The sequence below is a fragment of the Entelurus aequoreus genome, linkage group LG13, assembly GCF_033978785.1.
Source record: "Entelurus aequoreus isolate RoL-2023_Sb linkage group LG13, RoL_Eaeq_v1.1, whole genome shotgun sequence".
NCBI lineage: Eukaryota > Metazoa > Chordata > Actinopteri > Syngnathiformes > Syngnathidae > Entelurus > Entelurus aequoreus.
The window spans coordinates 57,110,580-57,181,958 of NC_084743.1; the positions used below are offsets into that span (position 1 = coordinate 57,110,580).

The window sequence follows — 71,379 nt, forward strand, 5'->3', positions numbered from 1 at the left end:
TTGAAGCACAGTACAATCCATCAAGCGGTGTGGCTTCATAGCTTACCAAAGTCGTACTGAAACATTTTGATAGATTTTTGAGTGCTGTGTAAAATTTTCTATATTTTCAATAGAACATATCAAATTTTGGTTTTGTTTACTTGAGTCATATTGCAGTCTACACGTATCTCTTATGTGACTGCTATCTACTGGTCACACTTATCATTTCACCATGCACCAAATAAAATATCTTCAAGGTCGGTAAGCACAACCAAAATTATTCTGTCCTTTAGGCGCACCGGGTTATAAGGCGCACTGTCGAGTTTTGAGAAAATGAAAGGATTTTATAAAAGTGCGCCTTGAAGTCCGAAAAATACGGTAAGCATAACTATCGGATGCATTTTTTTCTACGGGGACACGCGTCAACTGATCCGCTTCAGAAACGACAACAAAAAAGTATGTCTTTACGTTAAAGACAGACGAAAGAAAAGAGCCCTAGCAAAGACGAACATCCAGAAAGTAAACAAACTGTCGCATCTGCTTTACGTCAACTGCCGGCAAACGGCAAGGGTTGATGACGCAGTGAGACTCGAGCGACGTCCGAATTTCTTATTTTCAACACTTCGCCATGGCACTAGACCTGTGGTTCTTAACCTGGGTTCGATCGAACCCTAGGGGTTCGGTGAGTCGGGCTCAGGGGTTCGGCCGAGGTCAAAACACACCTGACTCATCGTGTAAATACAAACTTCTCCCTATCGGCGTATTACGGATACGGCAACAGCTGACTGGTTTGCAGGTGTGTAATTTGTTGTGAGTTTATGCACTGTGTTGGTTTTGTTGTTTAAACATTAAAACATTAACGAGATTGTTGCATTCAAATGTCTATTAAGTACATCAATAGTAAAAATGTTGCGTTCAAGTGTTTACCAAGTAAAACATAAACGAGAGTGTTGCGTTCAAATATCTACTAAGTACATCAATAGTAAGAATGTTGTGTTCAAGTGTTTACCAAGTAAAATAATAGTGGAAGTGTTGCGTTCAAATTTCTACTAAGTACATCAATAATAAGGATGGTGTGTTCAAGTGTTTACCAAGTAAAATAATAGTGTTGCATTCAAATGTCTACTAAGTACATTAAAAGTAAGAATGTTGTGTTCAAATGTTTACCAAGTAAAACATAAACGAGAATGTTGCGTTCAAATGTCTACTAAGTACATTAAAAGTAAGAATGTTGTGTTCAAGTGTTTACCAAGTAAAACATTAAGGAGATTGTTGCGTTCAAATGTCTATTAAGTACATCAATAGTAAAAATGTTGCGTTTAAGTGTTTACCAAGTAAAACATAAACGAGAGATGTGATGTTCATGCACGGTTCATTTTATGCACCAGTAAAAAAAACATGGTAACACTTTAGTATGGGGAACATATTCACCATTAATTAGTTGCTTATTAACATGCAAATTAGTAACATATTGGCTCTTAACTAGTCATTATTAAGTACTTATTAATGCCTTATTCGGCATGGCCTTATCATAACCCTAACCCTCTAACCCTGACCCTAACAAATAACTCTAAATTAAGTCTTTATTACTTAGATATGTTCCCCTAGTTTCCAAATAACTCTAAATTAAGTCTTTGTTACTTAGAATATGTTCCCCATACTAAAGTGTTACCAAAAACATAACTTTGTCTTGAGTTTGAAAAAAAATAACATTTTATTTTTCACTAAAGGGTTCGGTGAATGCGCATATGAAACTGGTGGGGTTCAGTACCTCCAACAAGGTAAAGAACCACTGCACTAGACTCTTAAGGCCAAAGGAAAGGGTTAAGACAAAGGGGAAGGGGTAAAAGGGAGAATTCTGATTCAGCCTAAATGTGTTGTGTGGTATGTGACTATGGAAGCATTACTTACAGTAATCCAACAGGACGCATGTTCATGCCATTGGGCAGCGTCACCTCTGGTACAAAGTTTGCCTTGAATAGAATGTTAAATACAAAAGTTTTACCACATGGAGGCAGTACAGTTTAATGAACACATTCAACACAGCGCGGCATTCTTCAAATGGTGCGCTCCATTTACCTTAGAAATTAGGAGTCCCAGCTAAGAACGACATGAAAGCCGAGTTAAGAGCATTCCAGTTACAAGGTGGGAAATCAGAATAGCCACATCCTCGAAAACTATTTTTGTGCTTGCCTTGTCTGAATATAAACAATTTACTGGATGAATTGCATTCTTTCTGCAACCTTCAAACACGTGGATGAAGAGGAAAAAGAGCCGGTATTGCTAGCAATGTAGAACGTATTAAACCAGGGGTGTCAAACTCATTTTAGCTTCAGGAAAATCTATTCCCAAGTGGGTCGGAATGGTAAAATCATGGCATGGTAATTTAAAAATAAAGACAATTCCAGGTTGTTTTCTTTGTTTTACTTTGACCAAAAATAGAACAAGCACATTATGAAAATGTACAAATCATAAATAATCCTCTGGACAAAACACTTCAAGTTTGTTGAAAATTCTGAGGAAATAGGTGCAGTTTCAAAAACACAATGGGTTTAGACTTCATCTCAGTGTATCTACAAAGCCAGGATTAAAATTTAAGTCACAGTCTTTCTGGGATTGAACAAAAAATACGACATGTAAACTCTTCGAGGCATCAAATACCTCCTTTGTCATGTCCACATACACTACCGTTCAAAATTTTGGGGTCACCCAAACAATTTTGTGGAATAGCCTTCATTTCTAAGAACAAGAATAGACTGTCGAGTTTCAGATGAAAGTTCTCTTTTTCTGGCCATTTTGAGCGTTTAATTGACCCCACAAATGTGATGCTCCAGAAACTCAATCTGCTCAAAGGAAGGTCAGTTGTGTAGCTTCTGTAACGAGCTAAACTGTTTTCAGATGTGTGAACATGATTGCACAAGGGTTTTCTGATCATCAATTAGCCTTCTGAGCCAATGAGCAAACACATTGTACCATTAGAACACTAGAGTGATAGTTGCTGGAAATGGGCCTCTATACACCTATGTAGATATTGCACCAAAAACCAGACATTTGCAGCTAGAATAGTCATTTACCACATTAGCAATGTATAGAGTGTATTTCTTTAAAGTTAAGACTAGTTTAAAGTTATCTTCATTGAAAAGTACAGTGCTTTTCTTTCAAAAATAAGGACATTTCAATGTGACCCCAAACTTTTGAACGGTAGTGTATCAATCCACGTTAAACCCAGATTCCGATCCAACAAAGGTCTTAGCTCATTCTCCTTCTATGCCACATCAATATGGAATGCACTCCCAACAGGTGTAAAAGAAAGGGCATCTCTATCCTCCTTCAAAACCGCACTTAAACAACACCTCCAGGCAACTTCAACCCTTGATTTACACCCTCCCCCCTCCACATCCCACCTCCCCGGATTGTAAATAACCAAATGTAAATAATCAAATGTATTTCTAATGTATATACTTGTTCTTATGCTATCTGAACTCACTATGTTCTCTGTACATATCCTACCAAGTCAGACCTACACTGTTTCAATGCCCATTTCTCTGATGATGCAATTGTTATTGACTGAAGTGCTGATATCAACCAAACCCTCCTCATCCCATCCCCCGGATTGTAAATAATGTAAATAATGCAATGTATATACTCTGATGATTAACTTGTGTGATGACTGTATTATGATGATAGTATATATTTGTACCATGAATTGATTTACGTGGACCCCGACTTAAACAAGTTGAACAACTTATTCGGGTGTTACCATTTAGTGGTCAATTGTACGGAATATGTACTGAACATTGCAATCTACTAATAAAAGTTTCAATCAATCAAAAAACTGAAGCCGTAAGAAACGGAGGTAAAAACTATTCGAAAGGGTTAAGTTTTCACGTTTTTGTCACAGACATTATGGGGGAGTAAGGGTGCCAAATAACTCTACGTCAGGTTTTAAGTTTCATTTGGGTCGAGGGAGAGGAGCCACAGCCACGCTTTACTTTGTACCTCTTGCTCGTCCTAACATAATTACTATTGTGACATCCAGTGGACATATTTAGAACAGCAGTTTATTTCATTAAAAAAAAAAAATGCAGTTTTTTTTTAATACTTAGCAAACTCCTCAGGCGGGCCGGATAAAACCTTACGTTTGACACCCCTGTATTAAACACATTACATTAATGTAGTTTACACCATATACACTATATTTCCAAAAGTATTTGGCCACCCATCCAAATGATCAGAATCAGGTGTCCTATTTACTTTTCCCGGCCACAGGTGTATAAAATCAAGCACTAAGGCACGGATACTGTTTCCACAAACATTTGTGAAAGAATGGGCCGCTCTCTGGAGCTCAGTGATTTCCAGCGTGGAACTGTCATAGGAAGCCACCTGTGCATAAAAGTCCATAAAGACATGGATGACAGAGTCTGGTGTGGATGAACTTGACTGGCCTGCACAGAGTCCTGACCTGAACCCGATAGAACACATTTGGGATGAATTAGAACGGAGACTGAGAGCCAGGCCTTCTGTGACCTCATCAATGCGCTTTTGGAAGAATGGTGGAAAATTCCTATAAACACACTCCGCAACCTTGTTGACAGCCTTCCCAGAAGAGTTGAAGCTGTAATAACTGCAAAAGGTGGACCCACATCATATTGAACCCTATGGGTTAAAAAATGGGATGGCACTTGACATCAGGTGGCCAAATACTTTTGGCAATATAGTGTATGAATGTCCAATAATAGATTGTATTTAGCTGATTTAGTGCGACAAAAACGAATCAGAAGTGCTAAGAACTATTATTATAGAAGTGTATATATTGTTTACATTCAAAGCAGCCATCTTTAAAACCAACTCGAGGGCGGTGAGAATGCTCCGACTTTCCGAGTGGGAAATCCGACCTTGAGGGGTGTTCCAGTTAAAATTCCGATTATCAACTCGGAAATTCCAGCTCCCCAGAACAAATGGAATGCACCATAAATGCAAGACTTTACTTTTGCAAATGGTACCCAATTGGGACCCGATCTGCTGTCAACACACCTGGTTGTAGATTTGGGGAAGTATCTCTGTGTTCTGAGCACGTGGTTGCACATTCTGATGATTCATTGGTACAAAGTGCATGCTGGAAGTAGCCACCATTGAACTCGATTGCATGTAACAGTTTTGTATGGGAATAAAACCGTTAAAAGCTCTGCTCTGGTTGCTGACTGTCTGAGGATTAGTGGTGTACCTTGGCCCAGCAGCTTGAGCAGAATTTTGAGGTAGACATTTCGAGGTGAAACGTGACAGGTCCATAGCTCTGTGAAAAGAAAAAACATAACTATCGATTGTTGCCAGAACGTGGTCCAATTTGATGAAGTTTCATTGGATGTTAAAGGGGAACTGCACTTTTTTGGGGAATTTTGCCTATCGTTGATCCGAAGTCGGGTTAGCGGGGGTACCAGCCTAAGCAGAGAAACCCAGACTTCCCTCTCCCCAGCCACTTCGTCCAGCTCCTCCCGGGGGATCCCGAGGCGTTCCCAGGCCGGCGGGGAGACATAGTCTCCCCAACGTGTCCTGTGTCTTCCCCGTGATCTCTTACCGATCGGACGCACCCTCAACTCCTCCCCAGGGGGTTATTCTGACCAGATGCCCGACCCACCTCATCTGGCTCCTCTCGATATGAAGGAGCAACGGCATACCAAAGACTATAAAAAAAATGGGAGCCATTACCTCCCTGCTTGGCACTCAGCATCAAGGGTTGGAATTGGGGGTTAAATCACCAAAATGATTCCCGGGCGCGGCACCGCTGCTGCACACCTAGTGTGTGTGTGTGACACTTAACTTTACTTTGAGCTCCTCCTGAATGACAAGAGATTTTCACCCCTCCACAACCTAATATTTTTGAAGCTGAATGTACGGAGGATGAACTACTGGTTGTAAAAGCGGGCACGGAGAGAAGCTGAAACGTTGGAGCAGAAGGGAAGCCGAGAGTGAGGTCGACGTGACTTGACGCAGTAAATGTGGATCTTGGAGCCAAGCTATACTGACATAAATGGTGTGCTTACCAAAAATCAACTGAAAAAACTTCCCCAACCAGCTTGACCAAACGCACAACTGTCCATCGAGTAAGTCACTATGATATGAATCATGATACACGCAGCACATCACCGTGCAACTGAAGTGCATACACTGTTGAGCTAGCTATGTACAAAAAAAACATGAAATGTGGGCAAATACTTTACAGTAGAGATGTCCGATAATATCGGCCCGATAAATGCGTTAAAATGTAATATCGGAAATTATCGGTATCGTTTTTTTTATTATCGGGGTTTTTTTTTTGTTTGTTTGTTTTTTTTTTTATTAAATCAACATAAAAAACACAAGATACACTTACAATTAGTGCACCAACCCAAAAAACCTTCCTTCCCCATTTACACTCATTCACACTCACTCACACAAAAGGGTTGTTTCTTTCTGTTATTAATATTCTGGTTCCTACATTATATATCAATATGTATCAATACAGTATGCAAGGAATACAGTCCGTAAGCACACATGATTGTGCGTGCTGCTGGTCCACTAATAGTACTAACCTTTAACAGTTAATTTTACTCATTTGCATTCATTACTAGCTTCTATGTAACTGTTTTTATATTGTTTTACTTTCTTTTTTATTCAAGAAAATGTTTTTAATTTATTTATCTTATTTTATTTTATAATTTTTTTTTAAAAAGTACCTTATCTTCACCATACCTGGTTGTACTTATTAGGCATAATAATGTGTTAATTCCACGACTGTATATATCGGTTGATATCGGTATCGGTTGATATCGGTATCAGTAATTAAAGAGTTGGACAATATCGGAATATCAGATATCAGCAAAAAGCCATTATCGGACATTCCTACTTTACAGATACTGTAATATAATTGTTCAGGTTTTTCAGTCAGTACATATGTGGTGTCTTATCGCATTGAGTTGTGCATTACTAACTCAAAAGCCATTCAACTGTTGACGAAAAAGCTAGCTCACGGCTAATACCGTACGTAACATGCGATGCGTTACTACGCTAGCAAAAGAGTTCCTCTGTGTTTGCTCTTACAATAACAATGTTGCTACAGCTTGGTTATTATACAGGTTACGGAACGTAAATGAAGCATTTTGTCTTGTCTCTCATAATGATTGTGAACAATTGGCAAAATTCCAGAAAAAGTGCAGTTCACCTTTAAGACTTCAAATACTTAACACAGACAATTTGTATGGACAGTATTTTTCGGACTTTAACGTACCAGTACCAAAATGTATTTTGATACTTTTTGATTTTCTAAATAAAGGGCACCACAAAAAAATTGCATTATTGGCTTTATTTTAATATAAAATCTTAGGGTAATTATTGGAGAACTGGGGGTGGGATTAAATAATTTATCTTCTTCCCACTCCCTTTCAGGCAAAACTGGACAATCATGAATTACATACTATACATTACCTTTTGCACTATATTAATTTATATTATGTGTGTTCAACTTTGTACTTTTTTATGTCATTGCCTGAAATAAATAAATAAATGAAAAAAAATAAATACAAAAATAAAATTGCAATCTAAGAACAATTGTGTCTTTAAATAAAATAGTGAACATACTAGACAACTTGTCTTTCAGTAGTAAGTAGGCGAACAAAGGCTCCTAATTTATCTGCTGACGTATGCAGTAACATATTGTGTCATTCCCCATTCTATAATTTTGTCAAAATAAGGAGGGACAAGCTGTAAAAACTGATTATTAATCTACTTGTTCATTTACAGTTAATATCTGGTTATTTTCCATTTCATAATGTTCTATCTACACTTCTGTTAAAATTTAATAAACACTTATTCTTCTGTTGTTTGGATACTTTACATTAGTTTTGGATGATACCACAAATGTAGGTATCAATCCCATACCAAGTAAGTACAGGATCATACATTGGTCATAATTTAAGTTCCCATGTGTCCAGGGACATGTATCCTGAGTTTATGAATATAATATGAATTTATAAGAAAAAAGATTTTGTGAGGATAAAAAGTATCGATGTAATCATAGTAGTATCGACTAGATACGCTCTTGTACTTGGTATCATTACAGTCGATGACAGGTGTAGATCCACCCATGGCATTTGTTTACATTGTGACGCCGGTGAGCTATTGTATCCTCCTGCGGTGTGTAGTGAAGCATGTTTAGTTATTCCTCGTCCTGCAGGGATGATACTTGTAAAAAACGTACTTTATGTGTCGCCTTGGAGGCGAGGATTAGTGATTTAGAAGTAGCTAAAACACTGCCGATTGCAGATTGACATTAGCCGCTAACTAGCTCGCCATGTTTTAAAACACCTCTTCTTGTGGGCGTTTCAGTGTTAGAGCGTCACCTTTATCGTTAGTTTTCAAGCCAAAATGCGTCTGTTCTCACTTTTCTGTCTACACACTGTGTCTGCTTGTAAGTACTCTGTGATTGTGCACTGCCGAACATGCTCCTCTGCTTGTAAAACCAGCAATGACACGACGTGACGACGACGCGCCGTCATGCTATGTACAAAAAAATAAAATGTGGTGAACCGGTACTTTTCAAACAGAGTATAGTACCGTTTTTGATTTATTAGTACCGCGATACTATACTATATAGGGCTGCGAATCTTTGGGTGTCCCACGATTCGATTCAATATCGATTCTTGGGGTCACGATTTGATTATAAATCGATTTTTTTCGATTCAACGCGATTCTCTATTCATTCAATACATAGGATTTCAGCAGGATCTACCCCTGTCTGCTGACATGCAAGCAGAGTAGTAGATTTTTGTAAAAAGCTTTTATAATTGTAAAGGACAATGTTTTATCAACTGATTGCAATAATGTAATTTTGTTTTAACTACTAAATGAACCAAAAATATGACTTATTTTATCTTTGTGAAAATATTGGACACAGTGTGTTGTCAAGTTTATGAGATGCGATGCAAGTGTAAGCCACTGTGACACTATTGTTCGATTTTTATTTTACTTTTTTTTTTTAAATGTCTAATGATGATGTCAATGAGGGATTTTTAATCACTGCGACGTTGAAATTGTTACTAATATTGATACTGTTGTTGATAATATTCATTTTTGTTTCACTACTTTTGGATCGTTCTGTGTCGCGTTTGTGTCTCCTCTCAATTGCTCTGTTTATTGCAGTTCTGAGTGTTGCTGGGTCGGGTTTGGTTTTGGAATTGGATTGCATTGTTATGGTATTGATGTGTATTGTTTTGTTGGATTGATTAAAAAAAATAAAAAATACAAAAAATAAAAATTGATTTTTGAAAAATGAGAATCGATACTGAATCGTACAACGTGAGAATGGCGATTTGAATTCGAATCGATTTTTTTCCCACACCCCTACTATACTTGTACCGGTATACTGTACAATCCGACTGCAAAGTTGATTGACAGCTTCAAAATAAGCCCGGACGGTACTTTACATAAAACTGTTATGAAATTTTCAGCAGATAAATGACGTGCATTCAAGCGAAATATTTTTAAAAGGTTTGGACATAATTGTGTCAAAAAATTGGGATTTTTTTTTCAAAATGTATTTAAAAATTATGCTTGATTAATCAACTTTCCAAAAAGTGTGATTATTCAGATTTGTTTTTATTATTGTTTTTATGATCTAACAGTTTTACTTTTCAGCGCTCACCCATGGGTGCAGTTTTTAACCACAAGACTATTGAATTATTATTGAAAATATTGTTTTCATACAAGTCTATTTTTTGTTTGTGGAATGCTGGAAATGATTGTGGATCTTTGGACAAAAAAAATGACCTGAACACTCCAGTTTGGTTTTATAATTCTCCCAAAAATCGACATTTAGGAACAATTTTTCGGGAGTTTTGTGGGGAATAATCCAACAGATATACATTAAAATATCATGAAATAACGCTGCAATGACCCATGTTTACTACAACTACTTACTGTTTGTTCCCTTGGTGTCTTACTTGGTATCTTACTACAAACTCTTCTGACGGCCGAGCTCGTTTTTCCTGTTTGTGAATCGGAATGATGTGTGGCACCTCAAGTTGTGATGCGTAGACTTTGTATTCATCACACTACAGACACAGCTCTCTGGATTCAACACATGCCAACACAGCTATGTGGTCAAAGGAATAAAAGCAGTGTTGGTCTTTCATGTGTGTTTCGGGGTGCTTTGGGACATCACCTTTTATATGATGATGACATTATTTATTTTACTTGATGACATCACTTTGCACAGTTACCTGCGTGATGATGCCATCAGTTGGGTTTGCACCTTAAACATTGGCCTTGTGGTACCTGGATTTAGTTAGGATCGGTTCTAGTTTCCTGCAACCCTGAACTGCTCAATATTAAAATAAGGATACCCTGATACCAACATTTATTCTAATATTACAAGAATCCTTTTCTGACACCTTTTTAGGGACGATGCATGGTATTACAGGAAAATGTTGTTGGGTTTTTCAGTGGCATTACCTCCTTTCTGGCAAAACACCTACATATGGCCCACGCGCATGAATATGTTGACCAACGGTCTGAGGAGGGCGGGTCGCCATTATCCAGGTGAGAGGCACAGACATAATTATAATGCAATAATCATTATTTCAAAAGAAGTGCAATTCCATTGTTAAACTCTCAGTTTGACAAAATGAATTATAGAATCACATAAATATCGCCGCTTATTTTAGCAGTTGTAGCGGCTTGCCTCGATAGTCATTTTGTACAAAACCCAAAACCAGTGAAGTTGGCAGTTTCTGTAAATCGTAAATGAAAACAGAATACAATGATTTGCAAATCCTTGTATTCAATTGAATAGACTGCAAAAACAAGATATTTTATGTTTGAACTGAGAAACTTAATTTGTTTTTGCAAATAATCATTAACGTAGAATTTAATGGCTTTTTTTATCACTGTGTTACATGGCCTTTCCTTTTAACAACACTCAGTAAATGTTTGGGAACTGAGGAGACCAATTTTCTAAGCTTTTCAGGTGGACTTCTTTCCCATTCTTGCTTGATGTACAGCTTAAGTTGTTCAACCGTCCGGGGACTCTGTTGTCGTATTTTACGCTGCAAAATGCGCCACACCTTTTCAATGGGAGACAGGTCTGGACTACAGGCAGGCCGGTCTAGCACCCGCACTCTTTTACTACGAAGCCTCGCTGTTGTAACACGTGCACAATGTGGCTAGGCATTGTCTTGCTGAAATAAGCAGGGGCGTCCGTGAAAAAGACGTTGCTTGGATGGCAACATATGTTGCTCCAAAACCTGTATGTACCTTCCAGCATTAATAGTGCCTTCACTGATGTGTAAGTTACCCATGTCTTAGGCACTAATACACCCCCATACCATCACAGATGCTGGCTTTTGAACTTTGCACCTAAAACAGTCTGCATGGTTCTTTTCCACTTTGGTCCGGAGGACACGACATCCACAGTTTCCAAAAACACTTTGAAATGTGGACTCGTCAGACCACAGAACACTTTTCCACTTTGCATCAGTCCATCTTAAATGAGCTCGGGCCCAGCGAAGCCGGCGGTGTTTCGGGGTGTTGTTGATAAATGGCTTTCGCTTTGCATAGTAGAGTTTTAACTTGCACTTACAGAAGTAGCGACAAACTGTAGTTACTGACAATGGTTTTCTGAAGTGTTCCTGAGCCCATGTGGTGATATCCTTTACACACTGATGTCGGTTTTTGATGCAGTACCGCCCATATTTCTACACAATAACTATGCAGTGATTTTTGGTCCAAAACATTTTGTTGCTTTGTTCATTATAGAAATATTCCTTGCCACCTTGTGTTGTATTTTGCTAATATGCAAGTTTCAATTCTTTTTATCATCTATTACACCCAAAAATTTGATTTATTTCACCCTTTCAATGTCTACTTCGTCTATTTGCATTTTTGTTTGAATTTCTCTTCTACTGTTACCGAATAGTATTATTTTCATTTGACTGAGATTTGAAGACAAATAGCTTATAGTTATAATTATTAATTATAAATAATTTTGTAATTTCACCTAGATGATTCACCAAGAGCCATAGGTATCACAAGAACATTGCCGAAATTATCGAAAGGACCTAAGTCCTCTTTCTGTGGTTGAACAAGAGGGTTTTAAGAATATTGGTAATTTGATGATAAATATAAATAAATATTAAATATTATTTTTCTTACATAACTCAAATTGTGGTCCTGTGTTGTATTACAATCATAATCATAATCAATTAATTAAAGGCAAAAGTACAAAATCATTGAAAATTGAGGTATTCTCAAGTCGGTATTGGCAACACTGGCCCTGTGGTATCGGATCAATACCAACATTTGTAGTATCACCCACCCCTAAAGAGAAGCTATTTGATAAACCTGGAAAATATATTTGAAGCCAGCGAAGTTAAACATATTTGTTTAAAGTATTCACATTATTAAAAGTTTAAATGTCAGTACACTTTTCTTTTCTGACAATCAGCATTTTTGAAAATTATATAAAGTTGAACACTAGATGTTTACATTGTCACTTTAAGGACACTAAACTGTAAAAAAAAAAAAAAAAAAAAAAAAAAGGTATATATATATATATATATATCTATATATATCTATATATATATATATATATATATATATATATATATATATATATATATATATATATATATATATATCTATATATATATATATATATATATATATATATATATATATATATATATATATATATATATATATATATATATATATATATTATTTGCTTAAAACAGTGAATGTGCCTGCACAATTCTTTGCACTTAAAAATACCTGTTTTTAGTAATGAATACGATTAGAACATTTGAGCATGATGTTAGTGTTCAATTACAGTAAGTGTGTTTATCCTAAACATTCCTGCCACTTCATTTTACACACTTTTGGAATTTTCACCAAGTCTTTTTTTTCCCCAAAAGACAGGGCTGGCATAAGAAGCTTCCTGATTGACAACCAGGTGCAGCTGTGTCGTTTGATTGGCAATTAGGAAACAGGTGAGCAAAAACAGCACTGAACCAAAAGGGAACTGGTGACCAGTGGGGGTCCCCGTATTGCGTGAAGAAGTAAAAAATGTCATGGAATTGGATGCTCCTTATGAAATTTTACCGCACAAATATTCCTAGCCGCTTCCTGCTTTGACACTGATAAGAATGTAACGGCACATTTTACCAAGTGCTTGCCTTACAAAGCAGTCGACACTGTGTATGAATCCCGGTTGAAGTTGTTATTAGGTTGATAAAGTCATATTTTTTTATGTAAATATTTTTATTTTGCTGTAAAACAATGTAAATATTTACCATTTTATTTACCATGAATTTGTCTCAGTACAAAACATGCATCAAATTAAATTCAAAGTGACTAAAAAAAGTATAAAAAAAAAGGTTAAATTAAAAAGAATGAAAAAATGTGTAATGGGGAGGACCTTCAAATAAAATTGTGCTTGGGACCTACAACAGTAAGTGGAAAAATAAGGGCAGTAGACTGGAAAATAATACAAAATACAGGAAACTATTATTAAATTCCAAGGATGTGTGATCATGAGAAACCTATCTTAATTTTTATTTTGATAAACACTTTAATCACGAGTCAGTAATGGCACAATAATGTTTTTTATTGCATTTATTATGTATTATTCATTGAAGGTCAAAAACCATCAACATAACTTTAAAATAAGTCTTTAAAAAAACCTGAATGAAAAGGAGCATAAAGATGTATAACAATTATAATAGCTGCCCCATATTCACACAGTAGGCCCTTTTTCAGGAACTTTTGGGTCCTGGAACCTCTGGTCTCGCAAGCAATTCAATGCAATGTTTTTTATTTGGTCATCAGTGCGTAGCAGATACATTTACATTTTACATTTCCTGACCAAAAAGGTATAGGCTGAAGCTATATTATGCCTACCCTTCCCACATTCACTTTGTACATGTCAAATAGAGAAAAGAATAAACAAAAACAAGAAATCAATCTTCAGATAAAGAAACACAAGAAAGGACTCTAGAGTCTCTGTCAAAATCCTAGTACTTGATCACATTTATTGTTAAGCATGTAAATACATGCATTTACCAATATATACCTATGCATATACAGTATATATATATATATATATATATATACAGTATATATATATATATATATATATATATATATATGTATACACATACACACATACACACATACACATACCATTTTTCAAATGCACAATTGTGCATAAAATTATTATTATTTTTATTTAAAGATTAAAGATTAAAGTACCAATGATTGTCACACACACACTAGATGTGGTGAAATTTGTCCTCTGCATTTGACCCATCCCCTTGGGGAGCAGTGGGCAGCAGCGGCGCCGCGCCCGGGAATCATTTTGGTGATTTAACCCCCAACTCCAACCCTTTGTTGCTGAGTGCCAAGCAGGGAGGTTATGGGTCCCATTTTTATAGTCTTTGGTATGAATCGGCTGGGATTTGAACTTTGTATTTATGATTTTATTTTTTTAGGTTTCTGTATAAGTGTGTGGTTTGTGTTTCCACCGCATTTCACAGTTCAAGGTAGTTTATACAAATCAGGCTGATGACATATGGAGGAGTGGTTTACTATATTTCTATACTGATACCATGCAAATAAACAGACAATATTAAGTCACAGTTATTTTACTAAAAAGTTAAATAAATACAAAGGAATCAAATACAAAATGATATGACTTATAAAATAAAGTGTACCGAATTGTTCATAAAAAGTGACTCTTTTGTCCACAATGTCCAACAGTCGGAAAGTCGTCCTCTCTGTAAATGATGAATTCATGAGGGTCAGACGATTACTTTTGGTTCATTTCAGCTGTGAATAACAATGTATAAATAATAAATGGCAACACAAACAAATCGGCTTTAGCGTTAGCTAGTTAGCATTAGCATTCTGTTCACTCGGGTTGGACTGTCACAAGCTACGTTTGCATTGCAGTTTTTTGCAAAATAAATGCAATGTTTCTAACATTTTGATCATTTGTAGGTGTTTCCATTAAATGGTGTTTTGCGTCATGAGCAGTAATTCTCGGCAGCGGGTGGTCGCTCAAAGGCAACTTCCTTACGGCCCCCTTGACGCTTGTCCGGGCATGTGGGTCTCTCCGAGCCTGTGGGTCGGCCTCTACTGTGGCGGTGCCGCCTCACTCGACGCAAAGTGAAGAAAAGACAAGAAAGAATAGTTAAACCTAAAAAAAAAGAAACGTTCATTTAGATTTATTGGTTATGTATGTTGCTTAGTTATGTATGTTGTAGTTGAACAAATCCAAAGTGTGTGTGTGTGAGACTATGTGTGGCGATTAACTGTTGAGTGTTACCGGTAGTGTTGAGCGAGAGGCGGAGGTCGGAGGTCCGTGAGACAGGCAGGAAGTCGGGGCTATAGCGAGGCGTAGAAGGTCCGTGTACAAGCGGGAGGTCGAGATCCAAGAGGCAGTCAGGGAAGCAGAGGGTAACAAGGAAAAGACGAGACACACAGCTTGTCACGCGGGAACGGAGGTCTGCTGTTGGAGCGACAAGGAGGACATGAGACAATCAAAAGTTGGGGGAGAAAACACATAGAGAGCAGGATTGCATATAACGTGGAATACGGCTTACTGTACAGGACAGGTAGCTACGTTCTGGCACGGGATAGCAGGTTGTGCAGGCTTATGAAGGCGGTCCTCTGATCAGCTTCAGGTGTGCTGATTGCCGGTGATTGATTGCAGCTGCCGGCTGCAGCAGGACTGACACGCGTCTGGTGCGCTCCTGGAAGTGCGCTCTTGGAGGTGCGCTCATCAGAGCGCACAGATGAGGCCGTGACAGATATAGTAAGTGACTTTACTACTTTATACTTTAACCATACTTGCCAACCCTGCCGTTTTTAGCGGGAGACTCCCGGTATTCAGCGCCTCTCCCGATAACCTCCCGGCAGAAATTTTCTCCCGACAAATTCCCGGTTTTTAGCTGGAGCTGGAGGCCACGCCCCCTCCAGCTCAATGCGGACCTGAGTGGGGACAGCCTGTTCTCACGTCCGCTTTCCCACAATATAAACAGCTTGCCTGCCCAATGACGTCATAACATCTACGGCTTTTAGAGAGTAGAGTGCACAACGCGCACACAACAAGGAGACGAAGCAGAAGAACGAGGAAGTTACAGACATGGCGACGCCGTCGACGAGCAAGATGAAGAAATACGCTTGCAAGTTATAATGATAAAATGATAAATGGGTTATACTTATATAGCGCTTTTCTACCTTCAAGGTACTCAAAGCGCTTTAACAGTATTTCCACATTCACCCATTCACACACACATTCACACACTGATGGCGGGAGCTGCCATGCAAGGCGCTAACCAGCAGCCATCAGAGGCAAAGGGTGAAGTGTCTTGCCCAAGGACACAATGGACGTGACTGGGAAGGTAGAAGGTGGGAATTGAACCCCAGTAACCAGCAACACTCCGATTGCTGGCACAGCCACTCTACCAACTTCGCCACGCCGTCCCAAAACGAATGGAAACAAGAATTTCAGTTCATCCAGGACAGTTCGAAGGGGAAGGGGTATGTAGTTATATTGCCTGTACATTTTGTTGAACAGACTTCTCCATTGAACACGGTGGCCGAGTCATGAACGGAGGAGAAGTTAAACAGGACAATACTGCCATCTACTGGATAGCCCCCGGAACACTGAAATTCAAGTATTTAGTTTATTTATATGTATAATAAAATAAATATATATACATATATATATATATATATATATATATATATATATATAGCTAGAATTCACTGAAAGTCAAGTATTTCTTACATATATATATATATATATATATATATATATATATATATATATATATATATATATATATATATATATATATATATATATATATATATATATATATATATATATATATGAAATACTTGAGTTGGTGAATTCTAGCTGTAAATATACTCCCCTATTAACCACGCCCTTAAACACGCCCCCAACCACGCCCCCCACCTCCCGATATCGGAGGTCTCAAGGTTGGCAAGTATGACTTTAAAGGCCTACTGAAATTAAATGTTTTTATTTAAACGGGGATAGCAGATCCATTCTATGTGTCATACTTGATCATTTTGCGATATTGCCATATTTTTGCTGAAAGGATTTAGTATAGAACAACGTCGATAAAGTTCGCAACTTTTGGTCTCTGATTAAAAAAAAACTTGCCCCTACCGGAAGTAGCGTGACGTTGTCAGTTGTTCACTCCCTCATATTTTCCTATTGTTTTCAACGCAGCTAGAGCTATTCGGACCATTACCCCATGGTAATGGTCCGAATAGCTAAGGCTGACTTAGCAACTTAGCAACCGGACCTCACAGAGCTATGATAAAAACATTAGCGCTCCACCTACGCCAGCCAGCCCTCATCTGCCCAGCTCATCAACACCCGTGCTCACCTGCGTTCCAGCGATCGACGGCGCGACAAAGGACTTCACCCGATCATCCGTGCGGTGGCCGGTTAGCATCGGCTAGCGCGTCTGCTATCCAAGTGACTAATCCTTGTTGTGTTGCTACAGCCAGCCGCTATACACCGATCCCACCTACAACGTTCTTCTTTGCAGCCTCCATTGTTCATTAAACAAATTGCAAAAGATTCACCAACACAGATGTCCAGAATACTGTGGAATTATGAAATGAAAACAGAGCTTTTTTGTATTGTATTCAATGGGGAAGGCATACCTCTGTTCCCCGGGCTACGTCACGCGCATACGTCATCCTCCGAAGGCTTTGTCAACCGGAAGTGTGGCGGGAAATTTAAAATTGCACTTTATAAGTTAACCCGGCCGTATTGGCATGTGTTGCAATGTTAAGATTTCATCATTGATATATAAACTATCAGACTGCGTGGTCGGTAGTAGTGGGTTTCAGTAGGCCTTTAACTAACCTAATTTGTAGAGCACTCTGGTCTACTTTGTTATTTTTTTAAATTGGTTTTAAATAAGCTGTACATTTCAGCAATGACAGGTTGTTAGGATAGCCACAGGTCACGTTATGTATCATATTCTAAAAGTATTACATGGAGAAGTCCCCTGAGACTAGTGATACTCTAATCCATCCATTTTCTACCGCTTGTCCCTTTTTATTCTGTGTAAATCATTGAAGAAAAGGCCACCAACAACAGATTCCTCAGCAACTTAATTGACCGGCCTGCTTAATCACATGCACATTGTCCAAATACCAGTGGCAGGCCTTCGTTGATGTCCGACTTCAATGATTACCTCTCAAAATACCATAATTTATGTCACCACATGACCATTGCTGGAGCCCCCCTAAAATAGGCCTAACAATGCCAATGCTGTGGTAAGATCAGTTCCTTGTACTTTTGCAGTTATCACACTGTTAAAAAGATTGTGTACCAGACTGATTTCGCCAGGTCCCGTCTTAAAAAGATTGTGTACCAGACTGATTTCGCCAGGTCCCGTCTGTGCTTCTCCTTGTGGGAACCAATCAGCTCCCTCGCTTCCACCCGCGTATGCGCCTGTGATTCGTGTTCATAGACAATAGTTATTCATCTTTTGTCTTTTGATACTTGTGATGCTGTGTTTCAAGTCTCCCGGTACTCAAGTGCTTTTCACCTTTTGTTCAATAGCTTTTGTTTTTTGGTATAGATTTGGGTCCATCGGAATGCTGGTGAAATGGAAGATTTTGGAAGCACTGTGGTACCTTCAGACAATTGTGGTAAAATCGATGAACCCATTTGAAGCATGTGATGCACACACAACATGACCTCTGTTTGCTGATTATTCTTGCATAATGCATTTTAGAGGAGATGGAAAATGACAAGTTATCGTACCAGACACTTACAAATATGGCATTTCAAGAAAGAATATCGTACATACCCGATTTTGACGTTGCTTAGGACCATCGGCTACAGAAAAAATATTACTACAGACCATACATTTGCATTGTATTGTAGTTTCTAATACAGATTCACCCTTGCACAACAGCGCCTTTACCTGGCTGTAAGGAGGGCTCGTAGGATAATGGACAACGTCAGCAACAGTGCAGGATGTGTCACCTTTGTGTTTGCTCATAGCCGGGGGGGTCAAACTATCATACATTTTTTGATTGTTCTATTATTGATAGTATGTCATACAAAGGGTGTAAAAATATTGTACAATACGGTGATTATTGTACAGTACGTCTGGCAGCGCCGGATCAAGCCTCCACAAAGCTTTATTATGGCTGTGATAGGTACAATGTTTCATCTGCAACCCTGTGTTCAATAAAGACTGTTTTTCAAAACCTCCCCCTTTGTGTTTTTCGGTAGCAAAATATTCATGTTCTGAAAGCTTTGACCGTAAAAACATACGTACCTTCTGATAGTGCTTGTACAACAAGGATATGGATTGAATTACAGAATGTAATTTAAACAAAGAAACGCGAGCACTGGTCCCCTGTTGTGTAGACTTCCCAGGCAGTTAAGTCTATGACAGAAAAATACAGGCAAAAACTTAAAAACATGTTTTAATAAAATAACTATCAAACCACGTTTGGTTAAAATCTGTTACCTTTTTGGTTTACTACCTCACCAGTTTAGGGAAAGAGTGGCTCCCAAAGTACAAATGTTGCAAACAGTCTCATTTTGACAAATAATGATAAACTCTTTAGTGTGATGCCTCTAAACAAGATATTTGACAGATATCATTGGATCTAAAAAAAAATAAATGTAAGTGTTCATAGCCCTCATTGGTCAATGCAAACTTACTCGGTTTTCTAGAACACCATGAGTATACTTAACTGGATCAGTTTATCCCATCTTGGTTTTGAATTATGACAGGATCAGTATTTGGTGATACGGCTTCTTTCCCGTTTCTAGGAATTTGTTAAGTCTTGGCAAGAATGAGGATTCAGTTGCAGACGGAGAACGATTGACGCAGGCTTTTATTCTTCAGTTTTCTAAAAACTCTCTTCAGACAGAGTGAACAAACAAATGGCTATAAACTCTAGACTTGATACACGAGAGCAACCATCAAAAGAAACGTTCCACAGGGCGCAAAACAATTAACAGAAAATCACTCCCGAGGGAGGAAACATGGCGATAACAAAATATACACTGATCAAATAAGTGCTGGCTGTCCAGAGTCGAGACCCGGGGTGGACCGCTCGCCTGTGCATCGGTTGGGGACATCTCTGCGCTGCTGACCTGTCTCCGCTCGGGATGGTCTCCTGCTGGCCCCACTATGGACTGGACTCTCACTATTATGTTAGATCCACTGTGGACTGGACGTTCACAATATTTAACAAGAGGAGGGAAAAAAGAAGGCAGAGCGTTATGAAATGAGCTCAAACAAAACCTGACCAAATCACTCTTCTTCAGAGCGTACCGAGAAATTAAAGAATACAACAAGGCAATACTTAGTGACTTGGACAAGACAGTGGAAGACGGCTGGCGGTACACGATCAGACGACATACTCTTTTTGAGACTTTTATTAGTAGATTGCACAGTACAGTACATATTCCGTACAATTGACCACTAAATGGTAACACCCGAATACGTTTTTCAACTTGTTTAAGTCGAGGTCCACGTTAATCAATTCATGGTATAAATATATACTATCAGCATAATACAGTCATCACACAAGTTAATCATCAGAGTATATACATTGAATTATTTACATTATTTACAATCCGGGGGGTGGGATGTGGAGGAGTTGTGGCGGGGGGGTTAGGAGTGGTTGATATCAGCACTTCAGTCATCAACAATTTTATCATCTGAGACTTGGACATTGAAACAGGGTAGGTCTGACTTGGTAGGATATGTACAGCGAGCATTGAACATAGTGAGCTCAGACAGCATAAGAACAAGTATATACATTTGATTATTTACAATCTGGGGAGGTGGGATGTGGTGGGGGGAGGGTGTTAGTCTAGGGTTGTAGTTGCCTGGAGGTGTTCTTTTAGAGCGGTTTTGAAGGAGGGTTGAGATGCACTTTCTTTTACACCTGTTGGGAGTGCATTCCACATTGATGTGGCATAGACGGAGAATGACTTAAGACCTTTGTTAGATCGGAATCTGGGTTTAACATGGTTTCTGGAGCTCCCCGTGGTGTTGTGGTTGTGGCGGTCATTTACGTTATGGAAGTAGTTTGACATGGAGGTGTAGCGAATTTTATAGACTAGGCTCAGTGTCCTCCACCCTGAGCCAGCCCACTTTGGAGAAGTGGGTAGGAGTGAGGTGTGATCTGGGGTGGAGGTCTAGAAGTAACCTGACCAACTTGTTCTGGGATGTTTGGCTCTGGCAACAAGACAGGGGAAGACGAGGACTATATACACATGAGGGAGGGTGACACAGGTGGGCACAATCAGGCAATCAGGAAAGACATCAGACAGGAAGAAGGGCAAGTGGCCTGAAACGAGGATTAGACTTTCAACATAAAACAGGAAGTTCGCCAGACAACCCCAAAACAGGACTTCTCTCACCGCAGTGTGACATAAAGTTTGAATGCCACTTCATGAACACAGTCTTTTATGGATTGAAATGATGACTTTAGATTTCCTCTGCAGCCAACATTAACGAGTGCTTTGGCTTCAATTTGCCACCGGATGTCACTGTTGTTGGGAGAGCGTGAAGCCCTGACAAAAATAGAAGGAAATCGCCATTGATTGCAAATACTTTTCAACCTATACTATAGACTGCAAAGACAAGATACTTAACGTTCGAACTGTACAACGTTATTTTTGCATATATTAGCTTTTTTGGAATTAAATGCCTGCAACATGTTTCAAAAAAGCTGGCACAAGAGGCAAAAAAGATGAGAAAGTTGAGGAATGCTTATCAAACACTTATTTGGAACATCACACAGGTCGAACAGGCTCATTGGTAACAGGTGGGTGCCATGATTGGGTATAAAAGCAGCTTCCATGAAATGCTCAGTCATTCACAAACAAGGAAAGGGCGAGCGGGTCACCACTTTGTGAACCAATGCGTGAGCAATCTGTTTAAGAACAACATTTCTCAACCAGCTATTGCAAGGAATTTAGGGAAATCATTGTATTTTGCTTTTATTTACGAATCACACAACGTGCCAACTTCACTGGATTTGGGTTTTGTATATATATATATATATATGTATATATATATATATATATATATATATATATATATATATATATCCATCCATCCATCCATTTTCTACCGCTTATTCCCTTTGGGGTCGCGGGGGGCGCTGGAGCCTATCTCAGCTACAATCGGGCGGAAGGCACACATATATATATATATATATATATATATATATATATATATATATATATATATATATATATATATATATATATATATATGTATAGCTGTCATTGAATGTATCAACAATATGACTGCAAATTGTTGTGCATGCGCTTTTGGTGCGTACGTGTTGGTGAGACACGTTCAGTGATCGCCGTAAACACAAATTATTTTTTTCGGGCCGACAGTTTTAAAACAAATGTGCTCTGTTATAAATAAATGATAAATGGGTTGTACTTGTATAGCGCTTTTCTACCTTCAAGGTACTCAAAGCGCTTTGACAGTATTTCCACATTCACCCATTCACACACACATTCACACACTGATGGCGGGAGCTGCCATGCAAGGCGCTAACCAGCAGCCATCAGGAGCAAGGGTGAAGTGTCTTGCCCAAGGACACAACTGACGTGACTAGGATGGTAGAAGGTGGGGATTGAACCCCAGTAACCAGCAACCCTCCGATTGCTGTTAAACCACTAATGGTATTATAAGGCAACCAATTGTGTTCTTGTTATGTTTTATTGCTTTGAAAAATTTAACTGTGAGCAGGTTGCAAACAGCCCCTTTGAGTCAGCAAACCTGCTCAAACCTGCTTACTCAAGACGGTAGCCAAGCCTCCTTATGTTGCATTTCGTGTCGACTTATTCAATTTTTTAAATCATTGTAATCGGTCAAGGTTTCAATACAGTCTCAAACTTTGTGTTTTTTGAGAGGAGATTGTCAACGCCATTATTGTCAAATCACGTCAAACTTAATTAACCAAAGTGCTGTACAGGCCACATTAATAGTCAAATCAATATAACAGTCAATAATACAATATACAGCAAAAAGATAACAGCAAAATTAAAATTGTTGAGGTAAAAAAAGATTAAAACCAAAGTGCATGATACTAGTACCAAATCGGTACTAAAAAAAAAAGGTTCCAGTGCTTAAACAGTGCCCAAACCTCATGAAATAATAAAAAACAATGCCTTTTTATGTTTATGGAATTTTGTGACATTAAAGTTAGGATTCACAAAGGGTCGTATTTTCCCGTTGAAAAAAGCTGCGCCATTGTGCAGATTCTCCCACTCGAATTGGCGGTTCCCTGACAAATCTGGCCTAAGGCGTTGTGGAAGTTGCATCCTCGCAGTCCCACTGTCAGACACGGCACAGGAGCCAAGCGTGCAGGTTTTGACAAGGTTTTAATAAACATAGGTTTTTAACAAAAGCTTTCTCTCCAGTAGGACGCGACTTTTCAGCCACGTCGGTATCCTCTCTCCCCTCCTACTTTCGGTCGCTTACCGTTAAAGACAACAGATGATTAGATTAACACGTACCACCTGTGAAATCTAATCACCTGCCAGCTGTGTCTCGCCGTCAGCACTGCCACGCCACCGTCTGATGGTGCTCTGTCCTCAGCACCATGGACAGAGGCGGTGACCTTTGCTCCACAGGCGTTTTCTCCCATCAATCTATATACTTATGCTCCTACACCTCTGTGGCTAGAAAAAGTCCAGCCACAAGTATTTATGAAAACATTGATCGAGATGAGGATAAAAGGACCTTAATGCCACTCTGAATTAAATATAAAAAATAGTCTCGTGAGTACAACCACAGCGTAAGGGAACCGGGTGTATATTGGCCGTGTTTGAATATCCTGGTATTAAGGACTGGTACCGCTAACATTTGAATCAATGTCGGTATCAACGATATCAATTCCCGGTATCTGGGAATAGATACTGGTCTTCAACGTTACCAATTTTTGGTGGTTTTGTGTTTGTTAATACATGTTAATTGTTTGATAGTACAATTAAATTGTTTTAATGTTACATTTAAAAATTAGCTGATTATGATATATGTGCTGTTTAGTTGTTATCTTATTTTCTTGTACCATTTGAGTCTCATTTACAATGCAGTTGCACTTGCAAGACACTAGATGTCAGTGCTGTTTGTTTAGGCTATCTATGGTATCTATGAGGAAGTAGATTTTTCAATGAAGCTGGTTGTGCTATGTTGCGCCCTACAAAGTGTTTATACCAGAGGTGTCAAAGTGGTTTTCACTGAGGGCCACATTGCAGTTATGTTTGGCCCCAGAGGGCCACTTCCAACAGTGAATACTTTTATTACACGTTTTGTATGCATTTTATTATTAGATTGTTTTTTAAACTAAAATGTAAAAAAATATGGTAAGCTGCAATAATTTCACCTCAAAATGTAGTGTATATTACTGTAAATAGAAAAACAGTACTGCTGTTTTTATGGTAAGTTTAAAAAACGCAGCTCAGTTGCCAGAATTTTACTGTAAATCTACATTACTTTTTTTTTTTCTGTAAATAAGAAAAACTGCAATTTTACAGTACAATTTTGGCACCTGAGCTGCCAGTTTGTTAGTTGTTTTTGTGGATTTTTCGATGTATTACTGTAAATGCCAAAACGACACCACAGTTTATTACAATAAAAAAAAAGTACTGTTTTTTTCATTTAGAGAAAAATGCTGTGAAAACCACAGTAAATTTCACAATGTTACCATGAAATCTATTTCTACTTTTACATTGCACAATTTGATGGACAACTTGCTTTGAAATCATTATTATTAGTATTTATTTCTATTTAAAAAAATGGTTTGAATGTTTGATAATATATTTTTGCATAATTAAAAAGCAGCTGAGATAGGCTCCAGTACCACATCTGGCCTTGAGTTTGACACCTGTGGTTTATGCGGTTGTTGTTATGGTTCTAACACACCAGCTGTTTTATTGTAACATTCATCTTAGTTGTAGTTTTCATTACCAAATTTGAAGGTGTTGAAATCACTGTGTAAAATCCCTAATGGTAATAGTAGCATGTCTATGGAAAATCCAATGTAAATTAGCATAAAACTAGCGCATTTTTGAAGAGTGTAGCCTTATTTTACTTTTGGGCGTTTTCTACTAAGCACATACTTGCTTAGCTGCCGGTGAAAATTTCAACATTACATATAGGGAGTTTGGCTGAGTCCGCCCTGAGTGCTGTTTGAGTGATTGTTCCCTACAGACGGTGTTTGGTCCGCAATCTGACAAGACAAGACCGCCACCTGACGTGACGTCATGTGTAACAAAGGTACTGAAATATTGCACTGTTTGATTTTACGTGAATCAATACCCCACTAATACCAACGGAATTTAGTCGGTGCATAAAAAAGTACCAAAATCGGTACTCATCCCATCCATTCAGCAAATGAATCTGGACCGTGTTCATTGAACTATGACTATTTCATAAAACATACATACATGATGCAGCATCTATAAATACTTTTTTTTTTTTGATAGTTAATACCAAACTGCCACGATCCCCCTCGCAAGCATACACTCACAAAAACCCACACCCCAAAAAAACATTCAAACAGCTGTCTAAATCCATCCTGCCACGACTTCATGAGCATTTGTACTTGACAGAACTTTTAACATCACAAAATAACATCAGGATGTTAAAAAAAAAGTTGAATCTCCAGATTATTAAGAAGCTGTTGTGGCGTGCATACCAGTGGCGTGCGGTGAGGTTAATGTCTGGTGAGGCACGACTGCATCATCACAGTCAGATTTACAAACATATGAACCTGCAGTGCAGGTGTACCTAATGTTGTGTCCCTGCGGTCGTTCGCGGCTCCTGCAGCGCGAGCATTGTTGTTTTTGCACTTTTTGGCTTCTTGTTAAGTGACTTTTTTTGGGTGGATTCGGTCTTGCACGTGGAGGGTTTGGGTGTGGGCTGTGGTTGGTGTGGCCGCGGCGCTCCCGTCGGGCGGTGCATTCTGCGGCGGAGGTGCTTGGCACCAGGAGGCGGGGTTATGAGGCGAGCCTCACACAGTGTGTCTTCGCAGCAGAGTTTTATGAATGCTCAGCACAAGAAATACGTTACACACATACAGTTGTTGACAAAATACACTGTACATTATATACCTCAGCTAACTAAACTATGGAAATGTATAATATAATTCATATAGCAATACAGTCTCACTGCACAGCAGCTCAGCAGTTAGCCGAGTCATTGTGCACAATCCATGTTGAGGCACAAATCAGTGACGTGCCTCAACTGGCTGCTGATCACCGCACCGTCTCTTCTCAGTATTTGAACGGCAAATGTGAAAATAAAAATAAAAATAATCTAAAACTGGTGAAGTTAAATGGAAAATAACTTTAGTATAATCACTGGATACACATAACAATTTAATTTTTTTTTTTTTTTTAAACTTTTTTTTTTCTTTCCGTGATGGCAGGTGAGGCTATGCCTCCCCTGCCTCTCGTGACGGCACGCCACTGGTGCATACACACTACATCAGCATGACAACACATGTACACAAGACATGCATTGCCTGGATAGATGCAGCCTTTTCAAATGTAAAGTGTTTTTTTTTTCATGGATTTCAATGACATTCACAAGTGTTAATAAATGTTCCAATATTTTACAGTAAACAGCCCAAAAAAAAAATTGTCACGACAAAGTCCGCCTCATTCATAATGAGCCCACTTCATTCCAGACTTACACAGTGTGTCCGCAGGCTGGATGGGCAAATACGGATAAGAGAGAACACTTTAGTGCAAATGGGTGTTAGAATAATTATGTGTAAGTTATCACACAACTCTTATGCTTAAAGTCCGTTGCTATAGTTATCAGCTATTGTGCTCAAGCTGTACTTTTTTTGTCTGTGCAAGCACAAAATTTGTTATCAGCTACGGCATATGAGGGGTTGCCTCGTCGCAGATATTTTGTTTGTCTTAGCCCACTAACAGCCAAGGACTTCAAGGACCTCAAAGAAGATAAGACGACAGCACGCAGACGAAGCAGAGACAAGGCAATCACAAGGCCCCCCAGCACATTCCGTCACGTATTGTGCGTACTGGAAGCTGCTTTACATGAAATGTGTGGCCAGTGATGTAACCAGGGACCTCCCAAATAAATAGAGGCGCACGTGGGACTGTTAGCTCAGAGCGTGGTGGGAGATTGTAACTGAGCGTGCAATCCCAAACGTCTCTCCTCCTTGAGACAAATTGAACTCTGTCTCTGCATGATTCCTTGCTTCTTGTCTGTTTAATAGATGTCATCAGTGTTTGGACCTGACAATGGGAGGATAGATAAAAATGTGTGCATGTATTTAGATAAACAAAATAGATATTGTTAAAAGTGTATTTGTATTTGGGTATATTTGCACTTAAAAGAGTGCACCGTTATGCATGGGAGTATTAACTCCTATATCAGCATCAGCGTTGCCAGACGTAAGATGAATATCATATTTGTACAACAGTTTCACCCTTATGACATACCTGTATGTTTATTCATTCCAAAAATAAGATCATGAATTAGCCTCTTACTAACAACTTCACTGAGGACACATCTTAAAAGGATCCATACAACTTTAAAACCAGCGTTGCCAAATGAAAAATTACAAATGATTGAACCAGAAGCTTAAAATCATCGCATTTTGAGGAAAGTTTTTGGATACACCAGATTTGACACCTGTCAGGACTATCGGCTACAGTTAAACATTACAAAAGACCAAGAGCGGGTCGTGCGTTTCCCACCTAGGCCTTTAGTGATGTCCGATTTCAATGATTACTTCTCAAAATACCATAATTTATGTCCCCGCATTACCATTTCTGGAGAAATACTATACAGAAACACATTTAGGCACTACTGGGCATTGTAATCACCTCAACAGTGTACAAAACGGGTTATTTTCTGGCGCATTTAAAAATCAATAAACCCGCATCAACAATTAAAACATATCTTATGTGGTACTGTCAAAATAAAAATTACTAAAAAAGACATATTAAATGTGTAAAAATAAAGAAACAAAATATTTCAACTCACAATTTGTAGAACCCATTCGACGCCGTGTAGCCCCTCGTAGTTTTTTGACTCGAGTTGAAATGGCGGGCATTTCCCCATTTCATCGCCGACATCGTCTCACAAGATGTAGTTTCTCTTGAAATATCCTTCTTGAAAATAGCCTTGCAAATGTATATCTGCCACGTAATCAACGTTTTGTTCGCCTTCTTTTTGTGTCAACACATCCCGCTTCCTGCTAAACTGCAACTTGTGATTGGATACTCACTTTGGAATGACAAGTGAGTATCCAATCACAGTCTCGTTAACATCAGGCTACCGAGAGAGGCTACTGTCAACAACTTGTGATCTGACTGGCTATCGCAACGGTCTCTCAACTGTGTGTGTTCTCAAATTCCTCCGCTAACGGTCTTGGTGAGTATCCAATCACAGGACGCGTAAATGTCACTGTGGAAGTCGTTCCCTACCTGTTCCACGTTTACCACGTCACAGGAGCCAGGCGTGCCGTTTCAACAGAGTTTTTAATGGTCATATATTACAAATAACAATCTTTTCAGACGTTTTTCTCTCCAGACTCTCCCACCACCTCTCCTCCGCTCGCCGCTGACTGGTAAAGACAACAGATGATTAGATCACCACGTACCACCTGTGAAATCTAATCACCTGCCAGCTGTATCTCGCCGTTCACTCTTACCTCACTCTTCACCACCTCAATAATTGTGCTCTGGACATTGCATTGCTGCAACATCAACATAACACCCATCAGACATCTGACTGTTCCCACCCCCACACCCCTCTATTCGCAATCTTCTTGACAATGCTTAACTGTAAACTACGGTTTACAGTGTCTATGCCGCTAGACAAAGCTGAAACAAAATCTCGTTGACATGTATGACTTAAGTGTTATTATGACAATGACAATAAAGGAATTGATTGATTGATACTCCGCCCCTAACCGATGGTGCTCCGCCCTCAACACCATTGATAGAGGCGGTGACTTTTGCTCCTGCAGGCGCGCTGATCACACTCTCCCTCCACAGTCACGTTCAACCTTAGGCCAGCTAGAAGGCTTTACTGACAACAACTCGTGATCTGATTGGCTATCGCAATTGTCTATCAACTGTTTGTGTCCGTTAGCTTACAGTGCATAGACGCCTGCATTGTTGATTCTGAAGGCCCAGGGCAGATTTGGTACAGCATGGCAACATAAGCTAGCTGAATTCTGATTGGATACAAACTCTAACCTAAAAACAACAGCACTGGAAGGAGCATAAAATATGACATGAAAAGAATGTGAATACTTTTAGATATTTAGGAAAGTAAAGTAAATATTTCTTTTATCTTTAATCATGATCATGATTTCTGGTTATGTTAGGCCAGCAGAGAAGGCCTTGCTGGCTCTGACGGCCCACCACTGCCAAAGACCATGTTTAGGATAATGTCGGACTACGTCGAAAAACTTGTAAAGCACTCTTACATTTGGATAAACTAACGGCGCCCTTTCCTGTAAAAGGGAATGTAAGAAAGGCAAGTTTATTTATAGAGCACAAATCTTCATAAAGGCAATTCAAAGGCCTTTACAGATGCATAACAATTACGACGAATAAAAGCATGGATACAAAAAACCAGCACCAGCAGGAGACTCACTCGCTGAGGTTCTTAGAGCCTAAGATGGTTCATGTGGCTCCACTGTCCGAGATGTACGTTGGCGCATTAAAAGTCTCGTACACAAGCAGAGCTGTTTTAAAGTTTATTCTCTGGGCAACAAAAAGCCGGCTCGGTGACCTAAACACTGGACGTATTTCTTGGTTCTAGTCAGGACTCGAGCAGCAGCGTTCTGGATGTACTGCAGCTGCTTTACAGATTGTTTAGAGAGCCCAGGGAAAAGGCTGTTACAGTAGTCTAACCCAGTGGTTCTCAACCTTTTTTCAGTGATGTACCCCCCGTGAACATTTATTAATTCAAGTACCCCCTAATCAGAACAAAGCATTTTTGGTTTAAAAAAAGAGATAAAGAAGTAAAATACAGCACTATGTCATCAGTTTCTGATTTATTAAATTGTTTAACAGTGCAAAATATTGCTCATTTGTTGTGGTCTTTCTTGAACTATTTGGAAAAAAATATATAAAAATAACTAAAAACTTGTTGAAAAATAAACAAGTGATTCAATTATAAATAAAGATTTCTACACATAGAAGTAATCATCAACTTAAAGTGCCCTCTTTGGGGATTGTAATAGAGATCCATCTGGATTCATGAACTTAATTCTAAACATATTTTCACAAAAAAAGAAATCTTTAACATCAATATTTATGGAACATGTCCACAAAAAATCTAGCTGTCAACACTGAATATTGCATTGTTGCATTGCAATGAATGGAATAGCCTACTTGATTTGATGTTCAGTTTATGAATTTACATTCATATTTTGTTGAAGTATTATTCAATAAATATATTTATAAATGATTTTTGAACTGTTGCTATTTTCAGAATATTTTCAAAAAATCTCACGTACCCCTTGGCATACCTTCAAGTACCCCCAGGGGTACGCGTACCCCCATTTGAGAACCACTGGTCTAACCTGCTGGAGACAAAAGCATGGATTAGTCCCAAGTCTCCTTTGGAAACTAGTCCTTTGGTGTTGGCAATGTGGTAAAAACTGCTGACGTTGTTGACTTAATGTGGCTGTTAAAATTTAAGTCTGAGTTAATTATTACCCCTCGACTTCTTTAGAGGATTTTGAAGTGACTGATAACATTTTCTCGTTGCTTCTTTGTGCCACAGGGAATTATTTTAGTTTGATCTTGTTTTTGTTTGCTGATAGCTATGCATTGAAGCGGTCAAATTATTGTAAATTACGGGAATTTTGGATTTACTGATCGTACAGAGGGTACATTTACCGTACAGATACAAACGGGCATTTATACCTATCTCTATTATATGTGTGCATTTTCAAAACATGCCCTGTCACTTGAGTTGAAACAACCAATGCTTGTCATTTCAATATGATGCCTTGTAAAGGCCAGGGGAGAAAAACACCATATCATAAAGGTTATGAAACAATGCAAAAAATAAACTTCCTGGAAAATACCAAAATCAAAGCAAATGCCATAACATCATCGTCACTAGTGGTATTTTTACTGTAAAAAACATAACTGTACCAAACCCTCTAGAACAGTGGTTCTTAACCTTGTTGGAGGTACCGAACCCCACCAGTTTCATATGCGCATTCACCGAACCCTTCTTTCGTGAAAAATAAAAATGTTTTTTGTTTTTTTCAAATTCAAGACAAAAGTTATGTTTTTTTTACTGGTGCACAAAATGAACCGTGCATGAATATAACCTTGTTCAAAGAACAAAACCAACACAGTGCATGAACTCACAACAAATTACAAACCTGTAAATCAGATGGAAAATTAGAGGGAACTTTGTCTGGGGGTATCCATAATACGCCGATAGGGAGAAGTTTTTATTTACACGATAAGTCGGGTGTGTCTAGGGCTCCGCCGAACCCCTGAGGCCGACTCACCGAACCCCTTGGGTTCGATCGAACCCAGGTTAAGAACCACTGCTTTAGACTGTTGACTTCAACCTAAACCAGTCACTTGAAATTAAATAAAACCTGTATGAAGCCCCCATCGTAAAGATTTTAGAATATGTTTACCTTCGGCTCTCAGGCTTATCTATTTTAATTTCACTCATTTTTTTAATGTAACTGACGTTGGTTATTTCAAACGATACTCTGGTCATGTGTAGTTAAATATATTAATGCAATACTGTAATATACACACAAGGCCTATCCACTGTGAAGGGGTCTTAAAGGATTACTTTGTGTTCTGGTTTGTCTTACAAGTGACTTTTTATGATGTACATCCTGAATGACAAAGGGTTTCAATTTAGCGAGGAACAATGGCGCAGACTACTGTGATGTTTTGTTTACGACCAAATGATCTCCCAAGCACATGGGTACAGTCTTGACCATATCAGGGTTAATAAAGCTAGTATCAAAGTGGCATCTAAACCTTTTTGGATGACAGAGACAGCCACGCCCGAGACGGCATTTTTTTCAAAACGAGGTCAGCCACTTGTGTCTCCCAGGTGCTCCACCCTTTACGACTCGACCGAAGATTTTGAAAGGGTGGCTCATCACATCATAATCATGCAAAGACATTTATCATCATGCTCATGATGTCTCAAAGTACACCAAAACCACACACGAAAGACCATCACTGCTTTGAAGTCTTTGACGGCATTGTTGATGTGAGTGAGAAGGGCTTGCAGAGACAGTTCTCAGCATCAAAATTTAAGTCTCCTGCACACATCACATGGATTTGCAGACAAAAAAGGCAAGCGCATACAACAGTCACAACTAAGGTACCAAACCTACACTGGAAATTACCACAGTAAGTACCTTAACCAACTTTAATCCCTGTATGGGATTGTCAAACCAATGGGAATTTAACAACAATCAAACCATCTCAATACAACTCTGGGATTATCTCTCTTTGGATTGGAGGTGTATTAATCATTTTGAAGAACAACGTTAGGTAAATAACTTGTGTAAACTCTTAGCACCTGTGACCCAGAACACGTAGAAAATTAATAAATGTTGCATTTTCACTAGAGATCGACCGATAATGTTGTTTTTTTAATGCCAATACCGATTATTAGTAGTCAAGGAGCCAATTTACATCTGCAGTAAAAGTTAGCTAAACATGACAGTAATCAGCTGGACAAGACTTTTAGTTGTTTTGTTCAACATCTTTCTTTAGTAAACGTCGGACCAATTGCGACAATGTTTTTTGTGGCATTAATGTTGTGGTTCATTTAGCACCAAAAACATCGGGGGATTTCACAATCAACTTTATTTAGTGGGTCAGAGGAGCAATTTTTACTAAAATTTGTGAAAATATGGGATTTTTCAAATAAATACAAAATCGAGAAAGTCTGGGGTTTGATCACCAGGCTCGGGGTCTTTCTGTGGGGAGTTTGCACGTTCTCCAGGCTGCGACTGCCTGGGTTCTCGTCCGGTACTTCGGCTTCCTCCCACTTCTAAAGAATAGAATAGAATAGAATAGAATTTATTGTCATTATATTTGCATATAACGAGATTAAGGACTCCAATTTAAGGTGCGGTAGTGGGAACAAATATGGGGTAAAAATAAATAAATAATAAAATGAGATAAAATTACACAACAGGCAATAAAGAAAAAAAAACTAACAATTGAAATAAACAGACTACTATCCAATAAGAATAATAGTAGTCTTGGGGTACCTGGGGTTAGGCTGACTGGCAACACTAAATTGGCCCTAATGTTTGAACGTGAGTCTAAATGTTGTCTATCTTTGTTGGCCCTCCGATGAGGTGGTGACTTTCCCTGGGTGTACCCCGCCTTACACCCGAGTGCAGCCCCTGACCCCAAGCTGTAAAACAAATGGGATAGCGAAAAACAATATATACACTATATTGCCTAAAGTATTTGGCCATATGCCTTGACTCACATATGAACTTGAAGTGCCATCCCATTCCTAACCCATAGGGTTCAATATGATGTCGGTCAACCTTTTGCAGCTATTACAGCTTTAACTCTTCTAGGAAGGCTGTCCACAAGGTTGCGGAGTGTGTTTGTAGGAATTGTCGAGCATTCTTCCAAAAGCGCATTGGTGAGGTCACACACTGATGTTGGTCGAGAAGGCCTTGCTCTCTGTCTCCGTTCTAATTCATCCCAAAGGTGTTTTATTGAGTTCAGGTCAGGACTCTGTGCAGGCCAGTCAAGTTCATCCACTCCAGACTCTGTCATCCATGGTTTATGGACCTTGCTTTGTGCACTGGTGCACAGTCGTGTTGGAAGAGGAAGGGGCCCGCTCCAAAACTGTTTCCACAAAGTTGGGAGCATGGAATTGTCCAAAATGTTTTGGTATCCTGGAGCATTCAAAGTTCCTTTCACTGGAACTAAGGGGCCAAGCCCAACTCCTGAAAAACAACCCCACACCATAATTCCTCCTCCACCAAATTTCACACTCTGCACAATGCAGTTTGAAATGTACCGTTCCCCTGGCAACCTCCAAACCCAGACTCGTCCATCAGATTGCCAGATGGAAAAGCATCATTCATCACTCCAGAGAATGCTTTACACCACTGCATCCGACACTTTGCATTGGACTTGGTGATGTATGGCTTAGATCCAGCTGCTCAGCCGTGGAAATCCATTCCATGAAGCTCTCTGCGTACTGTACGTGGGCTAATTGGATGGTCACCTATGGCTGGGCCAAGTGATTAGGACACCTGATTCTGATCATTTGGATGGGTGGCCAAATACTTTTGGCAATGTAGTGTATATATTATTTCATGGCCTGGACTTGAACTAAAGTTCTCTACATCAAAATAACTCGCCACTAACTCAATGTTATAGCAGTTTATGAATCTAAGGTTTCCTCGTGTTGAAATTTGTTTGAATAAAAACAATCATGTAGCTTATAGTTGAGACATTTTTCAAGCTGGCTGAGTTCATGTCTTCCTGGATTTTACAGAAAGTATGATACTGTGCGAGCTGCTGCGTGCTCTTTACTGATATAATAAGTCCCCTATTAGTCAAGATATTTACAATAAGTTCAGATTTTTGGCACACATATCTTTTTTGTCCTCATCCTGTCCATCCACCTTGTCGAGCAGCTTGAGCGCTGCAGTAGCAAAAACAGACAAAACGGGGCCGAAAAGACGCCAGGGAAGAAGGACAAAAACTGGATTACCCGGCAACAATTTGAAGAATTCTCACAAGCAACTAAAAACACATTTGGGGAGTAATTATATTCCATCCATTTTCCTTTGCTTGTCACTCTCAGGGTCTGGACAGCTGCACTCGGGCGGAAGGCGGGGTATACGACCTTGGATAAGTCGCCACCTCACCGCAAAGTCATTCTTGTCCTTAAAAAATAGATACATTAAAAGGAAAACGTTTCTCATGCAGAACAAAAGGGCTGGTGCTTGAGCAGTGGTTACTACTATCTACTTCACTAAATATTTTTTTTACTGATGGGCTACAAAATTAAAATATCGGCGCCGACAATCGGTGGATCTCTAATAGATCAGGGGTGTCCAAACTACTGCCTGCGGGCCAAGTGTCATCAGACGAGCTGAGGTAAACATGAAATCTGGCCCTTGGCACATATGAATACTGTTGCAGTTTTACCACAGCAAACATGCTGTCATCTTGTGGACAATGTTAGCAAAATTATAAGTCCACCATCAGAATGTATTGGTTTTGAATGAGCAAAGCATTAAATTTATATGCTACAATTTAAACAACAGTTGCCACTCATGGTGTTAATACAAGAACAAACAACACAGAAAGTAACACATGTGTACACAAAACACAACCTTCCCACTGAACTATGTGGGTATTATAAAAAAAATGTCGAATCACCATACACAATTTAAAAATGACACCCTATATATTTAAATCCACTACAAAGCATGATGGGTAATATGCAAAACACCCTCGTTGAACTTTGCCACGTTTAGTGCATTTTAGCTGTGTTTGATGTTTAGATGTTAAGGAGGTCATCACGGAAAAAGCCAAGGTAGGAGTCGAACTTTCACATACCGGTACTCTTAATATTCATACTCTTAATATTCAATGATTCATCGTTTATATTTCATATTGCAGTGTTATCAGGATGATGGGGTTTTATTTTAATAAGTGATGTTTTGTTGTTCAGTTTGTTAGCTATAGCACGTCTAAATCAATGCAAACTGAGTTGTCTCCTATTGATAATTTTGTAAAACCTACCTTCTTTATTTTTGTACAAATAATTTCTGTAACGTCGTAATCAACACTTTGCTGTGTGTATTTGTGTACGCGCACCCACATGACGGTGTATTGGTAATTTCCCTCAGAAATTGGGCTTTATCACAGGTTACACTGTATTTCTACATGTTTTCTACAAACTTTCCTCTTTAAATTTGGTATGAAATTAATACTCAGACTTAAATCATTGTAGTTGTCGATTATGTGTAGAATTAGCTGTAGAAATGTGAATAGTATGAACACAAAAGGCACAGAATGAGACAGCATATAGTGTTGGAGTATATAATTTAAAAAAAACAGATTTTTCCATAAAACTGACTCCAAAGTGATTTGGATGTCAAATTTATTTACATGCTTTATTTAATTACATATATATTTAATCTCTATCATTACACTAACTTCAGAACATAATAAATACAAATATATTATATATATACTACACACACATATATATATAATGTATATTAAGTTAAGTTAACTTAACTTAGTATACACATATATATATATATATATATATATATATATATATATATATATATATATATATATATATATATATATATATATATAATACATATATATACATATATATATATATATATATATATATATATATATATATATGTATATATATGTATATATGTGTATATATATATATATATGTATATATATATATATGTATATGTATATATATATATGTATATATATATATATATATATATATATATATATATATATATATATATATATATATATATATATGTATGTATATATGTATGTATATATATGTATATGTATGTATATGTATGTGTATATGTATGTATATATATATATATATATATATGTATACATATGTATATATATATGTATATATATGTATATGTATGTATATGTATGTGTATATGTATGTATATATATATATATATGTATACATATGTATGTATATATATATATATATATATATATATATATATATATATATATATATATATATATATATATATATATATATATATATATATATATATATATATATGTATATATATATATATATATATATATATATATATATGTATATATATGTATATATATATATGTATATATATATATATATATATATATATATATATATATATATATATATATATATATATATATATATATATATATATATATATATGTATATATATATATATATATTTTTTTTTTTATATATATATATCTCCATCCATCCATCCATCCATTGTCTACCGCTTATTCCCTTCGGGGTCGCGGGGGGCGCTGGAGCCTATCTCAGCTACAATCGTATATATATATATATAATGTATAATATACCTTACATGCATGTCTTTGGCCCCCGACCAATTTGTTGTGGCCCCCATGTCAAAAAGTTTGGAAACCGTTTGGTGTGTATTTCACAATGAGTAGATTTGGTTAAAATACTTGTGAGCTATTTGTGATTGAGTACTTGGGGCATATGCCTAATTACACACTTCTGGCTAGTTGCGTTTTACAAAGGACATGACAGGCATCAAAATGATCTTTATTTCAATTAAAATAGATATTATCAAAGAAGACACATAATCAAAGAGACTCATGAAAGAATGCAAGAATCAAAGCACCCGGAAAAGTACTGATTACTGTTTTTTGGAAAATATCTAAAACAGGGGCCCCCAAAATACAGCATGCAGGCGTCCACAACTTGGACCACGGGAGGTCCCAAGAAGATTTTTTGATGATATTAAGGTTGAAAGATTGCAAACATGTTGCCATCCATTGATGACCATTCATGTTACACCATTAGCTAATGCAACAGAATAAATATATAGGTACCAATTCAGACAACCTTTGCCACTTGTGCAAATGATTAATGATCAACACAGAAAGGATATAAATGTAGTACACAAAACAACCTGGCCATTGAACTATGTGGTCATTGTATACATTATTTTTTTAAATACTCTTAAGTGTTTCACACAATTTAAAATTAGACCCATTTGAATCCACTTTGATGGGTCATATTTAAAACACACACTCTCCACACATGTTTGGAGCATTTTAGCTGTGGTTGATGTTTCTGATGGATTACAACATTTTTAGGATGTCCTCAGGAAAGTAAACAAGGTAGGAGTGGTTCACACATCCTTTAATATTCAATGTTTTATTGTTTATACTTCATATTGTAGTGATGGGGACTGTTAATAATGTATGTGTTGTTGTTCGGTCTGTTAGCGTCTTTTAATTCTTGTTATAACAAACTGAAGTGTCCCTGATAATATTGTAAATCCATCATATTTTTTCTCGTACAAAATGATCGTTGTTACGTTACATTCAGCGCTCTGCTGTGTTTTGAAAACAAGTGTTGTTTTGTGTGTTTAGACTTAGACAGACTTTATTGATCCACAAAGGAAATTATTCCACACAGGGTAAGGATGGAAAGGATAATGCAGGTATTAGACTTAACAATGTACCGTAGTAGCAACATAAAATATAACATAGGGACATTGTTCCACAAAGTAGCTCAGTTTCAAAGGATGGAAAGGGTAAAGATGGAAAGGATAATGCAGGTATTAGACTAAAAATGTACCATAGGAGCAACATAAAATATAACATATATGTAATATTTACATGTTATATATACAGTATATAATATATAATGATATATTATGATATTATATTATAATATATTTTATATAATATGAGGTGGCGACTTGTCCAGGGTGTACGCAGCCTTCCGCCCGAAAGCAGCTGAGATAGGCTCCAGCACCCCCCGCGACCCCAAAAGGGACAGCGGTAGAAATGGATGGATGGATGGATGGATATACAATATATAACAAATTCCAATTACCATGTACAATATTACAGTATATGTAAAAAAAAAAAAAATAATAAAAAAAGTAGATCCAGCAGAAAATCCATCCCATCCATTTTCTACCGCTTGTCCCTTTTGGGGTCGCGGGGGGTGCTGGAGCCTAGCTCAGCTGCATTCGGGCGGAAGGCGGGGTACACCCTGGACAAGTCGCAACCTCATCACAGTCCAGCAGAAAATATGAATATGAATTATGAGTGCCTATCTGAATGTGTGGTGAGATGAGAGGTGTTCCCCTAAATAGTAAGTACAAATATTAAGTTCAGTATTCTTTACAGTTTTGAAGTTAGTGTGTTGATTTAAATATTACATTTAATTAAAAGTGTTATCTAATTACATTCAGGGTTTCCCACACATTCATTTATTTGTTGCGGCCCGCCACGAAAGAATTACGTCCGCCACAAATTAATTTTTTTAATTTTTTTTTTATTTAATTTTTTTATTTTTTTTATTTTTTTGTCCTCTCCAGCTTCTCAGGCAAATCATATAGTTGATGTAGATGCCCATATCGGCTGTTCAGATTTACTTTACAAAAGAGAAGTGTAGGATACTTCTCTTGTTGCCTTATTTGTATTTGACTTTATTAAATGTATTTATATTAGAAACACAACATGTGTATATAACAAAGGGTGCATAGTCTGCAGGCAGTAGGAAACACATGGTTAAGTGTAGGGAGTAAAACTGATGGCAGTCTAAAGTTCAATATTTTTGGAGCTCTTTGTTCAGTGGATCAGATGTTTGATGAAGCTCTGTGTCTATCTACCACCACTACTCTTTTCTGTTTATTTGTTGCTGACTGTGGCAGGACGCCTCTATTTCACTTTATGTTGCTGGTAAATAATATGGTTGTAGTAGTAGGCTAAAGTTAAATTATTTAATATGCACTAATTAAAGGGGCAGATCTTTGACACATTTTATCTTTTATATTTTATAAGATATCTTTTTTTTAAGAACCACAATTAATAAATATATTTCAGTGAATAACTTATTGTTCAAATCTGTATATAAATATGTACATAAAGTGTTGTAATTATATTGTAAAATGGATGGATGGATGGATGGACGTTTAAAACAAAACTGTTATTATTAATTAGTAAGTATACATTTTTTGAGCCTTTTTAGAGAAAATCAAATCATTGTAGTAAATTATGCAAATTACTCGATGATGCCATGGTGACCACGCCCATAGGATGGATGGACGTTTAAAACAAAACTGTTATTATTAATTAGTAAGTTTATATTTTTTGAGCCTTTTTAGAGAAAATCAAATCATTGTAGTAAATTATGCAAATTACTCGATGATGCCATGGTGACCACGCCCATAGGATGGATGGACGTTTAAAACAAAACTGTTATTATTAATTAGTAAGTTTACATTTTTTGAGCCTTTTTAGAGAAAATCAAATCATTGTAGTAAATTATGCAAATTACTCGATGATGCCATGGTGACCACGCTCATAGCCACGCCCCCACCGCCACAGGTATATTGGCAGTTTATGGGAAACACTGACATTACATCACTAATTACAGGCAAAAGTTTGGCAACCCTGATCTAAAAGCACTAAACCAGGTGGCTGATGTTGAGTAGATATACATCAAAGGATTAAAGAAGATTATTCATTTTATAACTGTTCAATTCAGAGATGTTTCCTCTTCGATCATCAAAGAAATCACTAATCAGTCATTAAAGCAACATCCTATGCAAACTTACGCAAATAACCCAGAAGAGACCAGATGTTAAAATGCTCTGGGCTTATATAACAGAAGAGGTTGTCGTTTATTTTTTACAGGGATATGGAAATGCCAGGTTTTGCCTCACAATGTCTTCCTCACAATCCTGCTCCACCGCCACGACCCGCTGGGCCAAGGTACAACAACAACAACAACGATCAGCCAGTGGGCAGCCAGCACAGGGGCTATAATGGCTTTGTTCCCATACAAAACAGTTTCATGCAACCAAACCCGGTGATGGCTGCTCCCAGCATGCACTTTGTACCAATGAATCATCAGAATCTGCAACCACTTCCCCAGAGCATTGAGACACTTGCCCATGTCCAGGGCCAGGTGAGATATGCCTCAACCGGGTTTGGAATTCATCTTCCTGCCCCCTCACCGTCAATCACAAAACTTTCAGGGTCATTAGAGTCATGGTCAAAAGTTTACATACACTTTTAAAGAACATAATGTCATGGCTGTCTTGAGTTTCCAATAATTTCTACAACTCTTATTTTTTTGTGAAGCACATACTTCACAAAAAACATTCATGAAGTTTGGTTCTTTTATGAATTTATTTTGGGTATTGTGGCCAAACAACTAAATTTTTGTTTCATCTGATCTCATAACTTTCCTCCAGAAGGTCTTATCTTTGTCCATGTGATGTCAGATGAAACAAAAATGTAGCTGTTTGGCCACAATACCCAGCAATATGCTTGGACGAGAAAAGGTGAGGCCTTTAATCACAGGAACACCATACCTACCGTCAAGCATGGTGGTGGTAGTATTATATTCTGGGCCTGTTTTTCTGCCAATGGAACTGGTGCTTTACAGAGTGTAAATGGGACATTGAAAAAGTAGGATTACCTCCAAATTCTTCAGGATAACCTAAAATCATCAGCCCGGAGGTTGGGTCTTGGGCGCAGTTGGGTGTTCCAACAGGACAATGACCCCAAACACGTCAGAAGTGGTAAAGGAATGGCTAAATCAGGCTAGAATTACGGTTTTATAATGGCCTTCCCAAAGTCCGGACTTAAACGTGTGGACAATGCTGAAGAAACAAGTCCATGTCAGAAAACCAACAAATTTAGCTGAACTGCACCAATTTTGTCAAGAGGAGTGGTCTAAAATTCAACCAGAAGCTTGCCAGAAGCTTGTGGATGACTACCAAAAGCGCCTTATTGCAATGAAACTTGCCAAGGTACATGTAACCAAATATTGACATTGCTGTATGTATACTTTTGACCCAGCAGATTTGGTCACATTTTCAGTAGACTCATAATAAATTCATAAAAGAACCAAACTTCATGAATGTTTTTTTGTGAAAAACAATAATGTGCTCCAATCACTCTATAACAAAAAAATAAAGAGTTGTAGAAATTATTGGAAGTCCAAGACAGCCATGACATTATGTTCTTTACAAGTGTATGTAAACTTTTGACCACGACTGTATATCAGCAAATTTGGAGTGCAATTGCTAAAAACGTATTTACCAATATTATGCCTAATTGAAATTTAAAAAGACTATTCCAATCCTCCTCCTTACCCCTTGTCTTCGCCCGTCCACATCGAGCACGCTGTGTCCCAATTCTCTGGAAAGGTTAAAGGGGAACTGCACTTTTTTTTCTTTTTTTTTCTTTTTTGCATGTTTGGGATTTTTTGGAATCAATTGCAAGAATTCTTTTTGAGACTCGAACACACGTTTTTCCTCATTTCTTTGTGTTCTGAAGAGTAAAAATATGCAAGGAAGAGGCGGCTAATAATGCATTCCGCCAATAGTAATATTGAGATACTGTGAACACTCTAAGCCTTTATTTATTGAATAGAAATGTTGAAATGCAACATTATAGGGAATTAGTAAACAGCTAACAGTATGCACAAAGGAAATTATAACCTGCTAGCCAAGAATGTACGACAATTTGTCTCAACAAAAGAGGAGAAATATAACCTCAAGAGAAAATTAATTTAACTGCATTTTATTTTTTTTAAATGTTGCCTATCGTTCACAATCCTTATAAAAGACATGACGACGGATGTCTTTTTTTTATAATGCATTCTAACTCGTAAATAAATATGTTTAAAAGTCTGCTTACAGTGGAGCCAAAGGGAGCCGCCGTATTCTGCCTATAAAGAAAGCCCTTAAAATAAAATTCAAACACCTCCATTAAGATTGTATATACAGTACAGGCCAAAGGTTTGGACACACCTTCTCATTCTATGCATTTTCCTTATTTTCATGACTATTTACATTGTAGATTGTCACTGAAGGCATCAAAACTATGAACATATGTGGAGTTATGTACTTAACAAAAAAAGGTGAAATAACAGAAAACATGTTTTATATTCTGGTTTCTTCACTATAGCCACCTTTTGCTCTTATGACTTTTTCGCACACTCTTGGCATTTTCTCAAAGAGCTTCAAGAGGTAGTCACCTGAAATGGTTTTCACTCCTCAGGTGTGCTTTAAGCTCATCGAGAGAATGGCAAGAGTGTGCAAAGCAGAAATCAGAGCAAAGGGTGACTATTTTGAAGAAACTAGAATATAAAACATGTTTTCAGTTATTTCACCTTTTTTTTGTTAAGTACATAACTCCACATGGGTTCATTCATAGTTTTGATGCTTTCAGCGACAATCTACAATGTACACTACCGTTCAAAAGTTTGGGGTCACATTGAAATGTCCTTATTTTTGAAGGAAAAGCACTGTACTTTTCAATGAAGATAACTTTAAACTAGTCTTAACTTTAAAGAAATACACTCTATACATTGCTAATGTGGTGAATGACTATTCTAGCTGCAAATGTCTGGTTTTTTGGTGCAATATCTACATAGGTGTATAGAGGCCCATTTCCAGCAACTATCACTCCAGTGTTCTAATAGTACAATGTGTTTGCTCATTGGCTCAGAAGGCTAATTGATGATTAGAAAACCCTTGTGCAATCATAATAACACATCTGAAAACAGTTTAGCTCGTTACAGAAGCTACATAACTGACCTTCCTTTGAGCAGATTGAGTTTCTGGAGCATCACATTTGTGGGGTCAATTAAACGCTCAAAATGGCCAGAAAAAGAGAACTTTCATCCGAAACTGGACAGTCTATTCTTGTTCTTAGAAATGAAGGCTATTCCACAAAATTGTTTGGGTGACCCCAAACTTTTGAACGGTAGTGTAAATAGTCATGAAAATAAAGAAAACGCATTGAATGAGGAGAAGGTGTGTCCAGACTTTTGGCCTGTATTGTACATGATGTAAGTATATATGTAATGTAGTAACAAGGCACATTTATAATAACATGTAATATTTACGTATTTTGATCATTTTAAGCATATGTGACGCATTAATTTCAAAAACGCATCACAACGTTGGCTTTTTTTACCCCCAACATCACTGATTATTACTCAATGCAGACTTCATGAGAGCCAACAAACATAATAAAACATCACTTACAGTACAAGGTCTGCTGCCATTAGGATGCCGACTGATAGGACATTAATATATTCCCATTTCGATGAAGAATGACACATAATTCTCACTAAAAGGGGATGGAACCAAACGTCTTCATGTCGTTCTCGACATTACCGGGTATAAATTGGCTGTCAAAAGTGTACCAATTTGTCGGAATACGTCCTCATCCTTCTAATATCCAGGTGAGAGGCATGACTTATAATATACAATAAACGTGTATTAGCAAAGAAGCGAGTAAGCAGCTGATCAACATTGGCACTCAAGCTGGTGATCACGGCTGTCTGCGTTAGGGCTTTTTGATAACAATATCTCTAATACATGGTTAATATTCAAGTCATGAAATGTAAATAGAGTATTATTGGCACTTTTTGGATGGTTATTAATTGGGTTTTATGGGCGGAATAGAAGATTCTGCTCTAAGTGGACATTTATTTATGTTTATTTAGGAGTTAAAATGTTTTTTATTTTTATTTTTAATAATATGTCGTCATGTCTTACATAATGATTGTGAACGATTCCAAAAAAAAGTGCAGTTCCCCTTTAAGACCTTTAGTATATCATCGGTATGTGGGATTAAAATATGGAATGGATTAACCAAATAATTATTAATATGATTTAGTTTAAGAAACTGTTCAAACACAAAAGTATTTACAAAGTACAAAGAAGAATTATGATAAACATTAAACTTATTAAACACAAAGTATTTACAAAGTACAAAGAAGAATTATGATAAATATATTAAACTTATAAAAAATAAGATATTCTAGATATTGTTTTTTGATTTTAAAACCGCTAGCTAATGCAACTATTGTCCATATTGTATCTTCTAAATCAGGGGTGTCAAACTAATTTTAGATCGGGGGCCACATGGAGAAAAATCTACTCCTAAGTGGGCCGAACTGGTAAAAATAACGGCACGATAATTTAAAAATAAAGACTTAACTTCAGTGGAATTAAAATATTGAATGGATTAATAACCACATAAGTACTAATATGATTTTGTTTAAGAAACTGTTCAAACACAAAGTATTTACAAAGTACAAAGAAGAATTATGATAAACATATTAAACTTATTAAACACAAAGTATTTACAAAGTACAAAGAATAATTATGATAAACATTTTAAACTTATTAAAAATAAGATATTCTAGATATTGTTTTTTTATTTTAAAACCGCAAGCTAATGCAACTATTGTCTATATTGTATCTTCTACATCAGGGGTTTCAAACTAATTTTAGATCAGGAGAAAAATCTACTCCTAAGTGGGCCGAACTGGTAAAAATAACGGCACGATAATTAAAAAATAAAGACTTAACTTCAGTGGAATTAAAATATCGAATGGATTAACCACAGAAGTACTAATATGATTTAGTTTAAGAAACTGTTCAAACACAAAGTAATTACAAAGTACAAAGAAGAAGGTATAGCTCGGTTGGTAGAGTGGTTGTGCCAGCAACTTGAGGGTTCCAGGTTCGATCCCCACTTCCGTCATCTAGTCACTGCTGTTGTGTCCTTGGGCAAGACTCTTTACCCACCTGCTCCCAGTGCCACCCACACTGGTTTAAATGTAACTTAGGTTGGGTTTCACTATGTAAAGCGCTTTTAGTCACTAGAGAAAGCGCTATATAAATATAATTCACTTCACAAGAATTATGATAAACATTTTGAACTTATTGAAAATAAGATATTATAGATATTGTTTTTTGATTTTAAAACCGCGAGCTAATGCAACTATTGTCCATATTGTATCTTCTAAATCGGGGGTGTCAAACTAATTTTAGATCAGGGGCCACATGGACAAAAATCTACTCCCAAGTGGGAGTAGATAGGTAAAATCTGGTAATATCACGGCACGATAACTTAAAAATAAAGACAACTTCAGATTGTTTTCTTTGTTTAAATAAATGATAAATGGGTTATACTTGTATAGCGCTTTTCTACCTTCAAGGTACTCAAAGCGCTTTGACAGTATTTCCACATTCACCCATTCACACACACATTCACACACTGATGGCGGGAGCTGCCATGCAAGGCGCTAACCAGCAGCCATCAGGAGCAAGGGTGAAGTGTCTTGCTCAAGGACACAATGGACGTGACTAGGATGGTAGAAGGTGGGGATTGAACCCCAGTAACCAGCAACCCTCCGATTGCTGGCACGGCCACTCTACCAACTTTGCCACGCAGAACAAGCACATTCTGAAATTGTATAAATCAATGTTGTTGTTTTTTTTTTTACACTTACATGTTGCGGTTAATAATATTCTGTCTTTATTTGTCGTTATTTATATTTTCTGAATAAATGATGTGATAATATTCATCAGTCAACTCATTGGTGTTAATTTTCAATCTATCGAGATAAAATAAGTACTGTACTGTAATCAAAGTAATAATGATAATGATAAATGGGTTATACTTGTATAGCGCTTTTCTACCTTCAAGGTACTCAAAGCGCTTTGACAGTATTTCCACATTCACCCATTCACGCACACACTCACACACTGATGGAGGGAGCTGCCATGCAAGGCGCTAACCAGCACCCATCAGGGGCAAAGGGTGAAGTGTCTTGCCCAAGGACACAACAGACGTGACTAGGATGGTAGAAGGCGGGGATTGAACCCCAGTAACCAGCAACCCTCCGATTGCTGGCACGGCCACTCTACCAACTTCGCCACGCTGTCCCAGGATGTTATTTATGTAGTTCTATCATTTTCCTCGACTGGTGCACTAACATCATGTGGTTTATTTTGTACATATGTAGCATCATCTACAAAGATACAAAGAATTACTATTGCGACATCCACATTTAAAACAGCTGTTTCTTTCATTAAAAAATTTCAGGTACATTTTTATACTTAGCAAACTCCTCCCGCGGGCCGGATAAAACCTGTTCGCGGGTCTGATCCGGCCCTCGGGCCGTACGTTTGACACCACTGATCTAAATATTGCTGACGTTGGCTTACGGGTTAATAAGGAGGAGAATTGGGTTTCGGGCATAGTGCTTGGAGTCTTGCGTCCTATTTCATACAGTTTTAAAACCACAACCCTTATTCATTTCGAGGCAGATGTACCAAGTTATGAAATATACTGATGTTTTATTACCACAATAACAGTTCTCTTTTCTGTGTTTATTCTCCAGACCAACTTTGTACCAGAGGTGATGCTGCCTAATGGCATGAACATGCGTCCTGTTGGATTATTGTATGTAACGCACACTTTGAAATATTTTACTGCAACTTCACACGCACACACACACACATCTGTTATCTCTTCTGTTATCTTTTATCTCTCATCTAGGAATGGAGAACTCTTGTACAAAGTTACAGCCCCTTCTAACGTTACTCCTCCTCTTCCCGCCAATATCCCCAAGATAAAGTAAGAATATTTCTCATTATTTGATTAGATGAATTGCTGTATTACATAAAGCTTGTGTTCATATTTCAAACAGTTTTATAAAATGATCAAATTTAAAGCCATTGTTTGCAAGTCAGTGCACTGCTTCTCCCTGTTTGCAGCTGTTACTGAATGACAGGGCGCATAATAGGAAATTTACCGCAAACGTATTCCTAGCCCCTTCCTGCTTCGTCACTCGTGATGGGTACCAAACCCGGTACCGACTGAATCCCAACGTTTATACCGGGCACCAATTTACGCAAAATCCAATGTTGCCATCTTACGGTATACCTTGGTTGCGCGTAACGTCACGCCCGACGTTTCGTACTTGGGCACTTTGCGATTACTCCAGCAGCACTGAGAGCGGACTCAGCCAAACTACCTCTAAGTAATGTTGCAATTTTCAATGCCGACAAAGAAATTGTTTAAAAATATGCTCCAATGTACGTTGAGTAAGGCGCCACTTTTCCGAAAATGTGCTATGTTGATGCCAATACATTAACTTTGCTATCGACGTGCTACTGATTTCAACACCTCAGAATTTGTGAACAAAAACAACAACTACTCAGTGGCCTAGTGGTTAGAGTGTCCGCCCTGAGATCGGTAGGTTGTGAGTTCAAACCCCGGCCGAGTCATACCAAAGACTATAAAAATGGGACCCATTACCTCCCTGCTTGGCACTCTGCATCAAGGGTTGGAATTGGGGGTTAAATCAGCAAAAAAATTATTCCCGGGCGCGGCCACCGCTGCTGCTCACTGCTCCCCTCACTCCCCAGGGGTTGAACAAAGGGATTGGTGAAATGCAGAGGACAAATGTCACCACACTTAGTGTGTGACAATCATTGGTACTTTAACTTAAGATGCAAGTTACAATCAAACAGCTGGTGCTTAGTAAGTAGAATACTCACAGCGTTGACACTTTGTAGGGCGCAACCACAGATGAGCCAGGAAAAGACTGATCCGACTAGCCAACACACCATAAACCAGGCCTGGGCAAATTAAGGCCCGGGGGCCGTATGTGGCCCGTTAAGCTTTTCAATCTGGCCCGCCGGACATTCCCAAATATTTTTTTTTAAATCTTTAAGATGGAAACTGTAGCTGCCATTATGATGTGCAGTGATGTTTTCAAATGACCGTAAGTCTTGAACTATACAGAGTATTTCAATTGTTGGAATCTGCGCTTCTGCATGATATACTAGTTACTATGGTAATCTAATTAGTTACTATGGTAATCTAAGTCACAGCAGCTCAGACGAGGCACCAAGCAGTGTGGGTGGGGAGCGTTTCCACAGAGTGTCAGCCTCAAATGCGGGTGTCAGGGACAGACGCGGAAGGAGATTTTTACAACAAAGTTCTAAAGCTTAGTGGTAAATCAGATGTATCAGATTGTAGGTGGGCGTTTTTTTACCCTTTGCGTTCATATTTCGCTGTGTTTGTGGCATTTTTGTTGCGTTTCGCTTGATTGTAAAATATGTCGATTGAGAGGGGGTGTGACAGTCATATGTTGTCAGTATTCAGTGTTTTACCGTTCATAGTTAATATTTTAAATCCCGCATTCTTTATTTTCATGTACATTCTGGGTGTCTCATTCAGTCAAAAAAATTTAAATTCCATTCCGTTTTTTAAGACGGTCTGTCATAACGTTTTTAGCATTCAATTCGACATTATTGTGAGGTTTTGTATTAGTGTTCCTAAAAATAGACATGCTGGCCCCCAGACATGTATTTTTCTCTAAAATATGGCCCCTCGAGGCAAAATAATTGCGCAGGCCTGCCATAAACTGTACACTACTGCCACCTAATGTCTTGGACTTGCAACTGTAATTGAGACTGAGAACTGTAATAATAAAAGAAGACACTGTATTTCAACTGGACAGTAGTTATCATAAACAGCAATTTTTTTTTAGAAAGTTACATTTTATTATTAAAAACAACATTTATTAACACACACAAAAGTACATACAATTGGTACCATTGAGTACCGGTATCGATTCCCAGATAAAAGGAATCGGTAACGTATCGGTTCAGATCTGAACAGTACCCATCCCTAAACCCTGAATTTTGTCACTGTCCCCAGTACGTGCTGACCGAACTCTACTACCACCAAGCACAGATTTACGTAAAATGAGAACAGTTGGCACAATAATTTTTGGTCACGTCCCGTCCGGTTCCGGCTCAAGCACTTGTCGGGCAAACGGACGTATTCACATTTTCCATGCCAACAAAGCAAACACGGCCGATAAAATGCTCAAAAGTAAGGTTTCACTTTAAAAAAAATAAATTTAAAATGTTTTAAGCTAGCTCGATGCTAATATACATTGGATATGCCTTATACATGCTTTTTGATTAGCATTGGTGATGTTCAATACTTTCAAACTTTGTGATGAAATCTACAATCTTAATTTAAATTTGTAATTGTGAAAAATATTGACATTTATTAGTGTAACTTGCTCTTTTAAATCACGAATGATAATAAATGTCTTGTTGTTGTATTTTTTTGTGCAATTTTCAACCTGTTAAAGTACAGTGGAACCCGTTTAATTTCAACCAACAAACCACATGAAGAGCTATGCTGGTCAGTGGTTCGGGAGTCTGGTCTTTTTTTTAGCCGACTGGCCAGCATGTTTGACTCACATAGGGGTTGTGTAGCCGCGGGTTCGAGGCTCGGCATGTACAGGGCCGAATGGGATGACTACAGTTGTACGGAACCTTTTGGGGGACATGGGAGGAAGCCAGATACCCAGAGAAATGGACTGTGTCAAAACTGTTTCCACCAATGGTAACATACTGAAAAAACTTAAGGAATTGGGGGTCAATTTGATATTTTTTTATTTTCTAAACAGGCTGCAGCTAACACTTGTGACTGCTGAAAAACTGTGAATTATAAGAAATTATGACAAAGCATTTGTAACGTGCCCAAGACCAAAAGAAAACTGGGATCTGTAAATAGCCTTTTTGTCCACGGCAATGTATTTTTAATTGTGTTTTTCATTATTACATAATATCATTATCAGATGCAGCCAATGTATTTTATTTTTATTTTTTTCTCATTGCAGAAAGAAAACCAAAAAAGTAGACGACCATTACACGGAGAAAACCTATGTCAAGAAGCCCCTAAATGCATTCATGTTATTCTCCAAGGAGCATAGACAGGCCGTCAAGGACAGGTCTTCCTCAACAAATATTGCTGTTATAAACGAGACCTTAGGAAAGATGGTAAGTGTGTTTTACTACCCAGGTCAAACAATTTTGGGGCATTTAAGGGCGGGCAGGAGTTCAGTCTTTAAGGACTGAACGGTAAGTCGGATTTTTTGCAAGACGCCAGCATCACGAGTCCAACGAAATATTGGAGGTCTGGATCAGAATTTTAGCCAGCAGGGGGCGCCATCTGAGATCATACATACTAGAGCTGGGAATCTTTGGGAACCACATGATGTGATTCAGATTCGATTCTCATTTCAAAACGATTCTCAATTCAAAATCAGCCCCTTTTATTTAATAACATTGAGTTCCAGTTGTATGATTAACTACATTCCTGGATAAAACAGATAAACCGCTCCGATAAATGTCTACATTACCTAAAAGAAAACTGGTTTTGTTTGATAAAATTCTACCCAAACATTTATTAAAGTGGCTGGACAGGACAGATTTTGAAAAATAAATTAATAAATAAACAGCAAAGTTGGCACGTTGTTTAAATCGTAAATAAAAGCAGAATACAATGATTTGCAAATCCTTTTCAACTGACATTCAATTGAATAGACTGCAAAGACAAGATACTTAATGTTTGAACTGAGAAACTATTTATTTTTTCAAATAATCATTAACTCATCTCAAAAAAGTTGACAGGGGGGCATTTTTACCACTGTGTTACACTCAGTAAACGTTTGGGAGACCCATTTTGAAGCTCTTCAGGTGGAATTCTTTCCCATTCTTGCTTGATGTACAGCTTAAATTGTTCAACAGTCCGGGGTCTCCGTTGTCGTATTTTAGGCTTCATAATGCGCCACACATTTTCAATGGGAGACAGGTCTGGACTACAGGCAGGCCAGTCTAGTACCCACACTATTATACTATGAAGCCACGCTGTTGTAACATGTGGCTTGGCATTGTCTTGCTGAAATAAGCAGGGGCGTCCATGATAACGTTGCTTGGATGGAAACATGTTGCTCCAAAACCTGTATGTACCTTTCAGCATTAATGGTGCCTTCACAGATGTGTAAGTTGCCCATTTCTTGGGCACTAATACACCCCCATACCAACACAGATGCTGGCTTTTGAACTTTGCGGATGATTCTCTTCCTCTTTGGTCTGAAAGTCCACGACGTCCACAGTTTCGAAAAACTATTTGAAATGTGGACTCGTCAGATCACAGAACACTTTTACACTTTGCATCAGTCCATCTTAGATGAGCTCAAGCCCAGCAAAGCCGGCGACGTTTCCGGGTGTTGTTGATAAATGGCTTTCGCTTTGCATAGTAGAGTTCTAACTTGCACTTACAGATTTAGTGAAGAACTGTAGTTACTGATGGTGATTTTCTGAAGTGTTCCTGAGCCCATGTGGTGATATCCTTTACACACTGATGTCACTTTTTGATGCAGTACCGCCTGAGGGATTGGAGGTCATGGGCATTCAGTGTTGGTTTTCGGCTTTGCCGCTTATGTGCAGGGATTTCTCCTGATTCCCGGAACATTTTGACGATATTACGGGCCGTAGATGGTGAAATCCCTAAATACCTCGCAATAGCTCGTTGAGAAATGTTGTTCTTAAACTGTTTGACTATTTGCTCACGCATTTGTTCACAAAGTGGTGACCCTCGCCCCATCCATGTTTGTGAATGACTGAGCATTTCATGGAAGCTGCTTTTATACCCAATCATGGCACCCACCTGTTCCCAATTTGCCTGTTCACCTGTGGGATGTTCCAAATAAGTGTTTGATGAGCATTCCTCAACTTTCTCAGTCTTGTTTGCCACTTGTGCCAGCTTTTTTGAAACATTTTGCAGGCATTAAATTCCAAATGAGCCAATATTTGCAAAAAATAAAGTTTGCCAGTTTGAACGTTAAGTATCTGGTCTTTGCAGTCTATTCAATTATATATAGGTTGAAAAGGATTTGCAAATGATTGTATTGTGTTTTTATTTACGATTTACACAACGTGCCAACTTCACTGGATTTGGGTTTTGTAATTCATGCCTTTCACCTGAAGAAGGATACGAACATAAACCGAGGAGTTGGTCATCTTTGACATTCAACTTATACCCGTAGATGGCGACAAAGACGCTCACTACTACACGCTACTTTTTTTTTTACCTGCGAGAGGATTATAATTGATTCTTCATCTAAGCGGGAAGATTTGAACACCCCATCAGTCAGCATCCCAGTGAGAGCAAACATTGTACAGTATGTGATTATTTTATTATGTTGTCTCAAAGTCTGCCAGGAGTGGTAGTGTTGTTGTTTTTGAAGGAAATAATGAATGTTGTGATTCGTCTGTGAACCATATTATTATGTATATGCATGTTAATACATTACATTACATATTTACTTTATGTGTTTGGTTGTATTTTTAGAGTCAAAAACTACTGTCACGTATATACAAACTGACATGATAATACCACAATTATTCATTATTACTGATCCTTCCACAGTAGGAACCTACATATTTTACTCAAACTTTATATTTGCGTTTTTTTCTTTATACAGTACTTTTGAGTTTGTTGCGTGACTGGTCGGGTCAGTGTGGAACTACGAATTATCAAGCTGGTAGCTATTTATTGCTATCACGCAAATTTCCGATAGCTCACATTGGCATTAGCATTTTGATTTGAGCATCAAAAGGTACTACTAGGCAAGCATGAACAGAGCCAAGGCAGCATCGGTCCGAAATCCCTCCTCGTCTTTGAAAGCCGGGCCAATGTTGATCCTTGACTGTCCTTTTATCCGGGTAGCCTCTCTTTTTCTAATTTCCTAATATCCTCAGAAACAACTTTTTTTGTTGTTTTCCTGTTTCTGCCATGATAGCAGTAATTCCGTGAAGAAAGTCTGCATTTGTAGTTTTGTTGTGTGGCAGCCTCTTCACAATTGCTTAGTGCCATTGAAAATGATACAGATCCCCTCAGGACATGACAGAGGTGTCATTTAACGAGTTCTAAGTCCATGTATCATCCCAAAAGTTATGAAAATATTTTACGAAGGTTGACAAGTGACTTTTTGCTGGGACTTTGCAGGACTAGCTGCAGTGTGCTCAAACAACATCTGGTAGCATATGCGAGCAGATAATACTATATCATTTATTTCTCTTTCGGACTTATCAAGTGTTATCAGGTCGGTAGTGCATTCTTCACACGTTCTTCACTCATGCTGAAAGTGAAGGATGAGCCCCCCAAAAAAAAGTGGCACCTACCCAGCAGGCACAAGACATTGATACAAGGTTGATTATACATCTCTGTTTTTTAAAACTGACTTTGCAACAACGTTGGATCCTTGTTGTTGGTTGGGAAATGACCAAAGTTCAGTGGTCAAATCAACGTCACAACCTGACATTGAATAGAACAGTGTTTTTCAACCTTTTTTGAGCCAAGGCACATTTTTTGCGTTTAAAAAATCTGGAGGCATACCACCAGCAGAAATCATTAAAAAACAAAACTCAGGTGACAGTAAAATGTCCTTGTCGCAATTGTTGGATATGACTTTAAACCATAACCAACCATGCATCAATATAGCTCTTGTCTCAAAGTAGGTGTACTGTCACGCCGTGACTTATTCTGATTTTTTTGCTGTTTTCCTGTGTGTAGTGTTTTAGTTATTGTCTTGCGCTTCTATTTTAGTGGCTTTTTCTCTTTTTTTGGTATTTTCCTGTAGCAGTTTCATGTTTTCCTTTGAGAGATATTTCCCGCGTCTACTTTGTTTTAGCAATCAAGAATATTTCAGTTGTTTTTATCCTTCTTTGTGGGGACATTGTTGATTGTCATATCATGTTCGGATGTACTTTGTGGATGCCGTCTTTGCTTCACAGCAAGTCTTTGCTGTCGTTCAGCATTCTGTTTGTGTTTACTTTGTAGCCAGTTCAGTTTTAGTTTCGTTCTGCATAGCCTTCCCCTAAGCTTCAATACCTTTTCTTAGGGGCACTCAGCTTTTATTTATTTTTGGTTTAAGCATTACACTTTTTTCCCTGCACACTGCCTCCCGCTGTTTCCGACATCTACAAAGCAATTAGCTACCGGCTGCCACCTACTGACATGGAAGAGTATTACACGGTTACTCTGCCGAGCTCTCGACAGCACAGACACTCAACAACAACACATAATTTGCAGACTATAATTACTGCTTTGCAAAAAATACATTTAACCCAAATAGGTGAAATGAGCTAATCTCCCACGGCACACCAGACTGTATTTCACGGCACTCTAGTGGTTAAAAAACACTAGAATAGACAACGTCAACAAGTACGTTTTTTCAAGGTTGTATTTGTGTTGTAAGTTATTGTTTGTGAAATTACTAAAATATAATGGTCTAATCCACGTCAGAACCCAACATTGGTTAAACGTCGTCAAAAAGTGCGTTAGGTTTGAGTTCCTCAACGTCAGGACCTAATTCAACAAGTTCTCAACGTTGTTTTAATATATTGTGCCTGCTGGGTACTAGAATGTCTCGAATAATGTTCAGATCTTGCCAATAATTGCCAACATGTTGTGTACATACACAGTGGCATGTGCTACCTGAAAAGGAGAAGTCCAAGTTTTACGAACAAGCTGAGGAAGAGAGGCGACTTCATGCCCAGCAGCATCCAGACTGGTCCTGTCGCCACAACTACGTAAGTCCTGTTCCTAGAAACAATGCGCCCCATTCAGCAACCGTTCTTGAGAAAAAATGTTGTTCTTAGGCCCACTTACGAAGTTTTTAAGGAGATTTTTGTATTCACCAATGTTTTCTTAGCTGGGATTTTGTTCGTAGGTAAGAATAAAATCTACGAGTGCTCCAGGGCACTCTTAGGGTGGCCTATTTGTTCTTAAGTGTGACAAGTTCCCTTACTTCTATGATCTAATGTTAAATGAATATAGATAGATAAATAGATACATACATACATACATACATACATACATACATACATACATACATACATACATACATACATACATACATACATACATACATACATACATAGAGATAGATATAGATATATATAGAGAGATATACAGATAGATAGAGATAGATATAGCTATAGATAAGACAGACAGACAGACAGACAGACATATAGCAAAATGAGCAATATATAGACATTTCAAAATATTGTGTGCGTGCATGCACACACACACACACACACACTCATCAATTACCGGGGCGTTGATTTAGTGATTGGTGACTCTTTAAAAGACTCAACTCACACAATAGCAATGCTTTTGCTGCTACTGCAAGATGCCGCAGATCGTGCCCTGGGGAGGGAGCGCATATTTCACGACCATGTAGACCTATTTGCCCGAAGTGACAAAATATTTATTTGAACGCTTTAGGCTACGTCAGCGGTCCCCCCTTTCTTAAACTTACGTTTTGACATTATGTATTTTCCCCGTGGGATAATACAAATTTCTCTTATGTAATATGTTAGTGTTTTTTCCATGTGTTTGATGTTTGGCTTTTCGGCCGGAATTGTGCCCTTATATGGGGAATTAACGGGCGTTTACCTATGCAAATTATGGAATTAAGGGTGTTTACGTATGCATATATTGTGCCCTTATATGGGGAATTAACGGGCGTTTACCTATGCAAATTATGGAATTAAGGGTGTTTACGTATGCATATTGGGGAAATAAGGGTGTGTTTATATGCAAATTATGATAGACACGCACGCGCTAACCATTTGGCATTCAGCAAGTGGAGAACGGCAGGTGGGAACAATTTGGTCGTTTAAGAACACGTCATGAATTTGAATGGACTCCTCTTAGGAAATCACTTAGAAAGAAAAAGATAAGAGGAAAAGTTAGGAAGTTATTGCCGAATGGGGCCCAATGCAATGTATGTGCATGAACTGCAAAGTCTTTTTTTTTTTTTTAGGGAAAAAAGAGGTACAATAAAAGAATCCGGGACTGAGGGACATCAATGTCGGGACCAAACAGCCCGGGAACGTGTTTGAACAGGACGTTGCCTCCTTATCATGGAATTCATAACCTGTCCTAATCTCTTGGGGACGGCAAATCCTAAAGGTCCAAAACAAGACATGTGATAATTGAGTCTTTTGTATCCAAGCTCAAAATGCTTCGCATTTTAAACTGAGTGATATTTACTCCTTATTATAAAATAAATGCAATGTGTCTGTCACTGATGACACCAGGATTCTTTTTTGCGGGAAGCGTCTCGTCCATTCAGAAGAACAATTAACTGCCCTGCAACCGGGAATTTAACCACCATCTTGCCCTGTGCTGTTCCAGGAAATGGAGGTAAATAAACCTGATCGACTCCTCCCATTGATTTCTTGCCTGGGTTCACAGAGCTGATGCGCCACAAGAGCATCAGCTGAGTGGATGGGGATGAGTTTATGAAGCGCTTGTCTTGCGTATGTCAGGCCACATTGGCAACTCCACAAATTGTCTTCATAATCCTTCACCGTATCGTCTTTATAAGAGCTTGTCGAGGGGGAAGGGTTATTAGTATCAAGTCACACTGTTTGGATGCTGTTTGATGCTTTGTGAACCAAAAACATGTAATGCTGCTGTATCGGAAATGAGTACAAAAATAAAAAGAGATTTAGGGAAAATGGCCTCCATTTGTTAGTTTGAATGAATTTGGATCATTTTTGCTCCTCATCAGAACCACTTTCTCATCTCCACAGTTAACCATCCACTAGAGGGCAGTGTAGTATAAAGCATTTCTAGCCAGCAAAAAAGCGACGAGTCAATATTATATATTTTTATGTAATAAACTCCACTTTCGGTCTGTTTCCTCTTCTAACTATCCCTCTATTGTGTTATTTCCTCTCCTAATTATCATACTTCACTTTATTGTGCGTTGCCTCTCCTAAATCTATATTTGAAAAATAACATTATGTATCCTATTGGGCAATTTTGCAGTATATTTTAAACCTAAAATGTTCTCTGGGGACATTTTTGTGCAAAATATTCTAACTAAAATTAATTTATGGCACGGCACATTTTGCTGTAATTTCGAGAAACGAGTAATATTAAAAAAAACAAAAACACATATTTTCAATAAATTCAAAGAATCTGCTGTTAAGTCAAACAACTATACAATCATTATGACGTCATTAAAATGATTTGGTTCTCTATGGCGCAAGCACTAATAAGTGTTATTATTTGTCCTTACATATTTGCACATTTTGAGGCCCAAAATAGTTCCAATGCATGTGCGTAAACTTGCTGGCACGTGAACGCGCAGAATGCTCCCGAGTGCGTGCACGCAAACGAGTCGGGGGCGAGCGCTCACAGGGCACGGGAGCGTCCAACAGGGCATGTTATAATAAAAAGGAAAATAATAAACATATTTTGATTATTTAAATAAAAATTATATATATATATATATATATATATATATATATATATATATATATATATATATATATATATATATATATATATATATATATATATATATATATATATATATATATATATATATATATATATAAATGGCTGGCAGGGTGTTTTGGCTTTGTCAGCACTTTTTTTGCTCCACAGAGTTCATAAAACAATAAAAAGATGAAAGTACAATTGTGTTTTGAAATTGTTACTTACTAAAACTAGTTATATCCTAAAGAACCAGTTGTTTCGATTTTTTCTGTACTGCATTTTTCTGAAGTGTTTTTAAACAGATGAAATGTGTCCCCCTTTTTTTTTTTGCATCATTCATAAATTATAAATACATTATCTTAAGACCTAAAAACGTATTGATAGTCGCCTTGCCATATAATATAATTATTTAGTTCATTTCAAACATGCATAACAATACATTAAAGTGCAGTTATTGAAAAAAGACAGTTATAAACTCATTTATGATGAATGCTGAAAACTGAAAAGCCTTCGGGGGAAAAAAATGATGCATTATTTAAATTAAATAATGCATAATTTTTTTTATTTTATTTTGTACTTAACATGCAATTTATTTATTAAATAATTTAATAAATAAATTGCATGTTAAAGAAGTTAATACATACAAGTGAATGTTGTTTTTAGGTTTAAACAATTTTACAAAAGTGTCACAAAAACCATCCAAAATGCGCACCTTGATGACTTTTTTCCGGGGTGATTAATCAAAGTGATCGATAGCGCCAAACTTGCACTGGCAAGTGCAGCCGGCAGACCTCGGAGGCTTGTGCGCATGCGCGAAGGTGTCCGGACTGACAATGCTGGAGAGATAGCGCGCTTGGGATTGAGAAACTCCAAGTAAACGGATAGAGGAGAGCTGGGGAGAAAAAAACTAACAAAAAAAAAAAAAAGGAGAAAAGCGGATCGGAGAAAAAATCCAAACAAACCCACGCCGAGAGACGGACACCATGAGGTCCAAAGGCAGGGCACGGAAACTGGCCACAAGTAGGTGCAACATCCCTTTTTTTCTCCTCTCTCCGCTCGCTCCTATCAATACTTTCTCATGCAAGTGTGCAAAAGTTGTGATTTTTGTCCGAAAAAATATTCTTCTCGCAAAAAAAAAAAAAAACTGAAAAAAAGTTGCGCTCGAAGCGATAGCGGAACTTTCACGCGCACCGTGCATGTACAGTATATAGTACAGTATCGCGTACTGTAACGGAACATGTCCCTGCAGCTCACAACAATAAGAAAGGATTTGTAAGTTTTTTTGAAGGCGTCAAATGCAAAATGTGTGATTTTATTGATATTAACCAGTGATGTTTAGTAAATTGTACAAATCAAACTTTTTTTTTTTTACTTTTTTTTTTTATATTTTCATTGGCTGATGCACGGACGTTTATTTGTATTGAAAGTGGTATATAAATGTATATATATATATATATATATATATATATATATATATATATATATATATATATATATATATATATATATATATATATATATATATATATATATATATATATATATATATATATATATACATCTCAAATAATAAAAAAAATAGTGCAATGGTCAATAAATAAATAAATTAATTACGATTCTGCATTGGAAGCAATTGATATTGCTATTTATGTGCATTTGGCTGCCTTAATAAATAATGGCTCATTTATTCCCTTCATAAAACACTTTATATACTTGCTTGAGTCCGTTAATTTATTATTATGTACTTTTGACAAATAACAGTATTTATGTTCATTAGTGGAAAACATGGGTGAAAAAATATCTATAAAAAGGAAAATACTCCCAGCAAAAAAAAAAAAATACAGTTAATTTGTTTAGTATAGTAATATTGGTGTTGTTTATTTCGGACATGTTTTTAAAAAAAATAACAATAATAAAGAATAGAGTAAAGTAAACAAATGCTTATTCAATGATTATGTACAATTTGTAACTATATTGCATTTAACATCGTGAAACCTCTCTTTGTGTTTTATTCCATACTTTTCACAATTAAATTATTGGAATAAATGGGGGTTTGGGGAAAACAATCACAATAAAAAACATTATTTTGACAACATTCCCGCAACTCTCAAGTACTTTTTATATCATCAATATTTTAAAGCAAAAAAAAAAAGACTAATTCAGGAGATTTACATTCTGCGCAGTACCCCCCACCCCCCGGGGGACGCATGACGGGGGTACCCCGCAGTGGCCCCTAAAGCAGGCCTGCGCAGTTTCAACAGTGAATATTTAAATTCCCACACCCCTCATAAGGGCTGCGCTGCTAAATGTGTTCAGCGTGTGCGTGTTTAGCGTGGGGGGGGGTCAACGTAAGAGAGATGGATGGAGCGCGTCCACGTGGAACGTGGCGCGCCGCGGAAAAAAAACGCGCCTTTCCAATTAAATACAGAGGAGGCCGCACCCCGTGGTGAATTGTGGGCCGTGGGGGAGACGGGGGACGTGCATTTAAAGCGCACTGCACGCCAAAATAAAATATATTAAATTAATATAGCAACAAGTGGATTTTTTATTTTTTTTGCATTGACTGCAATATATATATATATATTTTTAACGTTAAAAGGTGAGTTTGTGCATGAGAGGCCTCCTTCCCGTCCTAATATTTTAATATTTCTTATTAAAATATTTCATATATTACCTGTTTAAAATGTGCAAATGAAGACATGCGAAAATGTAGACGTCTCTCATTCGCGCATGCGCAAAAGAGAGCAAGAGCTCTGCTTGGTGCCAAAGCTCCAAATGCGTATTGTTCTCCTCTTTTAGGGGTCAGGTTATGACCTGTTTACTTTCAACATGTTTTTTTTTAATGCAAATAAGTCAAACAGTTGATCGACTTTCTGTTTTTAAAGGCACAATTAAAATAAACTATATTGGTATATCACAATACCTCAATTTACTGAACCCGTTTCCCCCCTTCACCCTTGTGTAATGTTCATATTGTTGTTACTCAGCCAGCGTTTGTGGGTCTGATGGACCCGTTGCATTTTGTGGCTTGTAATGCCTCACAATCAAACACTTTTATGTTAAAATACTGAACAGATGTTTATTGGGATAAGGTAAACATCCGTTCAATATTTTAAAATAAAAGTGTTTGATTGTGAGGCATTAAAAGCCACAAAATGCAACGGGTCCATCAGACCCACAAACGCTGGCTGAGTAACAACAATGGAAATTTCTTTGCCAGTTTCTGCATCCCACAGGGATTCTTCTTTTGTGTTTGTCAACACTGTCTGCTCTCATTTTCTCGCACATTTGACCCTCTGATGTTCTGTGTACCTACACTCTGTCCTCCTCCTGTCTAGGCCTGCTGTGTATGTGTGTGCGTGAGTGTGTGTGTCTGTGTGTGTGTGTGGGTGGGTGGGTGCGTGCGTGTGGTACACAGAACATCAATTTCCACACTTCTATTAGCCCCGGGTCCAGTGGACCCGGACATCTTATATGTAATAGAAATGTGTATGGTGTGTGGTCATTAAATATGTATTCTGATATATGTTCTTCACAGAAAATGAGCCAAAGCCAATGAGTCTCGGTTTGAAAAATTAATTAATTGTATCATTTTTAATTTCATAAAAATCGAAAACGGGTCCCACAGACCCGAACACCACACAAGGGTTAAGAAAAAAAATGACACCCAAAAATATGAAAAAATCATAGAGCAAAGGAACCAACTTGTAGCTCGCCACAGCTGATTTTGAGAAAGAATATTCGCTTAAACTCCCACTATATACCTGCTTCCGGAAAAAAAGTACAATTTAAACGTTGCCAGTCGTATAAATAAAACACACAATTCTTTCTGCATTAGAAATCTATGAACAATGTTCAAAAATGTCTACTGTCAACACATGTTAATTGTTTAAAAACAAAACTGTTTTCAAAGTGTTCCCTTGGTATCTTGTTGTTTTCCACTTCTGAGTCTCATTTGCAGGTATTATATAATTGACCAGACGTTAGATGGCAGTCGTGTATAAACTACGGTGTGTTAAGCCAGGAAGTAGTCTTTTTTTGATTGATTGATTCAAACTTTTATTAGTAGATTGCACAGTACAGTACATATTCCGTACAATTGACCACTAAATGGTAACACCCGAATAAGTTTTTCAACTTGTTTAAGTCGGGGTCCACGTTAATCAATTCATGGTCTTTGCAATCAAGTAGAATGTGCCATTCTTTTCTTTTGTTGAGCCATTCAAAGTGTTTGTACGGTAAGTTTTCAACCCACTAGCTGGTTGATTGTAACGTGCACCGTACAAAGTAGAATAGAATAGAATAGAATAGAATAGAATGGACTTTATTGTCATATATTTGCATATAACGAGATTAAGGACTCCAATTTAAGGTGCGGTAGTGGGAACAAATATGGGGTAAAAATAAATTACACAAGAGGTAATAAAGAAAAAACTAACAATTGAAATAAACAGACTACTATCCAATAAAAATAATAAGCAATCCTGTACAATATACAAAACACTATAGAAATACAAAATACTGTACAATATACAGAACAAGACAAGAGTACCGGAGTAATAAATAACAATCAGTGTCGGATGTATTGGACTCGAAGGTCAATATTGCACAGTAGGATACTAGGGTAGGATATTGTATAGGAGTGAATTATTATTATAAGTTAGAGTTCAAGATGGTGACAGCTCTGGGAAAGAAGCTGTCTCTGAGCCTGTTTGTTCTGGCTCTGATGCACCTGTAGCGCCCGCCCTATGGTAGCAGGTCAAACAGGTGGAAGCCAGGGTGTGTGCTGTCCTTAGTGATGCTTTTTGCTCTGTTGAGGCAACGGGAGTTGTGTAAATCCTTCAGGGAGGGGAGGGGGCAGCCGATGATTTTTTTGTGTGAAGTGAAGTGAATTATATTTATATAGCGCTTTTCTCTAGTGACTCAAAACGCTATTCCATAGTGAAACCCAATATCTAAGTTACATTTAAACCAGTGTGGGTGGCACTGGGAGTAAAGTGTCTTGCCCAAGGACACAACGGTAGGGACTAGGATGGCGGAAGCGGGGATCGAACCTGGAACCCTCAAGTTGCTGGCACGGCCACTCTACCAACCGAGCTATACCGCCAAACACATTTAGAGGTGTTTGAAATCACCGTGTAGGATCACTAATGAGGATCGGTAGCATGTCAATGGAAAATCCAATGTAAATTAGCATCGAGCTAGCACCTTTGAAAAGTGGAGCCTTACTGTAGTTTTGAGCACCTTCCTGTTGCTTTGTTGGCATGGAAAATCGCAACATTACTTAGGGGCAGTCCGGCTGAGTCCAGTCTGAGTGCGTTGAGCCAAACCAGACTTGACATCACACCCATGATAGTTACTATCCGTTTCTTGTAACTTGTTTTATTTCTGGTTTCGTGCTCCTATTTTTTTCCCCACTCACTCACAGTATGAGTGCTTGTTCCCTCACCTGTCCGTGATCGGCAATCAGGACACACCTGTCCCTGGTTGCCAATCAAGCTGTTTCTTATGCCTGGAGTTAGCTGAGCCAGCTGCATGCATTTTCTCTGCCTGTTTTTCCTTTTTGTGCACTATTCTTGTTATTAAATACTGACACTTCACCTGACTTCTCTGCATCCTGCGGGCCACGACCAACAACACCCAAGCCGGACTGTGACAGCCACGGGCATAAAGGTATCGAAATATTTCAGCTTTCGATTTTATGTGACTCTGTACACAGTAGGTAAACAAGACAACAATTCTTGTTTACTTTATGGGTGGAGTTTCTCACAGGGAAACCGCTAGGGGGCAGTGTTTTCCAATGACTTGTCGACTTGCTACTGTATTTACAGTAGTTTCCTGTTGTAGTAGTAGTAATGGTGAGCATCCAGCTCTTTTTGTATTCCTCTTGAACTCACTTTTTTTTTCTGTAGTTAGCACGCATCTACATCGCTTTTTGTATATTCAACACACTCTGCTCCTTATTTCTTCTTCATTGACGTCCATGTCGTTCTTGTACATAGCGCCCCCCAGTGTTCAGCCGCAGAGCTGGAAGTAATGAGAACATGAGAACGTACGTGCATTACGTCGGCCTCATAAGCATGATGAAGCCATTAAACGATGGACTAACACAGGGGTCGGCAACCCAAAACGTTGAAAGAGCCATATTGGACTAAAAAATACAAAAAACAAATCTCTCTGGAGCCGCAAAAAATGAACAAGTGTTATAATGAAGGCAACACATGATGTAAATGTTCATATTAGCTATAATAGCCTACTATCAAAATGAACTATGTGTCACAGGCAGACGCAAATCTTTGTTGACAGAAATGTTGAAATGTAATATTTATTCTACACATTTTTACAACATTAGAAACCATTAGTAAATCAGAGGCTACTCAGAAGGTGAGATAACTCCTGGAAATGACTGGCTTTTAATGGCCAAAGGTATAGATGTGTGTGTCCAAGTTAAAGGAAACGGCAGGTTGTCTTCTTTTAATAGATTTATTACAATCTTTGGCAAGTGAGTTAATGTTTGCTGTGGTCCGGAACAACAAATGCAGCCAATATTACATACAGATAATGTGTCATGAGACATGCAAATCTAAATTATATACAAAGAGGATACAAGTAAAGGATATTAAATGAGCTCAAATATACCTACAAATGATGCACAATGATGCAATATGTACGTACAGCTAGCCTAAATAGCATGTTAGCATTGCATACGCCTGATTAGCACTCCAACAAGTCAATAACATCAACAAATCCCACCGTTTGTGTAGTCACGTACAGTATAAAACGTTTGGTGGACAAAATTAGACAAAAGAGTGGAATATTTTACATGTAAACCAATTGTTTGAGTTTGAGTTTATTTTGAACATGCAAGCATACAACATGATACATCACAATTTCCAGTTTCTCTTTTCAACATGTTCGAAAAGGAGTAGGAAAAAGCAGAGCTTATTTAATCCTAACCCTTTTCTTTACATTGTTGTGACGCAACATAACTGTTGCGTCACAGTCCACACTATGCTGAGTTCAAGAAGCACCGAAATTAGTAGGACAAAACGATGTTCACCAAATACTGTCATCAGTGAAGCATACACACAAACATATTAAAACAGTGGGCTTTCTAACAATTGGGAAGGTTTGTGTCATGTTTGTCCTCAAACAAAAAACATACTAAAACAAAAAAAAGATTTTCCCCCATCTTTTTCCATTTTCAATCATTTGTAAAAAATGCTCCAGGGAGCCACTAGGGAGGCACTAAAGAGCTCGAGACCCCCGGACTAACATAAAAAAATGTCCCTCAATTTATATAAAACAGAACACTAAACAAACAAACCTAAAGTTATGTGTGCAGTATTTAATTACTTTTAGTGGTAGAGGAATACATATATGTGTTTGACTTGGAAATATTTATATTATATGGATTTGTTATTGTCATATGCTGGATGCAGAGTCTCTGCTTGATTTTTGACATTTTCCCATTTAAATAATGTTTGTGGTTAGAATTTTCCTAAAATTAGTTTTAGCTGACATTTGTTGCATCACGCAGACACACAGGCTGGGTCCAGTGACGACCATGCACTATCGATTATTATTAATATGGCAATATAGCCGTATTGTTGCTGCACCGCGGTACTTGGACAATCAGTGCACATTTTAAAGTATGTGTACGGGCAGAGAGCGTGACAAATCTGACCTAGACCCACTCATATATCACCCTCATCTGTCTCTCCTCTGGATTTCTTTCCCACTCTGTCCTCCGGATGAAATATTATCAGATGTTAATGAAACATTTCAGAAACGGGGAGGATGTTCAGGTTTAGGGAAGGCAGGCTGGCCATGTCGCCAATTACCTGGGAATTGGTGTTGGTACTAGGCAGAATATATTTTCAGTGCTTTTCTTGTGGTCATAAATGTTGATTTTTTTTTTTTTCAATGATACAGTAAAAAACAAAGTTCTTCATTTACCAGTAAGCTGAAAATGATAACTGTGCTGTCCAATTAATGTTTGTTTTCCACTTCTCAGTCTCATTTGCAAGTATGTATTTATTTTAGTTTTTTCCTAAGTGTGTTGCGGTGGTCAGGAAGTAGTCTTTGCCATTGAATTGAAAGTGCCATTCTTGTCTTCTGTTGTGTCCTACAAAGTTTGTGTATTGTAACAATTGTACTTATTACACACCAGTTGTTTGATTGCAACGTGCGTCTTAGTTGAAGTTTGTATTACTAGATTTGAAGGCATTAAAAGCCCTAATGCTAATCAGGAGCATGTCTATGGCATGGTCCAGGGGTCCCAAAACTTTTTGACTCGGGGGCCGCATTGGGTAAAAAAAAATTGGGCCGGGGGCCGGGCTGTATGTGTGTGTGTATGTGTATATATATATATATATATATATATATATATATATATATATATATATATATATATATATATATATATATATATATATATATATATATATATATATATATATATATATATAATTTTATTTATTTATTTATTTAAAAAAAAAAAAAAATTTATTTATCACAGCGCAAGGGGCTACGAGACACCGAGAGTAACAAGCGGTAGAAAATGGATTAGACTGGACAGATTTTAAAAAATAATAATTATACATATATATATATATATATATATATATATATATATATATATATATATATATATATATATATATATATATATATATATATATATATATATATATATGTATATATATGTATATGTATGTATATATATATGTATATATATATATATATATATATATATATATATATATATATATATATATATATATATATATATATATATATTAATCTGTCCAGTCTAATCCATTTTCTACCGCTTGTTACTCTCGGTGTCTCGTAGCCCCTCAGGAGAAACATATTGTCTAAAAATGCATTTTCCCATCAATAATGTGATATCATCGCGCTGTAATATATATATATATATATTTATTTATTTATTTATCACAGCGCGAGGGGCTACGAGACACGGAGAGTAACAAGCGGTAGAAAATGGATTAGACTGGACAGATTTTAAAAAAATAATAATTATACACACACACACACACATATATATATCCATCCATCCATCCATCCATCTTCTTCCGCGTATCCGAGGTCGGGTCGCGGGGGCAGCAGCTTAAGCAGGGAAGCCCAGACTTCCCTCTCCCCAGCCACTTCGTCCAGCTCCTCCCGGGGGATCCCGAGGCGTTCCCAGGCCAGCCGGGAGACATAGTCTTCCCAACGTGTCCTGGGTCTTCCTCATGGCCTCCTACCGGTCGGACGTGCCCTAAACACCTCCCTAGGGAGGCGTTCGGGTGGCATCCTGACCAGATGCCCGAACCACCTCATCTGGCTCCTCTCCATGTGGAGGAGCAGCGGCTTTACTTTGAGCTCCCCCCGGATGGCAGAGCTTGTCACCCTATCTCTAAGGGAGAGCCCCGCTACCCGGCGGAGGAAACTCATTTCGGCCGCTTGTACCCGTGATCTTGTCCTTTCGGTCATAACCCAAAGCTCATGACCATAGGTGAAGATGGGAATGTAGATCGACCGGTAAATTGAGAGCTTTGCCTTCCGGCTCAGCTCCTTCTTCACCACAACGGATCGATACAGCGTCCGCATTACTGAAGACGCCGCACAGATCCGCCTGTCGATCTCACGATCCACTCTTCCCTCACTCATGAACAAGACTCCGAGGTACTTGAACTCCTCCACTTGGGGCAGGGTCTCTTCCGCAACCCGGAGATGGCACTCCACCCTTTTCCGGGCGAGAACCATGGATTCGGACTTGGAGGTGCTGATTCTCATCCCAGTCGCTTCACACTCAGCTGCGAACCGATCCAGTGAGAGCTGAAGATCCTGGCCAGATAAAGCCATCAGGACCACATCATCTGCAAAAAGCAGAGACCTAATCCTGCAGCCACCAAACCAGATCCCCTCAACGCCTTGACTGCGCCTAGAAATTCTGTCCATAAAAGTTATGAACAGAATCGGTGACAAAGGGCAGCCTTGGCGGAGTCCAACCCTCACTGGAAACGTTTCCGACTTACTGCCGGCAATGCGGACCAAACTCTGGCACTGATCATACAGGGAGCGGACCGCCACAATCAGACAGTCCGATACCCCATACTCTCTGAGCACTACCCACAGGACTTCCCGAGGGACACGGTCGAATGCCTTCTCCAAGTCCACAAAACACATGTAGACTGGTTGGGAAAACTCCCATGCACTCTCAAGGACCCTGCCGAGAGTATAGAGCTGGTCCACAGTTCCACGACCAGGACGAAAACCACCCTGTTCCTCCTGAATCCGAGGTTCGACTATCCGGCGTAGCCTCCTCTCCAGCACACCTGAATAGACCTTACCGGGAAGGCTGAGGAGTGTGATCCCACGATAGTTAGAACACACCCTCCGGTTCCCCTTCTTAAAGAGAGGAACCACCACCCCGGTCTGCCAATCCAGAGGTACCGCCCCCGATGTCCACGCGATGCTGCAGAGTCTTGTCAACCAAGACAGCCCCACAGCATCCAGAGCCTTAAGGAACTCCGGGCGGATCTCATCCACCCCGGGGCCTTGCCATCGAGGAACTTTTTAACTACCTCAGCAACCTCAGCCCCAGAGATAGGAGAGCCCACCACAGATTCCCCAGACACTGCTTCCTCATAGGAAGACGTGTTGGTGGGATTGAGGAGGTCTTCGAAGTATTCCCTCCACCGATCCACAACATCCGCAGTCGAGGTCAGCAGAACACCATCCTCACCGTACACGGTGTTGATAGTGCACTGCTTCCCCTTCCTGAGGTGGCGGATGGTGGTCCAGAATCGCTTCGAAGCCGTCCGGAAGTCGTTTTCCATGGCTTCCCCGAACTCCTCCCATGTCCGAGTGTATATATATATATATATATATATATATATATATATATATATATATATATATATATATTATATATATATATATATATATATATATTATATATATATATATATATATATATATATATATATATATATATATATATATATATATATATATATATATATATATATATATATATATATAATAGCATCAACTGTGACCTGCTGGTATCAAAATGGGAGTTCAGAACATTCTGTGCCTATCCAATTCTATTCATGCTTGATAGAAAGCGTTCAAAAGTAAGATAGCTCAATGCTGAATTACATTGACTATGCCAGGGGTCCCCAAACTACGGCCCGCCAGCGTCTAAAATCCGGCCCGCAGGAAGTCCCAAGTTAAAAAAATATTATATATATATATATATATATATATATATATATATATTCAATTGATTACTCCTGTCTCTGTATGCATGTGTACAATTGGTCTGAAGGTATTAAGTTACCCAGTTTCACTAAATTATTGTCACAGCTTTGTTGGTTTTTCTTAACTATCCTAAAAAATGTATATACTTGGAAAATCCTGTGATTTTCTTTATAAATATAATGAAAATAATTCCTATATATTTCAGCTTGCTCTCTTTATTTTTGCTACATTTGACCTGTTTTAACTGGATTTTTTTTTTTTTTTTGGTTATCCATCCATCCATTTTCTACCCCTTGTCCCATCAATTGATTACTCCTGTATCTGTATGCATGTGTACAATTGGTGTAAGTGTATTAAGTTACCCAGTTTCCCTGAATTGTCACAGATTTGTTGTTTTTTATCCTAACTATCCTAAAAAATGTATATACTTGGAAAATCCTGTGATTTTCTTTATAAATATAATGAAAATAATTTGAATATATTTCAACTTGCTCTCATTATTTTTGCTACATTTTACCTGTTTTAGCTGGGTTTATTTATTTATTTTTGGTTATATTTTTTCTAATTCAATTGATTACTCCTGTATCTGTATGCATGTGTACAATTGGTGTAAGTGTATTAAGTTACCCAGTTTCACTGAAATGTTGTCACAGCTTTGTTGTTTTTTTTATCTTAGCTATCCTAAAAAATGTATATACTTGCAAAATCCTGTGATTTTCTTTATAAATATAATGCAAATAATCAGGATATATTTCAGCTTGCTCTCTTTATTTTTGCTACATTTTACCTGTTTTAGCTGGATTTTATTTTTTTTGTGGTTATATTTTATGTCTACAATGGAAAAAAATAAATCAGTATTTGTTACCTCTTAATTTTATATGCAGGTCAAATGTAGTGACTTTTTTAATCCAGCAGATGGTTGAGGATTATAATGAAACCTCAGCACAGTATCAATACAGTTAGTGAGTGTGCCATGCACTCACCAAGTGCTGCATGTCCATGTATGATAGTAACAGCAGTTGCATGTGTGTTGAAAGTGTTTTTGTTGTTGTTTGGAGAGAGGTATGGTTCAACAAGCCGGACAAGGCAGTGTGGGAACACTAAAGGATGGATGGTGGGAGTGGGTGTGTGCAGCAACATGCTCAGCCTGGGAACCTCAGAGTGTTTACCACTGGGAAATTGTAGCATAGAACAATGCATGCGCCTTACTCCTAAAAAAAAAAAAAAAAGGCATTTCTGTTTTCTGGTACCTCGTAAAGGTCAAGGCGTTAAGATAGTGAGTCCATACAAAAAAATGTTCAGTCTGTCTGCAGAACTCGACAGAACTTTCCCAAGCGATGCTTTTTTTTTTTTTTTTTACCTGCAAAAAGTGGTTAGGAGTGAGTTGAGCGTGTAAACAAAGGGGCGGTTCAAGTGTACAGTGCAGCCGTCAAATGCCCGACGCGCCGCCATTTTCTCATCGCAAATTGCTCCGAGACAAATGGCGTTTTTGCTGATTTGAAATGTTCCCCCTGACATCTGTTTGAGGAGTTATAATATCGACAGACTGCTGATGTTGCAGTCTGCCCAGTCCATTAATGAGGCAAGCGGTACGTTATCACTCCTTGGCTTGTCTGTCACCTCATTAAATATTATAAAACATTTTCTTTGTAAACCGATTTACACGGAGGAGGTGGTAAGAACAGCATCTCACTTTTCAGCTGTTGTTGGTTTGTTCACATATTTTGGCCAGAGCTTGCAGCTTTTTCTGGCCATCTGCAAATTCGAAAGTATAATACTGTAGAGGTTGCCCTCTAGTGGGTTCTTCACCCTGCCAGGAGAGCCAGGAATTCCGGGTATAACACTGTTTTATATTTATAAATAGTACAATGTCTTTTCCTTCTGCGTCTGCTCAGCAGCACCTCCAACTCCAACTACTGGTCTCATCACGGCTGCTGCTAATAAAGGCGACAGGTGATTAGATAACAAGACCCACCTGGGCCATCTACACACCTGTCGCTGTCTTCGAGGCCGGTCCTGGCAACACCTCGTTCCGCGGCAGGCCCGCAGGCCACGCCCCCCTCCACAAATACATTCATTATTAATCAGATATGGTTTAAGATATTACACTCATTTGCTTTAACTGTAACACAAAACTATAGTCAATAGCTTAGCACAGTGATTCTCAATCTGTGGTCCATGTGCCACTAGTGCAGGGGTCGGCAACCCGACATGTTGAAAGAGCCAAAAATACAAAAAGTAAAAAGCCTTATGTAAGTGTTGTAATTAGGGCA

At 38.1% G+C, this 71,379-nt stretch overlaps 2 protein-coding genes across 4 annotated transcripts in view; one reads left to right on the forward strand and one right to left on the reverse strand.

Annotated features, from left to right (window-relative positions):
* Positions 1 to 9,969, reverse strand: part of LOC133663916 (transcription factor 7-like 1-A) — a 14,915-nt gene extending 4,946 nt beyond the window's left edge. The window contains exons 1-4 of the mRNA XM_062068645.1: positions 9,931 to 9,969; positions 5,204 to 5,272; positions 5,014 to 5,116; positions 1,891 to 1,952 (exon numbers count right to left, since the gene is read on the reverse strand). Coding sequence (XP_061924629.1) covers positions 1,891 to 1,952; positions 5,014 to 5,116; positions 5,204 to 5,268 — 230 coding nt within the window. The 5' untranslated portion in view covers positions 5,269 to 5,272; positions 9,931 to 9,969. The remainder of the gene's footprint in view (positions 1 to 1,890; positions 1,953 to 5,013; positions 5,117 to 5,203; positions 5,273 to 9,930) is intronic.
* A 22,332-nt stretch (positions 9,970 to 32,301) lies between these two features.
* Positions 32,302 to 57,061, forward strand: LOC133663917 (transcription factor 7-like 1). Of its 3 annotated transcripts, XM_062068648.1 has the most exons (8): positions 35,580 to 35,645; positions 40,532 to 40,609; positions 40,688 to 40,805; positions 47,058 to 47,119; positions 47,216 to 47,293; positions 50,367 to 50,526; positions 55,018 to 55,125; positions 56,364 to 57,061. In XM_062068648.1, the coding sequence occupies exons 1-8, from the start codon at positions 35,614 to 35,616 to the stop codon at positions 56,397 to 56,399; spliced, it is 672 nt and encodes a 223-aa protein (XP_061924632.1). In that variant the 5' UTR covers positions 35,580 to 35,613; the 3' UTR covers positions 56,400 to 57,061. The 3 variants fall into 3 exon arrangements, with proteins under 3 accessions (XP_061924630.1, XP_061924632.1, XP_061924631.1); XM_062068646.1 differs by lacking the exons at positions 35,580 to 35,645; positions 40,688 to 40,805 and adding an exon at positions 32,302 to 32,467; XM_062068647.1 differs by lacking the exon at positions 40,688 to 40,805 and having other exon boundaries at positions 35,603 to 35,645.
* The last annotated feature ends 14,318 nt before the right edge of the window (positions 57,062 to 71,379 follow it).

Excerpts from the sequence above, each read along its gene's own strand:
- LOC133663917 (XM_062068648.1), top strand. The coding sequence starts at position 35,614 with ATGTTAAGGAGGTCATCACGGAAAAAGCCAAG. Across the intron at positions 47,294-50,366 it reads GCCAATATCCCCAAGATAAA|AAAGAAAACCAAAAAAGTAG; the intron begins GTAAGAATATTT and ends TTCTCATTGCAG. Across the intron at positions 50,527-55,017 it reads ACGAGACCTTAGGAAAGATG|TGGCATGTGCTACCTGAAAA; the intron begins GTAAGTGTGTTT and ends GTACATACACAG.